The 54,672-nt window shown below is 39.6% G+C and overlaps 1 protein-coding gene across 3 annotated transcripts; it reads right to left on the bottom strand.

The window, feature by feature from the left end:
* Window positions 1-18,279: 18,279 nt before the first annotated feature.
* On the bottom strand, window positions 18,280-51,046 carry usp25 (ubiquitin specific peptidase 25). Of its 3 annotated transcripts, XM_022196622.2 has the most exons (26): window positions 50,805-51,046; window positions 42,991-43,068; window positions 42,489-42,633; window positions 42,037-42,160; window positions 41,537-41,699; window positions 40,147-40,233; window positions 38,575-38,712; window positions 36,341-36,417; window positions 36,093-36,166; window positions 35,212-35,363; window positions 33,000-33,127; window positions 32,790-32,885; window positions 32,434-32,598; window positions 29,561-29,799; window positions 29,342-29,412; window positions 29,017-29,245; window positions 28,071-28,334; window positions 27,358-27,497; window positions 25,987-26,160; window positions 25,058-25,153; window positions 23,982-24,160; window positions 23,198-23,276; window positions 22,902-22,981; window positions 22,469-22,592; window positions 19,910-20,102; window positions 18,280-19,153 (listed from the first exon to the last, which is right to left on the bottom strand). In XM_022196622.2, the coding sequence occupies exons 1-26, from the start codon at window positions 50,844-50,846 to the stop codon at window positions 18,981-18,983; spliced, it is 3,510 nt and encodes a 1,169-aa protein (XP_022052314.2). In that variant the 5' UTR covers window positions 50,847-51,046; the 3' UTR covers window positions 18,280-18,980. The 3 variants fall into 3 exon arrangements, with proteins under 3 accessions (XP_022052314.2, XP_022052312.2, XP_022052313.2); XM_022196620.2 differs by lacking the exons at window positions 25,058-25,153; window positions 25,987-26,160 and having other exon boundaries at window positions 36,341-36,420; window positions 50,805-51,045; XM_022196621.2 differs by lacking the exons at window positions 25,058-25,153; window positions 25,987-26,160 and having other exon boundaries at window positions 50,805-51,045.
* Window positions 51,047-54,672: the final 3,626 nt, after the last annotated feature.

The following is a 54,672-nucleotide window of genomic DNA, read 5'->3' as shown; positions in this document are numbered from 1 at the left end:
ATGATGTGTGTCCAATTCTATTATTACCATAATACCGTCACAGATAAGCTGTACTATATTAATAGACCATGAAAGTGCATTTCAGGGTAACTGTAGTTTAGCTTGTTTTACCTATTGTTCGCTACAGATCATTTTCTAACCGAAATGCTGTTTATAGCAGGAAAAAAAAGGTAGCAAAAATAACATCAAGGAAGGCAGTTACCTTGGTATTGAGCTTATTCCCAGCCCCATTATACCTTCTTACTGTGGCATGTCAAAATGTCTAGCATGAAATTGGTTACAGATATTAGCATATTTCTGCTTCCTGATTAAAACGATAAATGCACCAGTTAAACTGTTTAGGATTATGCAAGTAGAATTGTAGACACATCAGTTTTTCCCTCAATAACAATAGCATGAATTCCCTTTTATGCATGCTACGACCATGGCGCAGTTCTTCAATACCTAAACTAAAAATGGCTGCAAAAATACTTTTAAAATACTTGAACGTTTTCTCCTCATGTTCACAGTTTCTTACAGTGCTGCCGGTGTTAAACCTCCAGGAATCAGCTCAAACTGAATCTGCACCACCTCCATCACTGAACAACCAGTGACTGTGGTTTTAAAAGAACAAAAGGTCTCAGCCAGATCTCCAGTGGGATTTTCAGCTTTAGTAATGTCCAAATGAGCCGTTTTGCTGCTCTCCTTCTCATTCTTATTCTTCTTTTGAAACTGCAGGTATCCGAGACACATCTCTAGCCTGCTGCTGCCCTCCACAGGTTATGGAGAGACATACTGTTGAGTGGAAGCCATGTCACTAAACACAGTGCACTCAACATCAGTGGCTTTTCGCCTGCAGATCTGATGAAACAGCAAAAAAAAAAAAATAGTGCCAGTCCCGTTCACATGTTTGCATTTGCGGATGAATTACAGCTACAAGGAATAATGAATCATACATCACGAGAATCTGAGCATGAATTTTCAAGAAATATAACACATACTGGCAGTTTCCCCGACAGTACATTAGAAACGAAACCTTGTGCTTATTTTTAAGATCAAGAAGGGCACATTTTATTACCGCCCGGCAAAACTGCGTTTTCCGGAAGGTATTGTTTTCAGCTGCATGGTCTTGCTTGCTTGCTTGTTTGTCTGTAACAATTTGGTTTCCGCGTGATAACTCGATAAAATATTGATGTAGCCTCACCATATTTGGGACACAGATGTACCATAATAACACACAGGTCAAGTTCACATTTGGTGACCGTGACCTCATTTTCAAGGTCACAGGGGTCATCTTTGTCGCCGGGTGGTCCAAGTTTGGTAAAACTTCTTGTTATTATTATGTTTTTGTTTTTTTATGTGGAACCTACAGTACTTCCTGTGCCTCAGTGGACAGGAAACGTCTTACGGAATCTGTTCGTTTGATCCTCGATGTGTGACGCCATCACGGCTAGATTTCACAGGAGATTATAGATCTTCAAACCTTTGATAGGCCTTCTCTTTACGGGAACACTGCATGTTTTACTACTGCATGCACACTGAGACTTGATTGATAAGCAGTCAGTGAAGACATACACGAAACACCATATAAACACCTATATTCTATTAAAAATCAGCCGTTTCCAGCAAGAATAGTCATTTACCACATTAACAATGTATTTCTGATTAATTTCACATCATCTTCATTGAAAAATATGCTTTTCTTTCAAAAACGAAGATATTTAAAAGTGACCCCAAACTTTTGAAAGGTAGTTCTGCAGCAGAGACTGAGCACAGAGTCAACATGCTGTTCCTCTGTTTCTCATTATCTCACAAACACACAGAAACATTACACATACTGTGATATATCAATATCAACAATATTCCTAAGTTCTAAAGGGCATTTGAATAAATTGCGTGCTGCAGGATATTAGTTCATTAAAGTCTGAGCTATGGAAAAATATCCCAATGTCACTAAAAATTAAAATCCTCCTCGTCTGTGTGAGTGATAAATTATTCATTATGAAACAGCAGGGGTAGGGTTTACTTACTTACCAATATCACGCTTCTTGCTATGCTGTTTCTGTGGATAGAAGAAAAGAACAAGTGACCACAAGTAACAGTGTCACTGAGTGCACATGTATATTGATTTAGTACCACAGTACACTTAATTCATTATTAAATTATGAATGTATGTCACAGTATGAAAAAAGCGTTGATGTTTTAATCATAGCATTGACAATACTAAACGTCAATTAAGCAATATGGCCATGGTCGGATTCAAAGAGGATTTCTGGCCAATTCATTTTAATATAACCATAATTTAATATCTCCAGGTCACTCCCAGTAAAAACTGTAAAACAATCTCAGATTTACTGATCACATGGACTTCTGAGACCAAAGCCAAATAGGCAATCTAACATGAAAATAACTCTTTAAACAAAACACACACCCCACCATAAACCTCTGACAGCATAATTTTGTTGTGTCTTGGTCAAAAACATAAAAGATTGTAGCTAAGAAATCATTTGCACTAATCTAATCCCCACAAAACAGCCAGTCAGTGAATAAGCCTAATGTAAAATCACTAAAGAACAAAAGAATGCAGAGGAAAAACTGTCAAATGAAAAGATTATTTCCAGCCTACATGTGTTATAGAATAGACTGTCCACTTCTCCATTCAGTCACTCAGTAAATTTAAGAAGCCAGTAGCCAATGCAGCCTCAAGAGAGATGAGGGTTATTGCAAAACACAATTTTTCTATGACAGATTTCTGCATTTCTTTTGTTTGATGGCACAAGAATACTGCTTTCAATGAGGAGAAATCCACTTAAGGGCTTTTAAGACAGTAACGAATGGCAGAAAACTAAAGGAGAGCTGAGTTTTAAAAAGTCCTCGGATGAAAATGAGGTTTGGTTGCAAATGTTTGCTTGACTGGACTCACCCTGTGGTTGCCTCAGTTGTTTTAGTGGAATGTCAGATCCAAAGGAGGGAGAAGAAAACCCTTAAACTTTGTTGGAGGGCAGCAATTCCTGGAGGCAACAGTAACTTTAATGATAAATTGTGTAGCTTACATACAAGCTAGCTAGCTGTCAAATTAGCAGTCAGCTAATAAGCTACTTCTTATACTTATACCATTTTACATACAATTTCTCATATTTAGATTTGTATATTGATTCTTTTACTGTCTGTTGTTGTTGCTGAGCACTGTAACTCTTTCTTTCTGATACTAAGCTAATAACAATTAATTAAGCTAGCTAGCTGTCCAACCTTCTTTTCATTTTCCTCAATTAGAAGTCAGCTAATAGCAATTAATTAAGCTAGGTAGCTTACAAGCTAATGCAGCAAAGTTGATTAACAGAATCCAACAGATGAATTAATGAAGATGGTTGGTATGAATTGCACTTAAATCTAACAACACGTACTTAAGATACGTACGGAGGCAGTGGAAGTCGGTGTGTATGCAGGAAAAGCAGTCAAAAAGGAAGCTGAAGCAGACTTTCAGGTGTGGCATCAGCGTGGAGGTCTTCAGGGTGGAGCAACAGGAGGAAGTTTATATGAAAGCACCTGGGTGTGATATTAACCTGGCAGTTATCATTATATCATTTTGATGCCGACATAAACATTAATGCATGAATTCCTTTAAAAAAAACCGCTTTATTAAGTTTTCATACACCCAAACAGCACTTAGAGCATTTACATCCCACCCATCAAATTTAAAATAATCCATGTTGTTGTTTTGTAAATTTACTTGTCCTGAAACAAAATCTAAAAACAAACAAACAAACAAACAAAAAATAGGAGAAAAGAATGTTTGAAAATATTTTCAAAATACCAAATAAGTCTGGAGTTCCCCTAAAATGCCATTTTTCTCTTGTTCCACCCTCCTGATGACCAAATTAAATCTCCAATAAAACGGTTAAAATGAAACCTAAATTTCTTTTTTGATATCATTTTGTCACTGATGTATCTTGTAGTTAGTTTAAGCAACATATTACTTTAAATAATAATTATTATGCATGGAACGTGTGTCACACAACAGGACGTTTATCATAACCTTTTTAGCTGGTAGAAGAAGAACAAAACAGTGAATCACATGATACGCTGGAATTAACATCATCAAACAGTTTTCCAAAAGAATAGGTAGAGCAACGCTATGTCATCTCTTCTTTTTTTCATGTTTTCCTAGCATTGTCAGCCTTGATTGAATGCCTCACTCTACCTCATATTATCAGGAAAAGACAAATTCTTTTACTTCTTTCTTTGCTGTTTTCCATCAGTAAGTTTATCCTCTTGGTCAGCAGTAACAGCTAGCTAAATATCTAGCTTCTACTCCTGAGGAAAAAGCTAACATTAGCATGGATTAGCAACCCTGTTACTGTGATTAGAGTAGGGTTGGCAAACAACAAATAAAACATGGAATAAAAATGTTACCATTGATGTTTAAGCTGAGCCAATCTAGCCTTTGACAGTTTATCACCTATTATTGATGAATATGTAGCAGAAAATTGTTTCAACGAGCAAACTAGTCACTGTCTTATTAAAAACATAAACAATTTGCATAAACGCTCAGAACAGAAATCTGACCTTTGGATAAAGTCGGCTTCAAGATTCAATCAAAGGTCTTAACAGATTGGATATCTGTTTTTGTAAAACATTTTTCACCACGTTTTTACGAATATGCTTTGTAAATCAGAATGAATTTCAGTGATATATGATCAAGCCCCTCAGAATTAAAGCTGTGATATAAGAAAATAACTAAATAAATGAAATTCTGTACAATGTTTTACTGGCAATCGTTGGAAACCGTTGCTGACAGGTAAAAAAATAACTAACAGATACCGCCATGAAACCTTCCATCTATCACTTACATGTGTCTAATTTAGCTTTTCTTTATGTTAGCATACGATAATTATATCGCAGTATTAATTAACTAATGTTTTTCATGAAACTGACACTCATGGTTTTGATGAGAGAATATAACCACTGATGCTATAATCAGGCAATACTTTAGGATAACAGTCATTAAAAAGACACTGATCTTGTAGAAATACAGAGGAGGCTTGTTTAGAGCTGGATAGGTCCATGCTGGTTTAAAGAAACTATTGAGAAGAAATTGGTTTTAGTAGAAGTTTGAATAACTGTCCATTGTAATGGACACAATGCATGACAGAATTTTCTGCTTTAGGCTCTCTCACAATGTATTGATATTGGAATATTGATCTGCTCTGTAATTTCTCATGGCTCCATCACAGCCATTGAGGAACTGTCTTAACAGACTTATTGCTGAAATGCAATAATTATCATTGTTATTTTGGGCAGATGGGACACCAAAGCCACAACAGTGTGCTCCAAATTGAGGTTAATGTGTCGTCAGTTTTTTGGTATAGGTGGAAATGATAATACATATATAATTTTAAAAGTGGGTTCAATTTGAAATTTGATGATTGTGAGTATATATTCTTATTTTTATATTGTTTTTATTAAGATTGACATTGAGGGACATAACAACTGCAAAGCTCTGTTCAGACACCTTTATTATCTTTACCCTTCATGAGACATTGAGACATATCTACGTATTGCTTTATTTTATCATCATTATTGCTCCGCCAAGGAATGCGGCAGAGGTATGTGATGATCGTGTTCATTTGTCGCCTGTTTATCCGTCTGTCTGTCTGTCTGTCTGTCTGTCTGTCTGTCTGTCTGTCTGTTAGCAGCATTACTCAAAAACAGATGAACGGATTTGGATGAAATTTTCAGGGAAGGTCAGAAATGAAACAAGGACCAAGTGATTAGACTTTGACAGTGATGTGGCTTATAGTCTGGATCCACAGATTTGCTAAAGTTTTCTGTATTGCCAGTTCGAGGCACGACCTCCCTGTAACTATGACTACAAGTGAACACTACGTCAGCTGCCTGCTGACAATCACATGATTGCAATCCTACTACAAATTGACCACTGTGGACTTAGCTGGACTTATCCATCGGAAATGATACAAGGAACAATTGATTAAATTGTGGAGGTGTTTCCAAGTCCCGTCAAGTACTGCGCTCTCTGGCTGCTTTTCTTGTTAGTCCTGTGTCTTTAAGTTAACCCTATCATATCATGGGCTGGTGACCCTGCCTTTTGCCAAATGTTAGTTATGATAGGCTCCAGCAAACCATGACCCTCCATGGAGCAAAGTAAGTCAAGCTAATAGGTGAATTATTTTTAGAAGTAGTAGTAGCAGTGATAGAAATAGTATGCCCTCTTAGTTCAGAAAGAAAAGAGGAACAAGAAGGCAGGAATTACACATAATTAAATGCTATTTGAAAAAGGGAGAGGCATGCAACAACGACTGGCAGCAGAATTCAAACCAAGGACAATGCAGGAATATCCTCCTTACATTTCAGAATGGTTCGGCCATCTGCTCACGGCTGATACATATTAACCATAATTAGAATATGGATTTTGCTTTAATTATAGCTGTCTCAGGGAATTGTAATCATTAACAGCCCGGTCATTTAGGTAATTTCCAAACATAGTGTCTTCCGTGGAAATCAGTCTGTTTAAAAGCTACTATAATTAATACATTTTGGCTTGGCAGCTATCACAACCAGCATCAGTCATGCAGACAACTTCTTCATAGCCGCTGCCAACATCAAGTTTTCTGTCACATGCATTAGTCAAACTGTTGATAGAGAGAAAGGTTCTTTAAGGACAGCCTCATAAATACCTTTAACACTGCTTATTTCCTACTCCTGCCAAACAGCCAGAGGGTTCTAAATAAAACTAGATATGCCAAGTGAGCTGGCAGGAGGAACAATGCTCTTAGTGAGTCCCTCAGTGATCTGGGCCATGAGGTGGGGGAGGCAGGGCAAATTAAAGAAGAAAACTCTGGACTGAAAGGGCTTAAGGTAATGATTTATGGCCCTGGGTTTCAGTGAATGTTTCATCATATATTAAATGCACCAGTCCCTTTCTTCACTGACTGGAAGCCAAGGCACTCTTTTTGCTGATTGTGACTTTGCCTAAATGGAAAATTGAATGCTGACTGTCTGGAGTGCTTTTCGTGGGAGTGCTTACTGCCGCTGCTTCGTTTCCTTCACTCCGCATTCGTGACTTCATTTCTTATTGGCTGCTTCTGAAAGAAAAGTGTTCAATAGCACTTCAGAGTTACCTCCTCGACACTAATTAAGAACTTCGCAGAAAAGATTAACCAGAGGCAGTAATGTGTTTTATTGCAGATATAAAACCACACTGAAAAGTGACAAATTACTATCATTAAAATTACACCAAAGCTGCCACTATTCAAAGTTGTTCTCAAGGTAATTTTTCACAAGAATCAGTAATAAAGCAACATTTTAGAAGACAACTACAGTTACCACTTTTGCGTGCTGCTCTAGAAAATGCTTTTCTCTTCCCAGCTTTCTTGCTTTACGGTTGGTATAAGCAGTATATCCTGCAGAGTGACCTGCAGCTATTTTTACAGACACCTCCTGTGGCTGGTGGACAGCGTTCCTTGATGTCAGTGCTGTTATTTTCTCTCTTATAACACCACTATGAAGTAATTAACAGTGATCTTCTCCTTGGGAAACCTTAGGTCCCGGTATTCATGTAAGTTGAGCAACAGCACTCACTGATAGCAGTTACAATATGTTCAGCCACTCCACAAAAACTGTTAAGGAATGCTAGAGGAACACAACAAAGAGCTCAGGCATTGACTTGGCATCCAAACTCCCCAGTTCTCAATCTGGTCAAGTGTCCACAGGATGCACTGGAACAAGCACACTGCTGGAGACCCCACTCTGCAACCCACAGGACCTAAAGAATCCACTGCCAATGCCTCAGTAGTTGGGTTTCCATTACAGTTTTTCGCAAAATAAAAGCGATATTTCTAAAATTTCGACAAAGTATATTTGCGCTTTGAACGTGTTTCCTTTGAAGGTTGTTCTGGGCAAAAGCATTGTAACTCTCGTAAAATATCATCCTGCGAGATTTCACTGCAGGAAGATGGATGCTTCTATCTCCTTATAACACTCTGCATTCCTCTGCTGTTTGATGCCTAGTATGGCAGTGATGTTTTTCTCAAGAATAATGGCAAGAAAAGTCTCGGTCTCTTCTTCTGTCCACACGTACCGCGCCATGTTTACTCCGAGAGAACTGGTCATGTGACCAGGTACGTCTTGTCTGGTGACATATAATTGCGGATAAAGTGTTTCCATTGCGCTTTTACGATATTTTTCAATATCGAAACGTCTGAAAAACCACCTCATGAGAGCGTAAAAACTTTTTACCGATATTTTAGTCCTTTTTCCAAATTCAGGTGTTTCCATTACCAGTTTTTTATTGCGCTATTTACATTTTGCGCATATCTAAGGGTAATGGAAATGCAGCTACAGTTTACACACCTTGAGAGGCAATGTTAAGAAAGTTATTGCTAGACCAAGGAATGCAGTAGAGTTATGTGACAATTGGTGTACGTTTTTCCATCTGTTTGTCTGTTCGTAACATTACTCAAAAACAAACAAATGGATTTCGATGAAATTTTCAGGGAAGATCATAAAGGAGGCAATGGCTTGACGGAGTTCTATAACAATCGGCATTGGTTTGTCTGTCCGTCTGTCTGTTACCAACATTACTCAAAAATGGACAAATGGATTTCGATGAAATTTACAGGGAAGGTCAGAATTAACACAAGGACCACCTGATTAGATTTTGGCAGTGATGCAGCTTATAGTCTGGAATCAACGGATTTGTTAAGGATTTCTGTATCATTTCGAGATAGCGGCACAGCGTCACTGACAACATACGAACACTACGTCAGCTGCCTGCTGATGATCACATGAGTGCGATCCTACTACAAATCGTCTGCTTTTCGGGATTTCAGCATCAGAAATCTTACAACAACTGGGCAGCCTTGGGGGAGTAGTCTTGTTTTTATTGTTTTTGGCTGCTTGGTTCATATCTCTCCATGGATGCTACACTACATGTACATCATATCCGTGTTTCAATTCAAGAGCCACAACAGGTCATGTCTAACATTTTCCTACAGTTCTCCCCTGTGACCACCTTGTGATGCCCGACCTTCATCCTGTTGCAGTCTTATCAGAGCAAGCAGATGCTCAGTCCTATCCACATGTGCCAACAGAATGCAGTTCCAGCCAATGCTGTTTGGGAACAAGACTGGTGGCTCTTTTTCAGCCAGCATTCTACGAATAGAGAAAAGACTAAGAACAAGGAGTGGCAAAATGGATGGTTGAACATAAGCTGACTTCGCTGTCTTGTTTTTCGTCCCCTGGTCTTCAAACTCGTCAAAAGAAGGAATGCTGAAAACAGAGCTCTCTATCAATTCTGGGCTGACCGACTCCAATCAAGGCGAGAATATGTGTTTAAACAGAGCAAAAGCAATGATGGAAAGCATGCCTGCTGTTGAAGCTGGAGTTTAAAAAAAGAAAGGATTTAGAAAAGTGCAGACAGACAGCAGTCTGCTGCCTACAGTGGGATGCTGATTTCCTAGGCAACAGGGCCAACAGCAACAACACAGCCGATCCCAGGAGAAAAGATTTATGCTCAACATCACTCATTACCACGAGATGTTGATTAGCGTTGCCCTCGCTGATGGCCCAAAGAAGCAGATCTCAGCAGTTTGGTGGCGGCTGCAGGGCTTTCAGTAATGAGGCAGTCAGACAGCCATCTCACCTTTTGTTTGTCCACTGATGGAAGTCTTGTTTGGCCCAGCTACGTCTCCATGGAAGTGGCACCTTAAGAAGCTCCCCCTCCTCACCTCAGTCCTCCACTCCCACCAAGTTTCTCATTACATCCTGGTGTGAGGCAGTAGCTGCTGTGAAACACCAGCCCCTGGCACCGAGCCCAGATGGCATTTTTCTCCCTGCACAACTTTTATCTGACCATAAAACACAGCTCAACAAGGGCAGGGCTCTCAGAAAGCACCATTAAATGCTAAGTGAACAGGCAGCAATTTGAAATCCCTTTTTTATCATCAGCTATTCTCAAACCTGAAAATAAAGAGGTGCCTGTTAATTGATATTCAGTTCAAGGGGGATTAAAGACCCGCATGGACAAAGATGTTAAATATGTGTTCAGAATGGCTATGGGAAGAATGCTCTCTGCTGCTTTCTATTCATGCAACGGCTGCAAATTGCCAGCAGAGAGAACTTGGAACGGTCTGTGCTCTGAAAGGCTTTTGCCTGAATCAGCCACTGCAGCTGCAGATGGCTGAGCTCCTCTCGCACATTTTATTTATTTCATTTTTGCGCATTTTTCAAGTAGGAATTCTTTGACAAACACAAAATGCTGACTCATCTGGAAGGTGACTCATTTAACTTTGTTTGGAAGAGAAGATTGTGTAACACCTATTAGCTGCTAAGTTGAGACCATGCAGCGTTTCTTCTGCCATCCATTGGCTTCCAGTACTTCACTGACTGTCACTGCATTAGTGCAGCGGGGTGTGTGTGTGTGTGTGTGTGTGTGTGTGTGTGTGTGTGTGTGTGTGTGTGTGTGTGTGTGTGTGTGTGTGTGTGTGTGTGTGTCGGGGTGGGCGCCACAGAAGTTGGTTACAGCTCATTTATTCTAACCTGCACACATTAAACACTAAACGATGATATGACAACTAAAATATCAAATTATAAAGCCAAGTGTGAACAAACATTTAATGGTCAAACCAGACTTGTGCGAAATAAATCTTGCCCAAAATGACCAGGATTGTTGCATTAGCATAAAATAAGGCCTGAAACATTCTTCTGTCACTTCCCATACAATAGGGATTTATAAAAATCAGCTCGAGAGAAGAATGTGTGCACCTGTAAGGACGCTCTCTGCCATACCAGCAAGCTATCGGGTATTGGGGACGTTGGTGACACCAGCGGTGAAGTCGCGAAATGAGGCCAGATTTTGTAATGATTCACTAATCAGTTTTACTTAAAGTTAATTTGAATTAATGCGGCTCAGTTTGTGTTTGGAATTTGGAGATTATTTTGGTACAATTTTAAAATACAGTACACAAATGTATCAGAAATCAATCGGAAAAGACCTAATATTAATTAATTGTTAAAAGTGCAATTTTAAACATAAAAACACCAATAATATAGTAGCAACTCCCCATTTCCGATGTATAGATATAGTGGGGTAATGGTGCCAGTAGTAGCGAATAAAGTTACACTCTCTCTGTAAGTTGTAATTGGAGCTTCTCTGGTCTATGTTTTTGCAGCCAGTCCAGCAACATATATATTAGTATGGCAGGCTGTCTTCACACATAAACGCTATACCGGATATGTATTTCATATGTAGACATGAAAAGCAGTCAGAGATCACTGTACTCTACCAAGGCTGCTCAGTCATTGTATGATTTCTGACTGATAAAATCTTTTAAAAAATTTGTGGTCCGCAGCGGTGAATTTGTAGTAGGATCGGAATCATGTGATCATCAGCAGGCAGCTGACAGTGTTCACTTGTTGTCATCGCTACAGTGACGCCGTGAGGCTATCTAACAATAACACAGAACTCTTTAACAAATCCGTGGATCAGACTATAAGCCGCATCACTGCCAAAATCTGTTCATTTGGTCCTTGTGTCATTTCTGACCTTCCCTGAAAATTTCATCCAAATCCATTGGTCTGTTTGTGAGTAATGTTGCTAACAGACAGACGACAGACAAACCAACACCAGTCTGGCGGAGTAACAATTCAGTATCAGTAATATCTGCAGCTTTCATATCTCTGTCATTTTTGACTGGTCAGAATGATGCTTTAGATATTTGGAATAAAAATTTTTACCACTCACAATAAATACCAGTAGGTAATATGATATAGTTGTTTGTCATTTTATTTGCAGAGTCAAACTCAGCAAAAAATAAAAGAATGTAAAGACTAAGTATTTTATTGACATTATTTACTGGATTTATGTGCACTTGTTCCTTTTCAACTCAGTGTGAGAGTCTCTGGTGTGCGGCTCTAATCTCCATCTCTGTTTTCTCCTTGTCTTTGTGTGTCTGTTGCCATCCAGACTAAACTGACTTCGATTAAAAAAGAAAATGTTGGATGCTTTTTTCGACCATTCAGCAAAGTAACTTTGACAAAATGTTTGACCAGTGTTTAAAATCAGCACAATACTCACTGAATGTCTAATTCGATGGTCCTGGCAGAGGTGTGAATATTGTCTCAGCTGTTTTCTCTCTTAACAACTGCAGGTCATGAATCGGGTCTGTGGGGGTTTAAATTTGGATGCAGCTGGAAAACCAGTTCAGACCGCTAATTAAGTCTGTCCATCAGTATCATGAACGGTATAAACTGCCACCGTTTTCACTCTATAATCATCGCAGAGCTTGGCTTCATTCCCCACTTCAAGTCAATAGAAATAATGAGCAAAATTAGCGGATGCCGCTGCCAATAATGATAATTAATGCCCCATAAACATTTGCAACCCAACGAGGTCCATTTAGATGGGTCTATCAAAAGGCCAGCCCAAAGGTGGTTACACACAAACCACACACAGACACGCACAGCAATGCAGAAGAGGACTCCTGCTGTGGTACTTTTAATACAAGGGTGAAACAAGGACAACATGCAGGAGATCGCCAACTCATATTACTTGCTGGGTCTTATGACAAGGGTTAAAGACCCAGAAACAGAGAGGTAGATTATTGATCTTCAGATAGATGGGGACCACCATGGGGAGTGATGAGTATCAGGTTTTACAAAGAGTCTAGATGCTCAGACAAGAAGGATCACTCAACAAGACTGAATACATTCTGTCCAGTTTCTTAAAGCCTCCTCATTACAGAGAAAGCTCCACACAGGGATTAAAAGACAATAGTTTATCTGACAGAGGGATCTGGATGTGTTGTTGAGGCATTACCACGCTGTCTAATAATAGACCGAAAGCCTGTGTTAAATTAAAAGTTTCCCTGTTTGATTGTGTTTGACCTCAGTCTGAGTAGATGAAAGGATGGACACAGGAACCTACACAAAGACTGTGTGGGTCTGAGCTTTTCTGGGAGAATACACTGCAAAAACTCAAAATCTTACCAATTCACTTAACAAGTGACATTTCAGCAAGATGGAGGGACTTGTTTTAAGACAATGCATCTTAAATATCTTAAGTCAAACAATCTTGAAATTATCTTGTTTTGAGTTGTATTTTAGAAGAAAACGCAATATAAGTTTAACCCTCGTGTTGTGCTGTAGGTCAGATTGACCCGTTTTAAAGTTTGAAAATGTGGGGGGGGGGGGATATTTTCTCAGTGGAACTTCTGATGTCCACATTTTCAACATTTTTGGAACATTTTTGAAAAATTTTTTGGTGGAAAAAAAGTTAGAAATGTTTCTTAAGAACATTCACAAAAAAATCAACCGAAATCCAACGAAATTCACTGGATTTTGGTTGATTTTTTGTGAATGTTCTTAAAGAAAATAGAAATTTTACTGATACAGTATGGAATCACTTTTGATATTTTTAGGATTTTTCTTGGAAGATTTTTACTCATTTTAAAAAAAATATTTACAAGATTTTTTTGCCAAATATGTGTGATTTTTTAAAATAAAACTTTTAAGGGAAACGTTTAAGGAATTATTGGAATTTTTTCCTGAAGGTTTTGCCAATTTTCAGAAATTTGGGGAATTTTTTGAAAGATTTTTTTCAGACAAGGAAACAATATTTTTTGGTGCCAGTAAATGAGGACAACAGGAGGGTTAATACATCTCAAATTAGGAGGTTACATGAATGTGAAAATCTATTTTTAAATAAAAAACTTTTTGTTTGTTTGTTTGTTTTTTAGCATATCTGGCTTATTTTAAGACACCTAAGCTTGACAAGCCTGGTAAAATATAGCTTAAAATAAGTTTTCTCAGCTAATTTTAAGATCTCAATATTCTAAATATCACATCTTATTTCAAGAAATCTTACCAAGTCATTTGAATTTGTTCTATTGGAAGATTTCTGTTCACTTATTTCAAGGTAAAATATTCTTGAAATAATTTTTTTTCTTGTTTTGAGAGGGATATTTTTTCCCGTGTAAAGGTATGACATTACTATGAATCAGAGAAAAATATATTGCACTCGAGGAAACCAGGCAAGACATGCTTTGCTGCTTGCACAGTGTTTTAGTTTTGTTTCTTTGTCTCTTGCTTAGTGTGGGTGGAGGGTCAGACATTAGTTTTGGGATCACAATTATAACATGCGACCTTATACTCACATGCTGCTCATACTAGGTATTTTTGCTCCACTACATTTATTCACAACAGCAGTTCCTGGTTAATTTCCCTCCCCATCAATCATCTAATCATCAAACGACCTTCAGATTTATATTGTCAGCAAACCCGGCATTAACTAGTGAGCAGCATGTTCATTTTTGACAGAAATTGCTATTGTCAGACAAACTAATAATTATAAAGTCAATGTTAATACATTCACTTCACATGTGTTTATACATGTTTTTGGCTTGTGTTTAGTGTATCAGAGATGTATTTACCACCAGTAAAAACACAGATTTTTTTAAAGTGTAACTGGTCATTGTCACGTACACTAATCAGCCACAGCATTAAAACATCTCACTGATCGTCTTCATGCCCCCAAAAAAGCTCTGATCTATGGAAGCCTGGACTCCACAGACCTCTCAAGGTGTCCTGTGGTGTCAGGAAGGAACATGTTAGCAGCAGAACCTTTAAGTCCTCGAAGCTGTGAGGTCAAGCCTCCATCAATCTGACTTGTTTTTCCATCCCATCCCATAGATGCTCAACTGCATTGAGATCTGGGGAATTTAAACGTGAAACCAACACCTTGAACTTTTTGTCAGGTTCCTCTAAACATTCCAGAGCAATGTTTGCTGAGTGACATGTGGAATGTATTACGCTGCTGAAAGAGGCCTCTGGCATCATTAAGTGTTGCTATGGATACTGTTGTCACGAAGGGGCGTCTGTGGTCTGCAGCAGTGCTTAGATAGGTGCTGAATGGCTAAGTAACATCCTCATGAATGCAAAACCCAAGTTTCCAAGCAGAACATCCCACTGCCTCTGTCGGCTTGCCCTCTTCCCACAGCGTGTCCTGCTGTGATCGCTTCTTCAGATAAGCGACACGCAGACATCCATGTGATAGAAAGAAAATGTGATTCTTTAGATCAGGCCACCTTTTTCTTCATGCTTCACGAACCAGTGTTGACTCTGCCCATTGTCAGTGCTTTTGGTGGTGGACAGGGGTCAGCATGGACTCTGACAGGTCTACAGCTACTCAGCTCCACACACAACAGGCTGCCAGCACAGGCGGCAATTTTTCTGCAATTTGTCCTCCAGTATCTCTTCTGTGGGACTGAAACAGAGGCCAGCCTTCACTCCCCACATGTATCAATGAGCCTCATGACCTTGTTGCTGCTTCAAGAGGTCTTCCTTGGACCACTTCATACTAAGAACATCCCCCTAGACCTGCTATTTCAGAGATGCTCTAACCCAGTTACTGAGCCATTACAAATTGGTCCTTGTCAAAGTCACTCAGATCTTCAGGTTGTTCATGTTTCCTGATTCCAACACAACACTTCTAACTGACCGTGCACTTTCCGTCTAGTATATCCTACTCATGCCAGGTGTGGTGGTAACAAGATGATCAATCACATCACATGTGAGTGATTCCCATGTTACGGCTGTATTTTCTTAAATACAGCCATGGTGATTCTTCGTCAGGCTACGTTCAGGAACATGGATGGTAGACTTAATCAGCTGAAGAGCTGCTCTGCTGTGATTTGTGATTTAGTTTATTGTAGGTTGGGTCAGACAGCAGGACTGATCCAATCTAGCACCAGTCATTGAGGTTTATCCCTGATGATGTTGTTGCTGTGTCTGGCCTTTTGCACATGCGCCACGCAAAGCTGAAGAGTGGCTGGTAGCCAGGCCTGGTCAGGAAGGGTTCAGTCGCAGTGGAGAGGCAACGGTAGAGTATAAATACATTTTTTTAAAAATCCTTTCATTAATTGTTTGAAATATTTTGTGGTTTCAGTGGCTAAAAGTAACTGAAGCACTTCAATGTATATGCAAATAAGCACAGCTGAATTGCTTACAAGCTATTGCAAATTGTGCCTGTCACTCTAAAATGGACGTACATTTTAATGAGCACAACTAGGACTTCACATGCAGGACTTTTTTCTACATTAATGTACTGGTACGTTTACTTAAGCAAAGAATGAAAAAACTTCAGACAGACACATTTACATTAAACAGCTTGCTCTCTTCTCTTCTGCAGGATCAAACATGTCAATACATGCCACGGCTGACAGTCTGTTAGCGCCACTAGGTTTTTCATGCTGAACAGCTTATGTACGGCAACACCGGTCCTCCCCTTGAAGAACCTTCAGCCAATGACATGTCAGGCGTGTAGCTGAGAGAGTGGCTCACTGAGGCCAGAGGAGGCAAACACAGTTGTGGCAGACAAGCTGTCAACTGCCAGCCCAGCGCTAGTACGACAGACGTGAAGGAATGCACAAGCAATTGCAACTTGTCAATAGAGGTTCAGTCCAGGTCAGTGACAGACGCGCTGTAATGCAAACCATCGGAGAGCGTTTGTCAGGCGGCCTGTCAGCCTGGGCCAAAGTTATTTGACTGTGTGTGAAAGTTTGGGTTATTATTTGTGATCTGAGAACAGTTGCCTTGAATCAATAGGCAAACTTTACATGCAGTGCATAACGTACACCTCATTTTGTAGGAAGAGAGAGACATTTTTAATCAAGAAGTCATTTCAGGGTTGTCAAAGTGGAGTTAAATACATATAAATATTCTTGTATACTTGACTTGCTACATTTGTTCTACATTTTACAGCGGAATTTCTCATAGATTAGGAAGGTGTTGTTACTAATTTTCCTGCATTCTCTTAATATTGCTTTAGAGAGATGCATTCATTTTCTGGTAAGATCGGAGAGTCAGACCGCTGGACAGTCTTCTCCAGAACATCCCAAAGATTCTCAGTTTCTGGACTCTGTGGAGGTCAATCCATGTGTGAAAATAATGTCTCATGCTCCCTGATCCACTCATTCTCAATGCGAGCCCCATGAATCCTGGCATCGTCATCTTGGAATATGCCCATGTCATCAGTGAAGAAAAACTCCATTGATGGAAAGACCTGGTATTTTTTAGTAAACTTAGGTAGTCAGCTGACCTCATTCTTTGGGAACATAATGTTGCTGAACCTGACCAACCCCAGATCATAACCCTAACCCCTACAGGCTTGTTCGGCACTAGACATGATGAGTGCATCACTTCATCTGCCTCTCTTCTTACCCTGATGCCCCCATCAGATCACATGACTTTCTTCCATTGATCCAGAGTCCAATCTTTATGCTCCATAGCAAACTGAAGCCTTTTTTACCCCCCATTTAGCCTCACTGATCAGTGGTTTTCTTTGGGCTACACAGCTGTTTCATCCCAATTCTTTGAGTTCCCTTTGCATTGTGCTGTGTGGAAATGCTCTTATTTTCACTATCAAACATAACTGTGATGTCTACTGTTGATTTCCTACGATAATCTAAGAGTTTCTTCTGATCACATTTGCTCCTCAGAGATGGTTTTTCACCACTATCCTTCAGGTTTTAATAAGCGTTGGACGATTCTTAACCCAATTTCAGTTGTTCCAGAAATCTCCTTAGTTGTTTTCTCTGCTTGAAGCAGGCCAATAATTGGACTCTTCTGACACAGATGAACATCCTCTCCACGTCTTCCAACATGGTTGTTTAAGAAATGAGAAGCTCCTCACTGCATCAGCTAGGGTTAAATACGTTGTTGCAGCTGAAACGTATTCATCACTGCAGTAATCATCTAATGGAAGGATCTTACCGATTTGCTTAGTTGAATCCAGGTGGGAACTTTTTTCTTTGGACAGGCAGTGCATATTCACAATACTAGGAGCAACATTTGTTTAGGACTTCAGAAAATGTTTTGTGCTGTCAGCATATGGATTGTTTGTAGTGCTCTGTGTTCCTGGAAAATAATATTTGCCCAGGAAATTACATCAATCAATCACATAAAGGCTCCATTTTAAATCAGCTAAACCTGAGTCTCTGCTTGTATTTTATTGTTTTGGCAACATTCTGTACAGTTTGGCGCTTGCATTACCTCATTAATGAAAGCCTGCTTCTAAAAAGTTGCATAATAGCAGCTGAAGCAGCACAGCGTGGTTAAAATGCAGGTTTGAGACCGTTATTAGCTCACGTCTTCGCTTTCATTCACACCTTAAGTCAGACTTCGCTTCAGCTGCTCGCCAACTACCAGTCACAGTGAGGTGCAAAGTCTCAATAATCAAATCCTTGTTTGTGCAACCAAAAAGAAAAATCAACATCAGACAAAACATTTGTTTATTTGGCCTAAAAGGGCCATAAATAAAATTTTATTCTCTCAATTTATTAACAAGCCACAGGAAGTCCATGGCTGTCTACCACAGCACTTAAAACATCTCAATCTGGCGCAGTCCACAAAAACATGAGACTCATTTGAGATACTTGGAGCCACTGATAAATCTGAAGGCTCTCTTCCTTACTTCCTTAGAAAAATAAAACAAAACGTGGTAATACTGTACCAAACTGGAGGCAGAGCAGCAGGGTGATCCTTTTCACGCAGAGAAGGGTGCTTTAGAAAGGGCTATGAGCGTGGTTGGGGAAGCTTGAATCAAACAGCAACAACAACAATAATAAACTAGAAAAACTCCTCAAATTCATGTTTTTGCAAAGCTGAAGCAGGATGTGCTTGGCTCTCAACCAATGCAGGATTGCCACTGTTTATCCACCAACTGCACCTCTCACATTTCTTTTTTTAACCACTCCCAACAGTCCAACACGTCCTCCTCTATCCTCAGTTGTGTTTTGCTCAAAATAAAAGTGAAATTATACTCATAATGATAAAACCTATAGCAGCAAAGGTGTAACAGAGGAATAACAGCTAGAAGCGAGTGACCCCTGGATTGATAAGGAAGGCATGGGTTAAAAGAGGTCCATGGATTTCTGCCCAGGGTCGGGCTCGTGATAAGGGAGAGCTGCCTCTTTGACCCTCCAAGCTCATCTTCCATCGGAGGGCACCCTGCCGAGGGCGGCCATGACGCGGCTGAATCGTTCGCACAGCTCCAGGGTGGAGTAGGATGGCAGCTTGGGAGGGTCGTGGAAGCTTTTGATCTCCGTGGAGCAGTCCAGTAACTTGGGGAGGAAGTCCGTCAGCTTTTCCTGGAGGTTAGCTGCCAGCAGGGAGAGGACAGACAGAAGACAATGAATGAAGAACTGCACAGGCTTCAGCGTTCATCAACATAGACATCACAAGGTAAATATTTTTAGTGGGATATCGCAACGAGTTACAAAGCATGTTCTGGAACTGAAATGGATTGTAAAACTCAAGTGATTTGGGGTCCGGGTGATACTACTCTGGTTTTCCTGTACAAAGGCCAGGAGCTCTAACAAGAAGGTTTCTGTGGACTGATACAGATAAAACTTATTTCCTCTTCAGTCATGTTTTACCACCAGGAAATTATTTTTAGAGGCATTTTCTGAACTTTTTTCAGTGCAATTGGACATTTTAAATAGGTCTCCGGGTCAAATAAACCTACAAACAGACATGAGGAGTCATAAGATATGAAACTTAACACAGGTATGGGGGGCTGGTAGCATTCTAACCTGGAATAAAAGTCTGGCGATTTCCAACTTTTTACGTCCAAGTCTGTAACATTCAGTGCAGGAAAAGTTGCTCTAAAAGCTCTTCTATCGTCTATTTTATAAAACGTGTCACTATGCGATTTTATACATAAAAAAACCCATCTAATATATAAAATGTCATGTTTTGGGAAGAGAAGTGGAAGTGCTGCACAACCTTTCTGAAGCATGACCTGATTCTGGTGATCTTTGGCAGGGGTACCTGGGAATGTACTAGTAACCTAAGCCTTCAACTCTCCAGAAATATCTAATAGGCTGGGTGTGTTCCTTCTCCCTCAGGGACTCACATTCCATCTCTTGACCCAGGTAGGAGCACCAGCGGTTCCTCATGTCCTCCACTGCCAGCAGGTCCCTCTCTGTGTCGTGGACCAGCAGCAGAGGGATGCAGGGCACCACCAGCTCATTCATGATGCCGAGGCCTGTGGTCACCTCGGGTTCTTCTCCCGACTCAAACATGGCGGCTGCTTGCTCATTCAATTTCTGTGGGGTGCAAAGGAGACACTTATGAGTTGGTAATATGCAAGATTTGATTAGTTATTAGACATTCATTCATCAGTGTACATGTCCTTTAAATTTGATGCTTCATCTTATACATCTGCCCACCACCCTAAGACCCCCATCCCAAAACCCTGGCAGGCACAACTGTACCCATCCCCAGTAAATATAAAGAACTTAATATTAATAGATGTTGTCACTCCTACTATCAGTCTTTGTCTGAGTTATAAATGGGAGACAATCGTGCTCCAGGTTTTCGTGCTCCCCGTATGGCACTAACGTCAAACTATTTCAAATTCTAACACCCTACAGTAACTGTATTACCTATAAGTTGAAGTGTATTTGACTTTGTGGGGGGGTGGTAGTGGAAGAGGGGAGTGATCTGAATATTTGGTTCGTCCGACGGGGACGAATGGATGAGCGGAATATTCTGATCTTTTGACGGAAGGGAGCGGGAGAGGAAATCCGAACATTTGGATCTCAAAACTAACATTTGGATACTGCCGTAACGAGATTAGAGAAAAGTCTCCACTTGTCAGACTAGTAAAAATGCAATTATTGAGAGGTTATACAATTTATATTATCTGACATTTAAGTGATACTGCAGTGTACTCACTTGTGTGCTCATCAAAATGCTCTGTTTAACGAACGTTATAAAATCTTTTCTCTCAAACATTTGGGAAAGCAGATTCTTGAATCTTGCACCGTTTACATTCATAATTATTAGCAACTAGTCTTCTTGTTTCCTGCTTTTCCTGCCACATTGCTGCACTTCTCAGCCCATTACTATGACCTTTTGATGAATAAAATACTGTCACCTTTGGTGCAACTGAGTAAGCACATGTGCATCCTTGTGTGCGTGCAGAAGAACAACAGACTGTTTGTAGAAAACTGCTGTACAGTGCTAGCAGAGGTCGAAAACTCCACAGGGTTCCTTTAGCTGCCTCCAGAAGCTGTGACACTGAAGCTGCTACAGACACAACTGCTGACTGAGTTGATAAGTGGGCTAAAGTACAACAACACTGGTGCTCACCTGTCTCTGTATCGGCCTCATGCCTGTCCCTCCACACTCCCCGTTTAACTCTCCTGTGCCTCTTACAGATTAAAAAGCAGCTTTTAGACAGTTAAATCTCTGCACTGTAGAAATGACCTCACTAAAATCTAACTTGTATAACTTTGACCAAGCACACACTTCTCTGATCTTTTTTTTTTAATAGTTAACTTCTGTAATTAGCTTTATTCTAAGTAATATTCTTGAGTGATTTTATTGCGCCAATCATGTCACTATCCTCTTAGAAAAGTTTTCCATTTCCTCTAGTAAGAAAGTACTCGACAGCAAAAGTTCAGTAATCCCACAGACATCATTAATGTCAGAAGATATCCAGCAGCCATTGGAACTAAACTGGGTCTTGACATTCTTGCATGAATGTGGATACAAGCTTTTTTTTCCCCGGTTCTTGGCCAAAACCACCTTGCTGTCACAGACAAACTCCCTGACCTCCACTCTGAGGAAACGATCCATTTTTTTTTCAAGCCAGTTTGGAGTCGGGGGCCGCGGGGCTGGATTTGCAAAGCATCCGAGTACATTAACTGTGTCAATGTTAGCAGTGTTTTCAATTAAAACAAGAGCTGAAGGTAAACAGCTGAGTGGATGGAGCCAGAGGTTTTGGCCAGAGATCTAAGATGACCGACGAGGCTGTGCAGAGCTGAGGTTTGAGGTTAGCTGAGGACACGCTTGTGTCTCATGGTAATGTGTTTACACTCGCTGGCCCTCCTGCTTCCTATTCCCACTCCAATGATTACATTACGAACACAATGCTGGTGTAAGGTTACTGAGTGCAGCAGTAAGAGGGCTACTAAAGACCAGTATGAGGCTGATCAGACCAAAATACCCCCAGCCCTAACCAATAATACCAGAGCACAGCCTGGAGCTTGGTGGGATGAAATGAAAAGGGGCTCACATCACAACGCTGAAAGGATTATCAGATGAAAAACCTTCAGTGGAATCTTTTGTGGGCTGCAAGCAAGCCAAAGCAATATCTCAGCAAAAGCAATTTGATTATAGTACCCCGGCTCTGTATTGAAGGGGAAATGTCTAGCCGTGCAAGTTTTGCTGAGTCACTTTAGCAGAGGAAGTTTGATACAGAGGAAAGGGAGTGACAAAGAAGAGACGGGGATCACAGGGAGGAACTGCTTGACACAAAGGTTTCCGTTCCAAAACACACTCTGTACCGAGGTCATGCCCTCTTTGTAATCACTTTGTTAAATTCAAGAAATATGCCAGAGAGAAATAAACACTGAAAAACAGTCAGATAGTCAGTATCAGTGAGTTACTGCATGCATTGCCTCACCAGCAAACACTCTCGACGGTAATGTCCAAGAAGCTCCTCATCGTGCCCTCTGTACAGCCCTTTTAACAAAAGCTCCTTGTTGTACTGGTATGCGTAAACCAGATACATCAGAGCCTCCACAAAACTGGAAGAGATAAACAGATATTACATTTAGATAAAGTTGTATCAAAGACGCACCGAGAACTTATCAACCTTCTCACATTAGAAATAAACTCGATGAACCCACTGCACAACTATACAACTTGGAACTACACAGACTGTAAGCTGCTGCCCCCTGCAGGTGATACTGGAATGGGAAATGATCTGAAAACACATGACAATGTCTGACATTAAACTTGTATAAGTTAAAGCTCTAAGGAGATAGTGGGGCTTATTAGTTTTTTTGCTTGCAGCATTTGATATTAGAAGTTGTGCTGGAGAGGTGATGGCGTACTTTGTTTTCTGGAAGAGCTCCAAGCCAGTCATCATGAAGATGGTTGTCTCACGGAAATTCCTGTAGTCCTGATGCCACATCTGATTAAGATAAACACAAGATACCTCAGGCAAGGTCAGTGAAACTCAAAACCAAAAAGTTAAAGTAATATTGACTGAAAAGTACAATTTTTAATGATCGACTAGGTTACAGCAAAGCCTACAACAGCCAGTATACAATACTGCATTAAAGGCAGTTTGAAAGGTCTCTGATCTGCTGTCTTAGATAAATAAAACTAAGAAAACAATGTGTCTGACCTCATATTCATCCATGTTGACCTCTTCCGGCTTAATTAGGTCCAGTTTGGCACGTGCCACATTCATAATGCTCTTACATCTGTGGGGGAGGTGGGGAGACAGGAAGGGGAACCGGCGTTAGAAATGATATGGTGAGTCATTGTGCGGTACTCATGGAGATGAAACGGTCCACCCTGCCCCTAGGCCTTAACATGGCCTAATGAATCACTCTTTAGTGCTGTGAGGAGAAGTGAAACACTCCTCCGGAGGCTCCTATTGAGGCCACATGCACACATAAATCTAATTATCTTGCTCAAAATAGAGGAGAAGGGAGAAATCAATTTTTCACTCATGAATATGGATTGAGGCCAACAAGCGTAGTTGAAAAGTTTTAAGAGATAGTAAGGGGCATTACACACCCTAATGACGCGAGCATCACACAGCTAATAGGGGGGGAATCTTGGTATTTGCCAGCCGTATTAAAAAAGTCATTATTGGACATGTGTCCCTTAAGATTTGTGTTTGAACAAAAGACAAGAGGAACAGTCATCAGAAAGGATTTGCAGCGTGAAAGCAATGTCCAGATGAGACAGTGAGTCTGTGCTGACAGTAAACCAGGAGGGCTGCGATACTGTAGATCAAAGTTAAGGTCTCTGCTACCCTCTGTTGGTCAATATAAAACACTGCTTTAAGCGACTGGATTCTTTTTAAGTGACCAGAACAACCAGAGGAAGAGAACCAAATGCACTAAATGGAAGATGTGATTTTCTAAAAACACAAACTGGTGACAGAGGGAAGCGTTTACCTCTCATCAAAAGCCAGGTTCCTGTCTGCAAACTGCGTTAGCAAAGTCCTCTCCAGGATCTTCTTGGGCGCCTGGTTTTGAATGAAGTAGACAATGATGTGCTGCAGACGGTAGTCATTCTCAGGTGGCGTGTCTTCTTGGGCGAATCTCAGAAGACGGCCGTACTCCAACTTGATGGCCTGACCCGAGAGATAAAGTAGGAACAGGTCATGGTTAAAACTCCCCTACTTTGAGGTGAATGGGCAGCAATAATACTTCTTACTCGGCCCCTGTTCATTTGAGAACGTAAAGCCAACCTGTAAGGGATTTTACTTTGCAACTAGATGAATTTTGAATGTGATTATTGTCCTTACACGATAAACATTTGGAAAGATAACTCTGATTCGTACTTCTGTCAAACATACGGCATAAGCTCGGATCAGCATGTCACAAAACAAACGGCATACAATGTTATCACTGTAATCTTTCCTAAAAAAAAAAAAAAAGTCTTAGTTTTAGTGAGTATTACATGGAGTATTTTTTGTAGGCACCCACATTCACTCCATCTCTTCTACGCTCCATATGTGATATAACTTAACCGTTGTTGAGATCGTCTATGAAAATCTTTATACACTATTAGCTTCTATGACTGCATGTAGAAATGCATCTTTTTTGTTTTACTATAAACTGTCGCTGTTGAGAAGTTGCACATAAAACTGTCCCGTTTTCTGACTTTACTTTTAGAACTGCTAAATTTCTTACAAGTGCTTTATTTAAAGGGATGGGCTGCAGGCAACATTACAAGCACGATGATCTTGGCAACCTCAGAGGCGTTTACCAAATGTAGCTGATTTCAGATATTGCAGCTTTTAATGCTGAACACCTGTGCAGCACACTGCTTAGATCTCCTCAAACACTGTTCTGTGTTGCAAAGTTTGGTGTTCTGTTGGGTTAGGTTAGTTAAATGCTTGTACCCCATCCCTGCACATTGAGAAGAGAGGAAACGAAGAAACTCATACACATGAAAGAAAAAGTGGATGGGGGTGAAGCAAACGAGTGAGAGTGGAATGATGAAAGGTAAAGGAGAGAGGTTGTACCTTAAAAAAGGCTGCCTCAGGCCCATTCTTTTCATACACGCTGCCGGATTTGCCAATGGCCATAATTATACCCTGCATGTTGGGGGTCATCATTGTCTGCCCAGGAAGCAGGAACCATGTTAAACAAAACAACAGGTCCTTGTGACGAACTGAGCAAGGTCATCCACTGTGTTATGTGCTCTGAGGCACAACAATAAAGCATACCGCAATCAGGGCATGCCAGACATCACTCACAGACCATGCACTGGTTAGAATGACACAACTGTGAGAGACACGGCCAGTCAGTTCAATGGCAAAATGCACAATCCTCACAAGGATAATGTGAGAAACCAAGCCAGCCATATGACAGCTGTGTGTGACAGATAGCTAACAGTGCATGGAAAGAGGCTGGAAGACTGCTCTATAAAGGAGAATTTGACACTCGATAAACACTGACAAAGACCTCCTATTGACATGAGGCCGAACTTAAAAGAAACTGTGATTCCATGATAAGTGCATGACGTGTGCTTTGTGTCTTTAAATTGGTTTAAATATATATATGCAGCAGCTTATTCATATCACAATACGAGGCTGTTGTCTTGGGTTTTTTCACTTAAAAGTGACTCATGTGAAGAGGCAGACATCAGCTTGCTGCAAAAGGTCAACCTGCCTTTGTGCCAAGATGCAGACTGGCTCAAGAAGAGACTTTTCACACAAGAGTAATGCAGAAAGGCCAACAAAGAGGTCAGTCTTATTTCATGGCATTTTCAGCCTGACGCCAATCCTGAAATCAGTCAGCAGACAGTGTCAGATTCCCTCAAGTGTGAAAAACCTCATGAAGAGCCTCATGTGAATAGGCAATGACCCTTTCACTCCATGTATCAAACAGGCTCAGACTATTCTTAGCACAAAAAAAAGGGGAGAGGAGAATTTGTTGGGGCCAGAGCTACCTCGTCATCATAACCCCCCTCCTCTGACTCAATAACAAAGGTCCCCACGTTAGGAATGGCCACCTCTACGGTGCGCTGGCCAGGGGACTCATCCTCTGTGACCAGGTCAGGAGGAGGGCTAGGGGCAGTGCTCATCTGGACCTCAGGCTGAAGGGAGGTGGGAGGGGGAAGAGACTGTAGAGAAAATGGGACAGATGAAACAGGAAGGATGGACTGATGGAAAGACAAGGAACATTAAAGGCAGAGGAAACTGTGAGATATTAAGAGAAATAGCACTCATTAAATCAACTCAATTTATATCTTCACACTACAGAACTTTTCAGAACTGGGTTTGACAGATCAATTTTTCAGATTTTGGGGGCTGCAGTTGTTGCTCACATCCATAAGACTCCTTTCTAACACAACATCAGTGGACGAGGTCAGCTCTGTGCAAATACGGATTCTAAACGTTCAGCAGAAGCTCCATGAGGTTTGGAAGGGTGAGTTTTAATATAGGGTATCAACCAAAGCTACAGTATTTTTAGTAGGAAATTCCCTCTGTGTTATTATCTCTACACAAGTAAACACACAATGGTTTTGAAAAAATTCTAACCGATTCATGTTGAATACTTTGGGCAGTGGAAACACGCTCTAACCAACACAGGCATATTATTACCCGCTAAGCAAAACTATTTACACAAGCAGCAACATTACCAGTAATTCAGAGTCATATTATTTGGTGAATTGAAGCCCAATGTCCATATTCTTAGCGGTTTTAACTCCCCAGCAACTTTTTAGAAAAATATCTGACTGTCTGGCTGCTAAAAGCTCCACCACGTTCACCAGCTGGTAGCTGACTTCGTCTTCCTGCTGTTTGCTGCAGACCAGGTTGGGTACATTGGGATTTTAGAGCTTTATCTCAGAAAAAAAACACTCCATAGACTCCTCTGAGGGCAAAAATGTCACTATGGAAGTGGTGAGAGAGAACCAAAGCAATTAAGTGATGGACCTTAAAATCAAAACAAGTTCAAGCTAACGGGAATTCTGTAAATTCATCACCATGAGCAAGCTCTTTCACTTAAAAATACACATGAGCCACTGTTAATGTAAAAATACAGCCCTCTTGTGTTGACACTTCTGTATTACATTTTATCAGCTGTAATTAAACATAAGGAATAAAACTGGACCCTCATAAAATTATTATTCCCAATATTGTTTCGTCATGGGAAAAAATACTGAAATAATAAAAGCCCAAACAAAAGATACACTTCACTTTGTTAATTAATACCATCAAGCTGACACATCTGAAGTCAGGAATCACAAGATGTGATTGTGGTAATGACTCCCTACTGTGAACACGCTGTACTGTGTCTCTCTGAATGCTTTACATACAGCGTTCAACAATGCCTCAGGACTCCGCTCCTCCTGTTCAGCCGCAGCCCGAGAGATGGCCCGCTCCGTGTCCTCCTGCAGGTGCTTGGAGTCATTTGTGGGCGACGGCTGCTCCATGTACTCTGGGTCCTGCTGGGGGACTGCAAGAGGGAAACACCACCATCAGACAAACACAGAAAAGCATGAATTTTGGTATTTCAAAAGCACTCTTTCATCCCAAACACTTTCTAAAACCTAAAAGAACAATGAACATAACTGCAGAAATGATCAGTTTCATTTATGCATGTACAGACAAGAAGAACGTTCTCTGGACAGGTGAATGAATTAAACTGGAATGGCAATAACAGTGCTGACATTAAAGCTCAATTAGGTTCAAATGTTGGATTGATTGACATCTAAAAACAGCTAAATATCAACAACTAATTTATCCAGTCTCCATACTGTGTCCATCAGAATTAAACAGAAACAGAGTGGGTGTTGTGGGCTGAATGGTGAACACGAAGCTGACTTTTATACATCCAGCACAGTTTCTTGTGATTTATGTGTTGTATAAAGTCTGTATGTCATACAGCTGCACACCAATATTTCACCATCATTTCCTTGTTCTATTCTTAGTCTCTAGGGAGCAAGAAATTTTCTGTATTTATCTTCCTACCAAGTATTGATTCTCAATTAAGTATTCTACTCTGTACTGTGCTTGTCGTGACCCTGACCTGCGTTGTCTGGAGGGCTGGACTCAATACTCATGGGCTGAGGGGAAGAAGAAGAAGTCGAGGTGCTGGATGCTGCTGAGGCAGCGGCTGCTGCTGCTGTGGCCAAAGCCAGCTTCTCCTGTTGGGCCTTGCGAGCCTGCAGGGTGTCCCACTCTTCAATCTCCTTGTCAAACTGTTCATTGTCCTCCTTCACGTAGTGCTTCAGGTCTGGGGGCAGTTTGTCCATCCCGCTGAGTATCTGCCCTGTTTCTTTATCAAACTCCTCTGAAATAGAGTGAGAGATGTGTGTTTCTGAATGACTTATGTTCCAGAGACCTAAATATCAGGTGTTATCTGTTATCTGAACTAGACAGGTTTGAGGAAAATGGATGAATTGTCAAACAGAGACAGACGCTTACAAATGCTACACAGTTCCAAATGTCCATCAGTAGTGTGAGCGTGTTTCTCATAAATGCCACCAAGTCTTTCAGATGATGGCATCAGAATGCCTATGTGTTGTTGTTGGAAATGTTTAACTTCCTTCAGCATCAAATATAAACATATTTGAGAAGAAATTACGAGGAAGAGACATAAATGAGATAAAGGCCAACAGTGATGAATGAAGCATAGTGCAAATCTAATATCAGAGACAAATGGATTTTAGCTGTTCTTTCTTTTAATTTTAGTCTCCCACATCTCCCCCACCTCTGCACCCTCTTGTGGCTCACCAGCTTTAGGTGATGAGTAAAAATCTGATAGTACAATTCATCACTATGTCACCTAACGTTGATTGTACAGTTCATGCTTATGAAAAAGAAAAAAAACTGCCAGCATTAATGTGAAAACAGTGCCATGACAATGTTGCAGAAGCTCTGATATGAGAATCACTTTTCAAAGGAGTAAAGTTAAAATGATAACCATCAAAAGATACACATGGACACCAATTCAAGACTGGACTGTTTTCTACCTTCTATGAGAAATGGCTTCTTGTCGTTGATGTACATGAGACAGTAGGCACTGGCGTTGCGGTAGCCTCCAAAAGAATCCCTGACCAGCTCCTCCCAGGACGACTTAGTGACCGAAATGTCATTGTACTTCATCCAGCAACGCTGATGTGGGTCGTAGATGTAAGCCCAGTAGTGACCTGCATTGGCCTGGCCTTCATGGACCAGCACTGCGTGGAGCCGGTATGGAACCTGTAAAAACAGAAATTAAATAGTGATAATCAAAAGGGAGCAGTTGATGGGGTTTCTGTATTCCAGAAAAGACTGACTACAGAAAATGCTGCTCACCTGCATCATAGATTTGTCAGAGTACATTAGTTCAATGGTTCTTTGGATTCTGGTTATACTGCCCTGCAGATCTAGTGGGAAAAAACATATGCAATCTGTTAGTATGCATCAATCTAATGTTTGTTTCTGTAACATTACAGAGAAAGTTGTAAACAGGAAAATCAGAAAGAATAACATGACATGTATAAATGAATGCTCATGTGTGGTAGATAGTCCTACCACGGGTATCATTTTCCACTTCACTCCTCCAGCGATGCAAGCAGCCCTCGAGCACCCTCAACTCTTCTTCAGTGATATGGCGGGGGGCGGGGTGCATGGGGATGTCAGGAGGTAGTCGGGACTGGGTGAAGGGCTTATGGATGGGTACTCTCTGCGGCTGGGGTGCAGTGGTAGCTGTGGTTGGACCTGAAGCAGGACCCGAGCTCTCTAAGGGAGGTAAGGACTCCTGCTCAGCTGTGCTGCAAGGTGAGAAACGTATAAAAATGTAAACTGAAAAGAAAACAATACATCTATAAAACATTGCTTGATTAAATGCTTGGATATCAGCAATTGGATATGAACTTAATCAGACAGGAATGAAAAACAAAACCCCATTTAGGCTTGGAGAGTTCAAATCAACAAAATATGTTGAATGAAGTCAATGAAAGACAGTTCAGCTGCAGCATGGGCGCTTATCAAAGCAGCTCATAGAACCTTGCTGCTGTTTAAAAAGTATGAAACTTGGTGGTTTCCAGACCATCTACAGTGCCTATTAAAAGGATCACCACTTTGGGCGTTTTCCAACATTGAATCATGGTAAATTATTTGGGCTTTTAAAGAAAGTAATATTAATAAACTGATGACAAAATGTGCTGGCATAAATATTCACCCCCTTTAAAGTGACTCACCGAATTCACTACAGATGCAGCCAACTGGTGCTAGAAGTCGCACGGTCAGCACAAATTGCAGCCAACGTTGCATCTACTAACTACTGACTTGAAGAGAGTAACTTACCTATGCAATAACTTATTTTTTTATTTCATATTTTGAATTTAATGATGTTACGTTGGAGAAATTTCTTTTAAGTTCCAAGTATTTTTCTACATTCTTGTCAAAAAGTCTAATGAAACTGACCAGGATTCAATGTTGAAGAGCAGCAAAAGGAGAAGACTTCCAAGGGGATGAACACTTTCATAGGCACTGTATTTGTAATAATCAGTCTGCTTTGATGTGAGGATACACTAGAAGTCTCATTGAAATTAAATTGTTTAAATCACTCTTTCAAAATGACTCCTTGTTGCAGAATCAACAGAAATGTGTCTCGGGGTCAGGGGCCCAGACAGAGAATTTAGCCTGGTCCTCCAAACATAAAACTAAATCTGTCACTAGTGACTATTTGTCTCTTAATTTCACCGCCAAGGAACGCAGCAGAGTTATTTAATGATCGGTATACATTTGTCTGTCTGCGCGCAGCTTTATTAAAAAAATGGAATAACAGATTTGGATGAAATTTTCAGGGAAGGTCAGAAATGACACAAGACCAAGTGATTAGATTATGGCAGTGATGCAGCTTATAGTCTGGATTGACGGATTTGTTAAAGATTTCTGTATCGTTGCAAGATAGTTACATGGCATCACTGTAACTATGACGACATGTGAACGCTATGTCAGCCACCTGCTGATGATCGCATGATTCCAATCCTACTGCAAATCCACCACGGCAGACTTACTAGGACTTATCCGTTGGAAATGATACGACTGAGCAGCCTTAGTAGAGCACTGCGCTCTGAGTGCTTTTCTTGTTCTTTTCTTTCAGTATGTTGACTATTTTACCAATTCATTGACTTATTTAGATGAATAATTTCCCTCCAAAAAAAGGAAAATAACCATTTGATTTAAGCTATTCTATTTTGACAAACTGTACATTATTGCATATTGAAGCACAGACAGAAAGGTTTACATATTAAAGTGAAAAACAGTTCTGCTAATCCGGGAATTTCAACATGCTAAAAATATAAACAAGAGGGAATATTATTTAAGTCAGTAGTCCAACTTAAAATTTTTTAAGTCTAAGTGTCTATCAAGCATCTTAAAATAGCAAAAATGTTCTTTTTGTATATTACATAAAATGAAACACTGAAACAGTTGATGTTTTTTCAAACACAAAACAGCTAAAGCAAATTTGTTTTAAAAGTCTTCGAACTGGCTGCACCACATTCATCTTTAACTCATGCAGAGCAGCAGCTCGGGAGCAACAGGTCCTCTGAATGAGTCGTGCTTTGATCAAAATTTTCTGCAAACAGATGTAAAGTCTCTCCATGTTGAATATTGTTTGTGTGTTCCTCTGAAGGTGTTTGTGCATTGTGATAATTTTTTAACCCACATGAAAAGTCAATGGATCAATGAACATTTCACAAACCCCCATCTTATAATTGTTGCAATATTTCACTGAATACCAAGAAAGTCAACTGGTCATAAATTCAATAGCTGTTGAGATATAACAGTCTGGATAAATTTCTAAGTAGACTAACATTACAAATGTTAGTTGTTATATTAACACAAAACTAAACCTACTCATGATCAGGCTACTTTTCTTCATGACTAGTCTGTATAGTTGAGAGGATTTATCTCATCTGATTCGCAATACATTTATTAGCAAACCTAAAAAAAAAATCAAAGGGATACGAATATGAAAATGTTGTTGCAACAGATTTATTGTTTCCATGTTTGTAACCTCCCTTTTTTAATCTCTTTGATCATCATGGATTACTGCTCCTGAAATTAATCAAGAAAAAAAATGGAAAAGCAAACAAGAAGTTTTGCCAAACTTGGACCGCCCGGCGACAAAGATGACCCCTGTGACCTTGAAAATAAGGTCACGGTCACCAAATTGGAACTTGACCTGTGTCTTATTATGGTACACCTGTGTACCAAATATGGTGAGGCTACATCAATATTTTATCGAGTTATTGCGCGGAAACCAAATTGTTACAGACAAACAAGCAAGCAAGCAAGACCATGCAGCTGAAAACAATACCTTCCGGAAAACGGAGTTTTGCCGGGCGGTAAAAAGCAGCAACAACACACTGCTGGTTATCTGCCAATCAACTTACCTTGGTGGGGGTAGTTGTTGCCCTGTTGTGCCTCCAGGAGGCGCTGATGTGTCAATGTCTTCCACTGGGGATGTACACACAGGTTTACTGGAGGCAAACTCCATGGCATACTGGAGGACATCTGCCAGAGGAAACCTCTTGGGGCCTGAGCCATAACTCAGATACCTGAGAGAAAACGAAGAGGAAAGAGTGAATGTTACAGAAATGGAGGATAAAAGAAGCAGAAAGAAAAGTGGAGAGGGTATAGAGGTAGTTGAGGAAAAGACAAAGTCAGAGTGAGAAATTGCTCTCCACAGCTGTCCATAGAGCTGTATTGACCTTGGCTAAATAGACACATATTGATGGTCAAAGTGTACCTCTCCAGTCGCTGTTGGAGCAGCGTCAGATGCTCTTTCAGCCTCCTGATCTCCTCTCTCTTGATCCTGGTTATTTCCCTGTTCCTGTCCATGTACCTAACACAGACGTCACAGTAGAAGCTTTACAGTAAAATATACTAGCGACTGATGTCATTTACAACAGAGACAAAGAGATTCTACAATAACAATGAGTGTTAATACTCCTTTCACCTGTCCATGTAGAGCATGGAGGGGAACTCAAGCTTGTTGTGGATCTTCTCAGGCCGTCCTAGTGCCTGGTTGAACTCAAATCTTGACAGCTCAAAGGTCAACACAGGAGGGAGTTCTGTGAACCAGTGCTAAAACAAAAATGGAATGATATTATGACTTTCTTCTTACAAGCATAGAATGAGTCCAATCAAGACCAAGTCCAGTCCAGGTGGAGGACGCTGGACCTGCAGTGTTTAGGTGGGTGGTACATGTCAAACATCCACATGAATGTCAGGACTCAAGGTTTACCAGCAGAACATTGCATTAAAACAAGATGATCGATGTTATTCACTTCACCTGTTAGTGGCCATAATGTTGAAGCTGATCGACGTATGTCAGCTTACTATATGGACTAAATGGAATAATGAACCAGACACAACACACGTATTTCTGTTTAAATCAAACCATATAAGCCTATTTTTTCTCTTCACTTTCGACAATATGTAAATGGATTAAAAAAAAAAGACTAAATCATTGATTAATCTTCGGACTATTTTCTGAACTGTAAACCCCCATCAGCAAAAATCATTTAGTATTCAGAAATGACAAGGAAGACATTCTCACAGTTGAAAATAGTCAATTTTGGGTATTTTTAATCAGAAAAACTTCTACCTGTACTCTTGACTTATAGTTGCATATAAACCTAATGTCCATTATTTAACATAAAATACCTCTTTTTCTCCCTACCTTTCTTGTACTGCAATATACTGCATACCTGAATCATTTTTGTCAATATTCAGGTGTGATCTGCTGGTTCCCTACAACCCATCTCGCTCAGATCGGCAGATCAAGCTCTACTGGTGGTGCCTAAGACCAAAAAGAAACTGAGAGGTGTGGAATAAGCTCTCACTAAATATCAGACTGGCTGCTTCTCTCTCTATTTTTAAAAACACTATTTTTTTAAAACTCGGCCTATGGCTCAGCTTAGAACTGACGTTTACTGTATAACCTGTGTCTTATGTCTTATTTTTATACTCACACTATTTTATTTGTATTTGCATTTTTTTATTTTATGTTTTAATGTGTACAGCACTTTGGTCGACAGTATTGTTTTTAAAAGTGCTTTAGAAATAAAGCTGGATTTTACTGGATACTTGGAACATGCAGATTTGAAGATATTAAACAATTAAACAGATGCCATGAATTCTGTATATTAGTCTCAAATTAAATGCATACACTGTGACGTCACCATGGAACAAATTTTGTGATTCTGCACTCATCACCTCTGCTAATCAGTGTACCAGGGGAAACCCTGAAATCCTATGTGAGGAGAACAGAGTCGCTGCTAATGCTGCCTCCATCCGTTTCCTGTGCTGATGGCTTGTGCTCTTCCAGAAGGCTGGGAGCCATACCCATCTGTGTACTGGCCTGGTAATTAACTGCTCCCAGCTGCTGTGGGACAGTGTAGTCAAGGCTACGGCTAAGCAGAGGTCAAGCTTAAAATAGCACAGGTGTCACATAAGGGCAAAGAGGTCACCCCTTTGGAGAGGATCCACCGCATAATCTCAAATTATTTAAAATGATTTTCTTCTGTGTTACTGACAGGTGGCAATTGCTTCGAAAATTGGAGGCTTTTGACTTGGGCCACAATGAAAAGAATCTGATTTGCTACAGTGATTATGGCAAATACTTTATATGAAGCACAGACCATATTTATGTACTAACACAGTAAATATTTTAACTTTGTGTTATAAATTAATTAGATCAGTTCAAAATTAAGAGAAGAAAGATTCGATATTTACTTAAAGTGAAGACATTGTTCTATGTTTTTTCTTATTTTTGTTGTTTGCTGTGTGTACAACACTTTTAGCACTGGTTTTGAAAAGTACCATATAAATATATTTACTATTATTATACTTATAGGCTATGAAATGAAATAAATACCAAAAATGCATGGGTCTAAAGACTCAGAAATCACCCCCACAACCTTTGATGCAGATCCTGATAAAATACACAATAAAATAATTCACTTTTGTTTTCATCTTCAAATAGAATGTAGGGTCTATTAGTAATGCCTAAAGGCTATTTGACCATATCAAGAAGAGTCAAATTTTGGTATTACATTGGTGCTTGGTGAATATTGCAGGATGGAAGCAAAAGATGACTCCAAATTTTATTCTTTTTCTACTCAAGTTCAGCAAGAGTTCAGCGGAACAACAATCTTGGCACTGACCTCTTGTCCAGACCTGGCAGAGTTCTCTGCTGAGTGCAGGGACTCAATCTCGCCCTCGATCATTGCTGCTTCGAGACACTCGTGGAGGTCCTTGAAGCCATTCACCTGCAGGGGGTACTGTCCAAACATCTCTGTGTTTTCAAATTTTTTACCTGTGGAATTACACATTAATAAAAAGCAATCAATATAAATGGATGAACAGTGTCACAGACATTACTGTTCATTTAATTTCAAGTGTAACTGACAGACAGCAGAGTGGCTACTAAGAGAAAGATTTTTTTAAGCTCATCATACGGGAAGCAAAAAGAGAGAGAACTTTACATACATCCTATTTAAATAAATGTCAAAGGTAGACAGGTGTTGGAAAGGCAGAGAGCTTGAGAAAAAGACAGAAACAGGCCAAATTTCACACTTGTCTCCATCCACGCTGATCTTCCCTTGTTCAGCAGTCATTCACTCATCACGACTACTTAAAAAACTGCACTGAGCACTCTGCACCAAATACTGATGAGAACCCCGCCATCACCCAAAAAGGAGGAGGAGAGGAATTGCTAGCGGACATGCAGATGAGGCATTAAGGTCATTTTATGAGCTGCAGAGTCCACCGGCCCAGCTTTCGGTGGCTCTGGGCCAGTATTGTCATGCATAATAAGCGCAATGTCAATCAGCCGTCAAGGTCTTAAACAATCAATGCAACCGCTCTCCTCTTTTACATGAAACACATCTCATTAAGACAAGGTCACCTTTCATTACGAGGGGCAAGGTCTTGCTTGCTTTCCGGCTGCTGCAATCAGACCGTGCTAATGCTTTATTCCTCTTTGATTCTCTAGCGACTCCTCGCCTTTTCTCTTTATCGGTTTAAATTTAACACCACATCTCACCTTCCAGGACACCCACAGCAAGGAAGCGACCGTAGAAAAGCTCCACCATGGGGTTCTTTGGCTTCTCGCCCTCCCTGGAAAAACAAAACAAAATACAGACCGCAGCTGTTTAAGCTCTACGTAAACAACATGTATTTGATTCTTTTCTTCAAACTATATTGTCTTATAAAACCAAGATGCATGTATCTATGTCCTACTGTTTGTCTTACTTAGCACTGGGACCTCGGGATTTAAACAGCAGAGCTTACCGGTCTTCCTCAGCCTTCATCTGGAAGGCATCCTCCAGCCAGTCCAGGAGCTTGTGAGTGAACTCGCTTACATCCTGCTGCTGAACCAAGCACAGAAATCCGTACAAATCACCAATTATGGGACTACCTTTAGGACAGGGAGGTCACAGAATCAAACTACAGGGCTTAACTACAGGTAAGAAAAGTCCTATCAATCAAATCGGGGTCGTGTCTCCTGATAAACACGAAATCTGGATATGGGATGACTTGTCTTAGAGGAGAAGTTCACAGATTGGTGAACTTGAAAGGCAACCTACATGCCCTGAGGCCTCTCTCTCTCTCTCGCCCACAGCTATGTCGCTCAGTAATTCAGGTCAATGCCTATCCAACCTGACTAATACACAGAGGAGAGACATGACTGTGGAGTACACAGGCCAGAAGGCTGACCTCAGTTAACCTGTGCAGAAACACTGGCTTACTGTGAATGCCTACGTATGGAAAACAGTTTTGCACATATAACACATATGTTACATTAAATGATGAAAACACAAAAAGCTAATCAATAGCCAATATCATTTTCCCACAAAAATCAGAGGGGGAAAATGTGTTTGAGGATTAATAGCCAATAGAGAGGTTAAGTGTCTTGGATTCAATAATGCCGAGGCAGTTGAACAACAATGAAATTGAGCGGCCAAGCCTGTGGTTAAATGGGCCAAACACAAAGAAGGGACAAAGGGTAGGAAATATTTCAAGCATGTGCAAACAACAGTGTGCTTACTTTCGACATAACAAAAGAAGAATGAAAGATATCAACCCACACGGGTTCTCAGAAGTGAGCCACATTCCTTTAGTCTAAGAGTAGCTACTTGTGTTATTTTATTATTTATAGTGTTTTTATTTTTTATTTTTTTACGTCGGCTTCAGTCCGGTCTGAAGTCTTTTATTCCTTGCATTTATTTATCTTAATTTTTATTGCGCTTATTGCTTTTATTTATATATCCTATTTATTTTTATTTATATATCCTATTTATTTTTATTTATATATCCTTTTACCTATTTATTTTAATTTTTTAGTGCTTTTATTTATATAGCCTATTTTTTCCATTTTAATCTAAACCTCATTCTCTGTTGTTTCCCCACTGTGTGAGATAGCGTTTCCTCAAGTGTTCTTAATTCCCAAGTTTGTGTGAGTGTGTGTTTATGTGTAGGTGTATGCGTGTGCGTACGTTTGTTTTTATATCTCTTGTATTAAGTGCTTTTAATTGTTGTATTGTTTTTATGTAAAGCACTTTGAGCTGCTCCCTGGCATGAAAAGGGCTTTAGAAATAAAGACTGATTGAGATTGATTGAAGAGTTAAACTGCAAAAGTGACTGGAACACTCATGCAGAGAAGTACCGTTTACAAAATAATAAAGATATAAAAATAAAACGCAACTTCTTAACTCATTTTGGCCTGTCCCCAATATAAATATATAGATTTATTTGTTCTAGCTCACTACAGAAGACATCAAGTCTCTCCTACACTGGATTAACCATATTATTTTTCCAACTTGAATTATGGCGGCGTACTGGCATGGTGTAGACAAAAAATACAATCCTTTCTAAATGTACACATCTACTACGCAAAATAATAAAACTACTTCAACGTACATGTAAAATATTCTCAAACAAAATTGTAAAGGCTTGGTCTGACAGGTGTTATTGTCTGTCTGTCAGTGTTCATTTTGGGCTGATTGTAATATTTAATTTTAAAGTCTTCATTGGCTGATATTGATGATGTGAAAATATAATTGTGCATCTCTAAAAAGATGATACCTAAATTTAAAAAAAAACTCAATAAAATAGAGGGCTAAAAATCAGCTTAAACAGAAAAAGATACAACAAAACTACACAACAAAAATTACAGTGCAAGACATGAATAAACAGCCCACATTTAATGGAATTTTGCTGTGGAATTTGTAATTGTCTTCATATGGATGTAGAAATTTAGGTTTGTTTCCATGACTACACTAAGACTTCTGGCTTGATTTGTTGTCTTGAACATCAGTGACTGAGGCTGATGTTGGCACAACTTTCCTGAGCATTTCAACATCTACTGGATCAAACCTACAATCTGGATTTGTTGTAAAATGTTTTCCATTCCTTTAATTTCATCAGCAAGAGACACAAAAACAATTAAATAACATGCTTTCTACCCGCCACCTGCTCAAGTGAAAATTATTGTGTCCTCCGGGTTGTGACAGAAAGAGGCTTACCTGCTGTGACTCACTGGACTTGAAGGCGTCTTTGAGGATTTCCACAGCTCGTGATGGATCCACATATTTTCTCTTAGAACCCACCATGAGGGAGAAGAGGTTCCTTAGCTCCTGCATGAAGGGCAGGTTTCTGTGCTCCTGGTCAGGAAAGCACAATCAAAGTTAACAATTTAGGGAGAAATTAAAGGTCATCGTCTCAGGGAGAAACTGCAGTTATATACCAGTGTTTCACTGAAAACCACTCCGGCATCTGATATTCTTCCAATATTTGTCTTGGTACAGGTGAGGTTCCACAGTGAAAATTTGTTCACCCCTTCTGATATATTGATGTTGCCGGTAATGGTCCATTAGTAAAGACAAATAACTAGTGGTGCTGCTGATGTGCTGCAAAGGATCAACCGGTGTGTGTTTAGAAGTATATCAATAACAATCCAGCCACTTGTAAAATAGCTGTTCTTTAGTTTTTAAATGTTGAGTAGCTAATTTTTTTCCTCGCCGAGTTTACGTTATTTCATAGTACATCATTAAATCACTTCTAACTTTTTAACGTTTAAGGCAAATTCTAAATTTATAGATACATACCAGACTCAAGAGTCATGGAGAACGTGCAGTACCAGCCACAGAACCTTCCTACAGCCATCTCTTGACTACCAGCTGAGCAATATGTTCTAAAACCACTTGATCTTGAACAAATCTCTGATTTAGACAGTGTATATTTCCTTTACTTCTGTGTATTTCATAGTGATCATTTGAGAATGTTTTTTTTTTCTAAATTGAAGTTTTTCTGTAGTCTTCATCTTTAGATTGTGCTTGTCGTCATAGTGACACTGCAACAGTGAGATACCGAGGGACTGTGACTTAGTAGCACTTAATAAAAAAGACGCTTGTTTTTCTGTGCTGGTGAGTCAGGGATGTAGATGTAAAGATTAGATTCCAAGCCCTAGCAGTCTCACACTGCTAAAGTAAAAGGTCAGTGATTAGAACTGAGATGAAAAGATGACTGCCCCATACCACACTTCCACAGCAGAGGCTTAGAACAGATTAGCGGCAGGCTGCTAACCCTATGGTGAGCACTCTGTAGGGAAAAGATGGCGCTGCAAAAATATGCTGAGAAGTATGCTGCCAGCGTAGTGGTGACTGTGGTCAGACAAATCTGAGTATCAATCATACCATGCGCTTTCTGCATGTTGATCTCTGTCCTGGTGGATAAAAACCAAACCTTCATCACATATTTGACACTCGCTGGTACTCCTTGTAGCTTACAAGCAGTGAGTTAAGTGAACACACCGGGGCAAAAAATGATAAGCTGCTGTGACCGTAGGGCACAATCCCACAGCTGCTGACTGATGGCACAGGTCTCTAAGAAGGTCAAACCCTCAGAGCTAAAACACTTCTAGCTGTGATAGACTGTAGAAGAGCTGCTATGATATAAATGGTATGTAGACAGGGTAGATGTGAGGTTGCACACAGACGACTGAAGTAAAAAGCCTTAAACAACATTCCACACTGTCTTCATTATTGCCTTTTCACTTTCCTCTGTTGAGGACCTAGAAGGATACGCAGGGGTCTCACCTTCTGGTTGCGAGGCAGGTCATGGACTCTGGCTGGCGGTGAGTAGTTGAGCACAAGCCTCTGGAACTCCAGCAGGTTAAACAGAGACTTGAGATTGAAGAGGGATGAAGACACATTATTAACAGAAACGCGAAAAAAGAACTGCATTGGCCACATACATCATTTCATGCCAGGAAAAAAAAGACACAATTAAATGGACTGAAAAGTGTCTAGAGGCTTAATGTACAAAGCACTTCTCAGTAACAGTCATAACATTTCTCAAGACCTCTCACAAGGTGTGATGTTAGACTATTTAAACATGGAAGCTGCTGCAACTCTTATAAGGTTTACATTTTTTTGAACTAGTCATACTACTTGGTACATTTTACATGCATGCTTCTCAGTCACTCTGTCTCTGCTGCTACATTTCTCTAAATAATAACATTTTTTTTTCATAGAAAGTTTATGTTCTCTGTAATTACATTATTACTTCTCTTCTAGTGACTATAACCCCCTTCAGCCATTCTTTTACCAGCACTAATCAAAGCAAAATGATTCAGAAATAGATATCATGATGAAAGTAATAAAAAAAACAATCTGAAGAGATGTAAAAAAGGAGCACAAACTCCTCCATGGGTAATGGATTGTTTTAAATATATATATATATAACAAGCAAAATGACACTTATTTGTCAGAATATTAGAGTCACTTTGGTTGAATGTGTCACATGCAATAAAAAGTGCACATAACAGGGCCAAAAATGTTCCAATAAAGAGGAGCTACTTGTGCTCATTGCTTTAACTTGAAGCCATGATGTTTAGATTCCGCCTTCTACATCAATGTGAACATACACTTGGTCAAGATTTGGGCATTTTATTTAGAAAACATAATGTTGTTTACTCCTGTTCAGCCAAGTGCAGCTGGTTCAAGCAGTGCCGCCTTCTCATGGGTGGGGTAACATTACACACAGGAGCCAAGTATCATGTGATGGTGTATCCAGTGTTCATCTGGCATATTTCAGCTTAGGTCACATTCTATCACTACCTCTGCCAGCAAACAAGAAATGAGGTCTTTGTGAAAGCTGTGCAGAAACTGCCAAGCATTTCTACCATTTGCTAGCATATAAACATTTCAATAACCCTCTCATCTACAACTGCTTAGGGTGACTGCAGCAGATTAAAGGAATAATTTCTGAAATATTACAATCACATGGAACGAAATAGGGATGCGGTGAGGAATGTGAAAGCCAAGACCTCCGGGCCTTCATAAGACTAAGTACACTGCAAATAGCAAAGCTGACAAACAAAAAAGGATTTTACAAAATATGAAGGAAAAAGTAGACAGAGTTTTAAATAATCCACTTCATTTGGTTTGGGACCTTTGGTAGGTTGGTGTATTTGTATGTGCCTACCTGTATGACAGCACTGAACCAGCAGGTGTTGCCAACATTTTTCAGACCCACAGGGCAGTTGTCTATCCTCTTCCTGTCATGTGGGTTGGGTGAATCACTCCATACTTCTGTGTGGGTACGCTTCAGACTTGCCTTGTTCTCTGCTATGCTGGCCTCCAAAACTCTAAAAACACACAAGAGAGGGAAGCATAACACAAACAAATTTAAATAGAGACAATGCACTTAGTTTTTCTTCCACACGATCTCAGCATCGCCAGACTTGCCTTTATTTACAATTCAAGTTCTGAAGACATGACTTTTTAAAAAGATTTTTAATTTCACTTGGTGGAAATATTAGAAGACCCGTTTTCAAAATCACATTTCTTTCAAGAATGTTAGATAGGCTGTTTGACAGAAATTACTTTATTTAGCAGAAAAGAGTTACCGTTAGCCAGGCCAACGAGATACATAACATATGCTGTTAAGATATGGTATTTATTCCAACAGAGCCCTAAGCTCACCTGCTGATGGCCTGCTCTTCATCAGTGATGCCCGTCTCCCTGAATGCCCGGTTGGACTCCTCCAGGCTGAGGGCGATAGCCCTCTGCAGGTCATCTTTATCATCCCCAGTCAGATCGATCACGTCTGAAAGAAGAAAACATGCACAGGTCATCGATTGATTTGGATAAACACCAATTTTGCCTTCATGGTTTAAATGTAAGAAATGTAGTATTCCAAACTAAAATGTATTGTGAATTATGCATGATATTTTGTGCTATGAGTTACAAAACAGAACAATGACAAATGTAAAACCTGGTAGAATTGTTTTTCTATACATTAATATTTAAAAAACAAACTTTAATGCAGACTGAGAATGTTATTAAATTGAAACTGAGCAGATATGTTTTTTCCCCCTTTAATCATCAGTGTGAGGTCTATAGAACTGTGCCAAATGTTCAGGTGTGCTGCTCACTTGTGTCCGCCTGGCTGCCCACACTGATATATCTGTCACTGGCCACCTGGGACGTCTGGTAGTAGGTAGTTTCATCTTGCTGAGGAACTTTAGCGTTCTTCTCGGTCAGAAAGGCCACAGCCTCAGCCAGGTCTCCATTGCTCACCTGCAGCAACAATGTGTTTGTTTAGGCTGATGGTAGGGTATGAACACACAGAAAATGTCAAGCAGAAATAATAGACTGGAGAAGTGAGCAGAACCAACCAAGTGTATGCAATTAGAATTACTGTTTAGTCTAATGTAAAATGATGTCATTGTATGGTTTAGTAGGCACGTGTGTTGAACAAACTGTACACTATTAGTACACAGTGATAAGCACAGGATAATCTCTGCCACCAGTCTTTTATAGAGGAGTTAAAAATGGGTTTGAAATAGAAAATCACCTGTTGTCTGTTAATGCAAGCAAACAAACACACTATGCGTTGGGTATCAGAGTTTGTAACCTCTGTGTTTCATGCTGTACCTGCAGTGCCTGCTGAAGGAGCTGAACGTCTGTTGTGCCTGTGACCTCCTTCAACTGGTTTAGTAGCGTCTGCTGGTGCTGTGGAGGGGGAGAAAAGATAAAAATGCAGTTCAGATCACAACTCGTGGAAGCAAAGGAAGGAATGTAATACAGGTTCCTAAAAAAAGAAAAATTCTGTCGACATACATGGACCACAACTTTGTGGGTGAAAAGAAGCTAACAAATCCATTAAATCAATAACACACTGACTCATAAAGCTTTTATACACTCTTATAGTGGCAGCCTGAGGTACTAGCAGCACAGGAAGTCAACCATCTCTATCCAAGGCTACATCAGAAGGAGTAATAATTTCTTTATTTTTAATTCTGATTTCTTATGGGGAATTCCTTTCTAACGATTTTGAGTCATAAAAACTGGCGAGAATTCGTTATTTAATTTGCCACTGTTTTCATAACAGTGGTCATCGTTACAGTCAGCTTTTGAGCAAATATTCCAAGCATTTGCTGCCTTTCCTGACATCAGGGCTGGGGTTGTTCCTCGTCTTTGCAAACTGTAATATCTGACCTGTTAAGACGGCTCAATGAAACAAGCAATGCGGACACATCATCTTGGACTTTGTAAAATCAGTGCTGACACATTTCATTGTTTTGCAACATGTGTGGACAAAATACTACGGAAAAAAAAAAACCCAGCAGACAAACTGATGATGAAAATAATGTAGGAATGTATAACCCAGTGTCACATCAACTTTGCACTCTGAATACGCTGCCAGTCAAATGTTTGGACATGCCTTCTCATTCAATGGTTTTCATTTAATTATTTTATTCATTGTAGATTAATACTGAACCCATCAAAACTATAAAAGAACACATATGAAATCATGTCGTAAACAAAAAGTGTTAATCTTCAGTATTAATCTACAATGTAAAAAATAATACAAATAAATAAAAAGCATTGAATGTGAGGGTGTGTAAACGTTTGACTGGCAGTGTATGTTCTTGGCTGAATAACATTCTCAACAGTGTTTAACTAAAAACTGATTAACTATCAATATCTTAAGTCAAAGCACAGTCAGATGTGCACAGAACACTCGGCTGTATCTGGATCCACGCCATCCACAGGGAACATGGAAAGGGAAAAATGATTCTATTTGCTGCTACATTCTGCAGACTGTGGGAACTTTGCCATCTGCTTCAACTGCATTAAAATAAGCATCAATCATGAAACAATCTTTATCCCAACCTTAAAAATTGCCATACATATCTTACTTGTACTAGAGGAAATGATACAGTATCTAATCGTCATGTGTCTGTCAATTTTCAACCCTATAAATGAGATCATCCAATCTGATGAACTACTGATGTCAAAGCCAGCTGGACTGCGTGGCCTCACCGCACACACTTAACCCGCAATGCAACTGCTTGAATAAATGCACTATAAACAATGGAGGAGTGCACTTAGCGTCAGCGTCCAAGGCAGAAGTCTTGAGTCTTGATTGAGATGAGCACAGACTGCAGCTTGCACAGGTGCGGCAGGCAACAGACAAGAAAATCAGTTCAAATGGCTCTTCATGGCTCTTCCACGCTACATAGTCTATGCCACCAACATTTTGAAATACTTAACGGGGTTGTTTCAGCTACTACACAAGAAAAACAACTGTACTAGGAAACATGATATGTCACAAAGTAGCATCACCGAAACAACCAAACAGCATGGGCTTTTATCCAGCATGTGTTTTGTATGATGCTTTGTTTGACCAGTCTATGCAAACAAGCAAACCCAGGCTTCATTTTAACTATAAATCAGATATCGCAATTCAGCACAAGTACTGAAATCTCAACTGTCAGATCCAGGAAAAGGAACCATGGCTAACACGAATATAAAATCCTCTTTATCACCCTTACCCACATTCTGCAGCATTCCAACACATTAACTGTTGACAAAATGCAAAATAACAGTGTAACAATGACTTACAAATTAGTTTCTAGTGTTGTGTGTCACAGAAATATGGCTACAGGAAAATACCCTGGATTCAGCTTTTAACAACGACGGCTTTCAGACTGCTTGGGGTGACAGGAATAAATTTGAGAGTGGCAAGGAAGGAGCTTGCCATCCTGGTGACATTACAGTGATGGGACATTTTTGCAGTGCAGACACTGAACTGTTAGCTGTGGGCCTGTGCTCATACTACATACCTAGAGAGTCTTCATGTGGCATATCGGCTGTTGTTTACAGAGTTAAGTAAATTACAGTTATGCAGAGCAATCATTCATGTCACCAAAATATTGTGCCAAGCAAATATTTTCAGACTGATGTGTGTCTTGGAATTAAATAGCAGTGTCCACTGTAATACAGTTACAATTGAATGATGTCATGATGCCTTGAAATTTTATCGATTTTTAAAATTACAAATGTAACAATGAAAATTTAATTAATGTGAACACAAATGAATCTAAAATATTATACATTTCGTTGAAGATAATAGCTCAATAAAGCATGTTTTAAATTAGTGAATGTAAATGTAGAAACAGATTAGCTTGCTAAAGAATATGCATCATGGCATGTTCAAGTGTAAACAAACGTTTACATCCAAAGTTCACTCCTAAATTTCTATAATGGAATCACTGAAAAACACATTTTGTCACAAATAAACAATAAAGTATTTCCATTCCTTTATAACTGTTTAATAGGTCTTTAAGAAATCTGTGTGGTGAAAAATATACATACAACTTCAATTATGAATTTTGTTGTTGTAGACAGTTGTGATAATCACATTTTCATCCTAACTTTTTGTGAGTTCTTGCAATTGACTACAACTGTTGACTTCTCTGAGCCAGTTTAAATAGGGCCCATTTGATACACTCATTAGACTCAGACATAAAAACTAGTGCAGGAAAGTTTAAGGAGTTTAGCACAGATCTGAAAAAGCAAATCATTGACTTGAACAAGTAATAAAGCTCACTTGAAATCATTTCAAGCAGCTACAGATTTAAAAAAAAAAATCAACTGTGCAAACAAGTGCATGGCAGAGGAAACACTAGCGATCACCTGCTGCTGAAAGACAACTGGTCATGATGGTAAACAGTCAACTAAGAATCTCCAAAAAGTGGGTCTACAATGAATTAGAAGCTGCTGGAACACAGAAGGCAGTGTCATAGTCAAGTATGTTTTACATCGCCATGGGCTGAGAGGCTGCCATGCGAGAAGCACACCCTTCCTCTAGAAGCAGGATTTTTACGTTGGACTGAAGTTTGCTGCTGATCACACAAAGAAAAGGCTTTCTGGAGGAAAGTTCTGTGGTCAGATAAAACAAAAAATTAATGATTTGACAATGACCAGAAATATGTGTTTCAATCACTCCATCACAGAAATTTAGGAGTCTTAGGAGTCATTAGGAATTTAAGGCTGTCATGACATCCATACTATATATTCACATACACTAATACTTTACAAGCATATGCGAGCTTTGGTTCAAAACTGCATATGTCATCACAATAAAATTATCTTCAGATCAAACAAAGCATTGGAAAAACTTGCATTCACAAATAAATGTACTATCCTTAAGTATTCAGTTACTGCAGAAGCTTGTCTGTGCCTGACTTGAGAACAAACTCCTATTCTGCTGCCAGTTACAAGACTTTCTGCCTGCTTCATTTAAACCAGGGGTCGGCAATCCGCGGCTCCGGAGCCGCATGCGGCTCTTTCAGCCCTCTGTTGTGACTCCCTGTAACTTTGGAAAATAAACTGTTCTGCCTTTCAGGCGTGTTTCAATGCATTTTAATATAGAATTTTATTGTGAAATTACCGCTCTTATTTTGACGTGTTACTCCATCGGATGTGTTGCTGAGGTTTTCCCCTGTGACATGAGAGCGCAAATTGATGCAGAGAGACAACACGGAGCTTCCGATTCCCACACGTTTCATGCCTTAAAGCTCCACTCTAAGAAAGACACGTCTTGTCTTTGAGTCAAAAGTACTCATGAGTAGTAAGGTAAACTACAGATAATTGTCTTGCTCAGTATCTACTCTTTGATAGGGTAATACACGTTACTCGCAAGAACACGGCTCGATTTCACGTCCAGCTTCCAGGCAGCAGGTCAGAGAGTCAGAGGAGTGTCATCTTGGAAAATAGGGCAGAGACTTACCGGAGAAGTTATTAGCTTAAGATAAATAGATTTTACAAGTCAAATAGACATTCGCAAAATATTGATTTCCAGCTAACATTACGTAACATATGAGGTCCAGGAGCAAAAATGACATTAACCAAGTAAGATAAATATTAGTGGAAGGACACAATTTTAAAAAATGAATCTATCTAATTAGAGGCTTTGTAATTAATTAATCATGACTGAATAACAAGGGCATAGAGGTAAAAAAAGCGATATATGCAGTGTTGTCTTCATTTTAAATGCCAAAAGGATTTTGCGGCTCCTGGTGTTTTCTTTTCTGTGGGAAACGGGACGAAATGGCTCTTTGAGTGTTAAAGGTTGCCGACCCCTGATTTAAACCCAAGGGGCAAGGTTGTTTTTTTTTTACAGTCATTGTTGAGAACCAGAAAAAACTTAAAGCCTCAGCAACACATGCTTTAAATCCAACTCATTTTCAGCAGTGCTCCCAGTTTACTAGACAAGGATATAAAACTCAGCAATGAGGCCAATACTCATGTTCTCTACAACCATCACAAGGGAGGAACTACTCTGATTTGTGACGTTTCACTGTAAAGTATGACAAATACTACAATACGAGAATTAAGTTCTGAGAAACCCTGTGTCTCAAAAAACAAAACAAAACAAAAAAAAAACAACCTTGTGTCAGAATATGTTTAGTTAAAACTTGATTGACATTATTCTGCAATAGTGAATCACTACTGAGACAAATACAGCTTTGGTCCACAGGCTTCAACCATATCAGGCCAGTAGTTTGTTTGTTTGTTTCATTCATTTGTAAAATAAAAAAAAATGTTTCATGTAAATACAAACAGTCACCAAACAAGAATGAAGGGGAGCAGAAAGAAGACAAGTCTTATTATGTCTGCCCCTTTATCCCCAGAAATCAATTACAAAAAAGTGAACTTTAAAAAAAAATAAAAAAAAAATAAATAAATAATAATAATAATAATAATAATAATAATAATAATAAATATATATATATATGTGTGTGTGTGTGTGTGTGTGTGTGTGTGTGTGTGCACGCATATACATACATGTACACACACACATATATACACACACACATACCTATAATACATTAAAATAAAATAGCTGCTGGCCAACACAGACAGTGACATACCATTTTGGTTCTCCAGTTACAATTAAGTTAGTACTTTTCACAACAACAAAAAAATGACAATCAAATGACAATCAAATGCAACTAATATATTTCATTATATTTCTTTAACAAACTGGCTTTAATTAATCTTTTAAATGCAGTGCTTGACTTAGATTCTTTGATTTATTTCTTCAGATTGTTCCATAAACTGATTCCTTTTACAGACACACAACGTTCCATCAACCTAAATTGTAGTTATGATGGCTGCCTGTGTTTTGAAGATGCAAAAGAGCTCCATCACTACGGTAATCAGAGCACTGTGGCTCATGTGTTTGGTATGCTTCAACTAAAGGGGACAAGCAAACATTAAGATGAGAACTTGGCACAGTCCTATTGCTAAATGCTTGCAATCAGTAAGATGCATGGTTTGTTATTCTGGTTGTTCATACTTCTGCACACATAATATACTGAATATTGTATGCCTGTCCATCCAGGAAGAGAATAACCCCTCTGCAATTCCTACTCAGGTGTTCATTTTTTGCATTTTTCCTGTGATAAAGCGATTAAAGGAGTTATTTCCATATCTGAATCAAGGATTTGAAGATAAAGGGTGTGGTATGGTGTACAGTTCGTAAAGCCCCCAGTGGCAAATTTGTGATATTGGGCTGTATATTGACTTGACACTGTGTTGTGGTCAGTGTCAGACAGATGGATGGATGCAGGTATGTTTGCACATAGGATGGGAGCGTCAGTGAAGTGAGAGGGAAGTTAGACCTCTGACAGATTTGGGACAAGTCACCCACAAGAGCAGTTAGTCAGACATGCACACACATACATCTCATCTCCATGTGACATGTCTGGAATAGCTGTTTGACATGCTGGTCATCAGCCTTTAAGTGGTTGCTTGCGAATAACCCCATAGAATGCTTTGCATGGCACAGGGAACAATTTAGAGGCTCTGCAAATGGTTACAAACAGGCACATTTGGAGTAAACAGGTTCTCAATGCTGTACTGTATGTTTGGAACAAAAAAACGCATCGCACAGACAGGGCTGAAGTCATTCAGTCTGACCTCATCTCACTAGTTACAGGTCACTACATGAAAACCAGCACCACACCCTGCACTTATGACTATAGCAATCCCAAAACAGGCTTAACCCTTATCAAAACAAATGAGACTTGAACAGTGCTGTTTGCATGCTAAGAATCATAATAAGGATTAGCATGAACTCAAACAGTTACTTCCATGTATTTACAAATCTAGGTCATGTATACCGGACTGAAAAGCCCTAAAATGCAATAGACTATTTTAGCCCATCCTAACGGTTGTGGTGTTGTTAATCTTGGTTTAATTTCAGACACTGAAAAGGTCAGACTGCATAATACGGTTTGTGTTACACGGCTACTTAAATCCGAGTCCTCTACAGAAGCCTGAGTATGTATTTGTACCAATGCACCACACTTTTGTCATTAGTCTATCATATGCCTCACACTGCTTGCTCATATATTCAGGAAAATTATTCTTTAGATTCACTTTAACTCAGTGTAGAACTGAAGTAACTGCATGCAGCGTAGTAAGCCATCACCGTGATTACATAACCATTATGCAAAAATATGATGTCTTTTTATGTGGACAAGCGGAGCAAACATCTAACCTACGTTTTAGCAACATCAGTCATGTAGTTACATAACTAACCAGAGCTATGCAATGCTGGGTATGGTGGCCATAGAGTAAATCCCACAACTACGAGCCTTAGCAGTGGAGTCGAGTCCTGTCGCACTTTCGCTAAACGGGAGTGTTGTCAAATGTAACATAATCGTCTGCCTTCTCGCTTATGATCCGTCACCCGCTTGGCTTGCTATCTGACTACTCAATCCCCGCCAAGCGTCACGGCTCGGGTGTGTTTCCACCTTCGCCGCTGGCCATGCTTTGTAAACAAAGCTATCAGATACGTGGTGAGCAACCGGGGAAACATTTGCTCACACCAAAACGGAGTAACTACTTCTTCAAACTTAACATTGTACCTAGATTATAATCAGTCTTCAACTACAAGCCCCGTAGAAACGCAAGATTTACTTACTACGAAGTTGACGATGCGCTAGTGTTAAATCTGTCCCTGTCACTTGGCCTTGTTTATTTCAGTTGACGACACTGTTAGCGCGGGATGCTAACGTTCCCAAGCAGAGCATCGTATAAATACGTAGAAATTGCTAGATTTTATTAACCATGTTGGACAAACGACGCTATTGTTTTCCTCAACTTTACGTAGATCCGTTAGCTAACATCAGCTAGCAAACAGCTAGCAAAATATTGGATAACGTTTTGAGCTAGGATAACGTTAGGCCTAGCCTAAACACAATTACTTGGGATTTACAAACTGTTCGTTGCGGGCAGATGGCTCACAACTCTATTAAACAACTAGTCAAGGTTAATTCAACAAACCGCGGAGCTGGTTAGCCGACGCTGACTTTTTGAGCCCTAAAACTATGTAACTATGCAGTTATGCTAAAGTTAGCTAGCCACCAAGTTATCTTCTGTAAGCTTACCTTCTGAGAATGCTGCTGGAGGACATTCTGCTCCACGGTCATGGCCGGTTCGGAGGTAAACGTAATTAAATTCAAACCAGGAGTAGCAAAACGCACTGGATATGTATCACCAAACCGAACTGAAACAAGATGCTACGATGTCCCCTCCTTAATCAGCGACATTACGGGCGCCATGGCAGAGTGACTAGCGCAAGTCGTCAGCAGGCATGAAAACATTGCTCTGCCCTGCCTCAGAACTGGGATCGATTACTCACGTCTGTCTGAACTGCATTTACGTCACAGAGCAGACTTTTGGAGAAACGAAATTATAAATAAGAATAGCAAATCTTGTTTATGTGCACATTTTCCTGCCACTGTTTCTTTGTAGTTTCTTCACTTTTTACTGTTTAGCTTATTGTACTTTATTTGACTGTCACTTTCCAGAGAACTAAATTTGTCCTACAGATTCATAACTAATTTTTAATAAAACTAACAGATATTGCACCAAATTACCAGTTCTCAGCTTTGGTTTAACGTGGGTTTACATCAATATAGGAAGATGTGTGTGGAAGATATAGGCCTAGTAACACATAATAATGTTAATGTAAAGGTCCTATATTGTGCCCCTTTTCAGCAAATTCATGAAAACCTCACGTGTGACCATAATGCATCTTTAAATTTTTAGCTCTAAATACTGCAAAGATGGTTGATTCCACCATTGCTGTATAACTTCTATTCTAAACAGTCTGTTTCAGTGTCTGTAGATATATGGGTCATTCCAGAATTGGAGGACATTTTACCATCCATCAAATTTAAAATAATCCACGTACAAAATACTAAATCATGCAGTTGTTGTGTAAATTTACTTTTCCCTCGACGAAATTTTAAAAAAAAGGGAAAAGAATGTTTAAAAATCTGTTTTTTAAAATACCAAATAAGTCTGGAGTTTCCCTAAAATGCCATTCTCTCTTGTCCCATATATTAATATTTAAAAAAATAATTATTATGCATGGAACATGTGTCCCACAACATACACACAACCCTGTTAGTGTAACCTTTTAGCTGGTAGAAGAAGAAGAAAACAGTGAATCATATGATACGCTGGAATTAACATCATCAAACAGTTTTCCAAAAGAATGGCTAGAGCTAAGCTTTGTCCTCTCTTCTATTTTTCTTATTTTCATAACATTGTCAGCCTTGATTGAATGTCTCACTCTACCTCATGCAACTCTGTTATGCATATGATCAGGATAAGACAAATTCTTTATATTTTTTTCTTTACTTTTATCCATCAATAAGTTTATCCTCTTGGTCAGCAGTAACAGCTAGCTAAATATCTAGCTTCTACTCTTGCAGAAAGGTTAACATTAGCATTTATTAGCAACCCTGTTACTGTGATTAGAGTAGGGTTGGCAAACAACAAATAAAACATGGAGTAAAAATAGTACCATTGATGTGTAAGCTGTCCTAATCAAGCGTTTGATAGTTTATTACATAATATTGATGAATATGTAGCAGAAAATTGTAAAAGAGAAGGTATATTTTTCCAAAATTTTGAAATGCCCTATAATTCTGGAATGACCCGTATAACAGCTGAGCTGGAGCTGCTGCTGTTTTACAACCCCTTCAGGAAGAAGACTCTCTGTGTTTTTTATGAAAATTAGCATGCAAGACAAGGACTTTGAATAATTTCTCACTTTCCCTCTGAGCGATCATTTTACATGGCAGTATCGTCCAATTTATGGCACAGCCTTTGTTTTTAACTCGTGTCTGGTGAGTTTGTCAGACATCACTGCAGTTATAATATCTGCATTTTGGTGAAGAGCCACAGCTTAGAAATCCCTTGATGTGATCGCTGATTAATATGTACTCTTAATGGGCTGTGTTTTAGTCACTTCATGACATTTGTTCTATTGTCTAATAACAGAAACAGAAAAATATGTAAACGAGAATGTAAACCGTAGCTGAATTTGAAACACAACTAGCAACACGAAAACACATTAACTCACTCAGTTTGTGTTTATTGCTTTTTAAAATCAGTTAAAGATGAACTGACTGACTCGGGTCAGGTGATGATGTTCCACGTCTTCAATCTGTAAAAGCTCTTTGGTTGCTAATGATTGCTGAACAGCTGAATGATGAAATGTCATTCAGTGAGTTTTGATGCATCTGAACATATAATGCTTCTGTGCACCTTTGCATCATCCTACTGCTTCTGTCAGCAGTAAAATCATTGCTAAATTTCAGTGTTCCAGTTCTTCTGGCAGCCGTACATGTGAGCACTATGTCTGACAGATGATGTCGTATTCTGGGTCATGAACTGTTCCTTTTTTCTATTCTTCCAGTCATATTGATAGGTGTTGATATTTGTTACATCTCTCCATAGAACTGTCTTCCACAACTCTGCTGGTTTCTTTCTGGATGTCTTTGTTAACTGCAGCCTTTTCACTCAGTTTATGAAGTTTACCAAGGGATTGCATGGTGTGATGAATCTTCTGAGGTTCTGGTCTTCTCTCCATGGCTAAGAAGGAAACATGTTCACTTACATGCTTGAGAGCGTTGTGGACGTGTCAGGCAATGCTTTTACCCCACAATCTTACATTCTGTAAGGTGAGAGCAGACATTTGGCCTCTAGGAGGTGCTATAACAACAGCTCAAAACCTTTATAATTACGTAACAGTGAAACTTCCTCATCTCAAAAACTGAGCAGATTTGGTTTAATTTTAAATTCTGAAGCAAATATGCAGATTGATTCCACATAATTAAGGATGAACGGCATTAGTGATTTCACAATGAATCCAATTCACATTCCATTGTCAAATTAAACATGACTGACCGCAATGTGTTCAAGCACTGACAAAATTCCAACTGTTTCCACTTTTTTTGGTTGATCATGCATGTCACGCTCACATCTCTTGACCTCTACCAGCTTTACTTCTCTGTTGTTTCATAGCGTGCACCTTAGAAGCATCACTGTGTCCCGTTGACAGCGTATTGTTAGCTCAGGAGTCTCATTAGCTGAACAACACAGGTTTTGTCGTTTGCGGAAAAATGGCACTGAATTCACTTGTCCAAATTCTGGCCTAATTATTCAGAGAGAGAAAATAACACCAACATCCAAACACTGGGCATTCAGATCTGTCAGCTGTTATTAATTCAGTGCAAGATGGAAGAGAACAGTCCTCTCACACAGAACTGGGTCATCCTTTAGATGTTCAGGAATAGCATTGTTGTAATAGTTCTAACTGAAGCAGTCAGCATGCTTTGTTAACATGAACTGTGTCATCTAACTAGTACATATAAATATTAATGGGAACAGTCAGAACTTTATGGTGTTACTGGGAGGAGAATTTCGCAGTAGTAGTGTAAATAGTAAGATTTCATCAGTGCAGATTTTGCAAGTTCATTATGATAATAATGGTATTAAAATCCTGATGCATGCAACTTGATTTTAATATGCATAAACGCATCGAAGATATCAACACATTATTTTTGCACTGATGCTCAGCTGTACAGTGAATCCTGGCCTTAGCTTTTTTCCAGCAGATGGCAACATCCTCCTTTGGAGCACCAGCTTGCATAATGACAGACCCTCAGAGAAGCAGCAGGAGAGTCAAAAGGAAACGAATCATGAAACTAATTTCACTTGCTAAATCAAGAAGCATTATAAATCACAAAGTCCGTTTTCAATTTTTATCCCTTGGGCCTTATTTATTATTTTATACTTCTATTTGCACCATACTGAAATATCGACTGACCACCAGAGTGTGTGAAGGTTACCTTAAACACTCACAGCATCCTCTTTAAAGCGCCTTCTTGTCTGGGCAGACACATCACACAGTTTGACCTCAAGGCAAGAGGTAGAGTTAAAGAATCCGGGAAGCTGTCA

The sequence above is a fragment of the Acanthochromis polyacanthus genome, chromosome 17 (genome assembly GCF_021347895.1).
Source record: "Acanthochromis polyacanthus isolate Apoly-LR-REF ecotype Palm Island chromosome 17, KAUST_Apoly_ChrSc, whole genome shotgun sequence".
Taxonomy (NCBI): Eukaryota; Metazoa; Chordata; class Actinopteri; family Pomacentridae; genus Acanthochromis; species Acanthochromis polyacanthus.
This window is presented reverse-complemented; position numbering and strand designations above follow the sequence as displayed.

What these genes read in the sequence shown, in the direction of transcription:
- usp25 (XM_022196622.2), bottom strand. Translation starts at nt 50,846, where the DNA reads ATGACCGTGGAGCAGAATGTCCTCCAGCAGCATTCTCAGAAG. An exon ending in CTGACAAATCTATGATGCAG is followed by an intron (nt 29,246 to 29,341) that starts GTGAGCAGCATT and finishes CTGTTTTTACAG; the next exon opens with GTTCCATACCGGCTCCACGC. An exon ending in GAGCTCTTCCAGAAAACAAA is followed by an intron (nt 22,593 to 22,901) that starts GTACGCCATCAC and finishes TATCTCTTCCAG; the next exon opens with TTTTGTGGAGGCTCTGATGT.